General features: G+C 51.2%; 3 protein-coding genes across 7 annotated transcripts; 2 read left to right on the top strand and 1 right to left on the bottom strand.

Annotated features, from left to right (window-relative positions):
- The first annotated feature begins 5894 nt into the window (after positions 1-5894).
- HPX (hemopexin) lies at positions 5895-14975 on the top strand. Its single transcript, XM_060018415.1, has 10 exons — positions 5895-6026; positions 6408-6472; positions 6571-6642; positions 6821-6942; positions 8548-8695; positions 9389-9601; positions 9865-9972; positions 14118-14248; positions 14329-14491; positions 14628-14975. The coding sequence occupies exons 1-10, from the start codon at positions 5944-5946 to the stop codon at positions 14885-14887; spliced, it is 1365 nt and encodes a 454-aa protein (XP_059874398.1). The 5' UTR covers positions 5895-5943; the 3' UTR covers positions 14888-14975.
- A 4704-nt stretch (positions 14976-19679) lies between these two features.
- Positions 19680-43167, top strand: APBB1 (amyloid beta precursor protein binding family B member 1). 4 transcript variants are annotated; one of them, XM_060018412.1, is made up of 14 exons: positions 19680-19787; positions 27388-28116; positions 33892-34070; positions 34165-34221; positions 34305-34390; positions 34505-34568; positions 35006-35155; positions 35531-35658; positions 36060-36174; positions 36323-36407; positions 36682-36765; positions 42070-42185; positions 42329-42505; positions 42601-43167. In XM_060018412.1, the coding sequence occupies exons 2-14, from the start codon at positions 27402-27404 to the stop codon at positions 42766-42768; spliced, it is 2124 nt and encodes a 707-aa protein (XP_059874395.1). In that variant the 5' UTR covers positions 19680-19787; positions 27388-27401; the 3' UTR covers positions 42769-43167. The 4 variants fall into 4 exon arrangements, with proteins under 4 accessions (XP_059874395.1, XP_059874393.1, XP_059874394.1 ...); XM_060018410.1 differs by lacking the exon at positions 19680-19787 and adding an exon at positions 20014-20242; XM_060018411.1 differs by lacking the exon at positions 19680-19787 and adding an exon at positions 20017-20242 and having other exon boundaries at positions 33895-34070.
- Positions 43168-43305: 138 nt separating this feature from the next.
- SMPD1 (sphingomyelin phosphodiesterase 1) lies at positions 43306-47819 on the bottom strand. 2 transcript variants are annotated; one of them, XM_060018408.1, is made up of 6 exons: positions 47396-47819; positions 45699-46471; positions 44990-45161; positions 44606-44682; positions 44257-44402; positions 43306-44068 (listed from the first exon to the last, which is right to left on the bottom strand). In XM_060018408.1, exons 1-6 carry the CDS (start codon positions 47693-47695, stop codon positions 43659-43661), a joined length of 1878 nt encoding a protein of 625 aa, XP_059874391.1. In that variant the 5' UTR covers positions 47696-47819; the 3' UTR covers positions 43306-43658. The 2 variants fall into 2 exon arrangements, with proteins under 2 accessions (XP_059874391.1, XP_059874392.1); XM_060018409.1 differs by having other exon boundaries at positions 43844-44084.
- Positions 47820-68735: the final 20916 nt, after the last annotated feature.

Raw genomic sequence — 68735 nt, 5'->3', positions numbered from 1 at the left:
TGTAGCAATGTGTATCAGAGCTTTATTTATAATAGAAAAAAAAAAATCCCGGGGAAACCTAAATGACCATCAGCAGGGAATGGTTATATAAAGTTCTGCTTACACGTATAATGGAATTATATGCATCCTTTCAAAATGCCAAAGTCTGAGACACACTGTTAACAGAAAAAAAGTTAGTGTTTTTTTTTTTTTTGGTTTATTTTTGACTGCGCTGGGTCTTCGTTGCTGCTTGAGGGCTTCTCGTTGCAGTGGCTTCTCTTGTTGTGGACCACGGGCTCTAGGCGCACGGGCTTCAGTAGTTGCAGCATGTGGGCTCAGTAGTTGCGGCGCATGGGCTTAGTTGCTCCGCGGCATGTGGGATCTTCCTGGACCAGGGCTCAAACCCGCGTGCCCTTGCATTGGCAGGCAGACTTTTAACCCCTGTGCCACCAGGGAAGTCCCAGAAAAAAAGGTTTATAAAATCATACCTTTGTTTTAAAAAGGAAATTGCAAGAATAGAAAAAGACTGGAATAGACAAAATGTCAATGTATAGTGGTGTTCTCTGGCTAGTAGAATTAAGACTGATTTTTATCTTCAAGAAAAAAGACTTTTAAGCCGGAGCATAATGTGGTCTCAGATATGTTTTTGAAGAGTACCATGGTTGCTACAAAGAACGTGTTATAGAGGGGCAGGAGAAGCAGAGAGGGAGAGGCTGTTTCACTAATCAGATAAGAAATGATGGTGTTTGCACTCTTAGGTCTAATTAGGAAGTAGGAACAATAGAATTCAATATTTATTAAACACATACAGTGTTTCAGACCCTGCTCTAGGCATTGAAGATACAGCATTGAATAAAGCAGATAAAATCCTGGTCCTGTTCATTAAAGCAGGATGGTGAACAGTGCAGTGCTGGAGCTGGTTCATACTGGCCCACGAGGGCTCACTGTCAAATTTTCAGGAATTTTTTTTTTTTTTTTGGCCGTGCCACACAGCTTGTGGGATTTTAGTTCCCCGACCAGGGATTGAACCCAGGCCCTCTGCAGTGAGAGCTCGGAGTTCTAATCACTGGACCACCAGGGGATTCCCAAAATTTGCAGGAATTTTGACAACTGATTGTTGAAAACTCAGCCATTATTTAAAAATTAAATTATGTAAATTTAAAATGAAATTCATTTTATTAAAATCAAATATAATAAATACTCAAAACTCATCACTTCCTAATTATTTTACTGCATTTTACTATTACCTGTGCTCGTGGGCTTATTTATATGTGTCCTATCTGCAAGGTGGAAATACCACATAGTAAGTAGTATGTTACTGTGCCTTTCTTCTCAACTCCATGAGACGATGCAGCTTGAAGATGCTTGTTGGTAGCTTGAAGATGGCCGTGATAGGAGCATTTACACCACAGAAACTAATAAATGCTACAAATCAGGGCTTTTTCCCTTCTGGAAAGCTGGCTGTTAAACATGCACAAGACACCCCTTGAGAGGGTAAAGAGCACACCCCAGGGAGTCAGGCAGTCAGATCTTAATCATGGCTCTACCACTTGCTAATAGTGGGCTTTGGCTAAGACACCAAAAGTCGGTTTCCCCATGTGTAACATGGGACTAATAATACAGTATATATTTTATTAAATCATACCAATAATATGATTTAATAAAATAATCCATGTTAAGTGTTTAGCACAATGCCAGGCACGTACATGTGCCCAACAGATATGAGCAAATTATTATTATAATTAGTTATTCATAGGGAAGCAAGAATAGACTATGCAGGAAGGTCCATTAGAAACAGAGCAAGAGAAAATCCTGGAGGAGTTGTTTGGGAGCAGCAAGCACTTTTTGGTACCTGGAGCTGTATCCCAATTCTTCTAAGCCCAGGGCAAGGGAGAATCCAGTCTCTGCTCCCTGGAGTACACAGCCACAGGCAGCAGGCCCAGCACAGGCAGCACTCAGTGGACCCAGGAGAAGTAAGTGAGGTCAGAGAACTCAGATGACAGCAGGGCAGGCTGTACACATCCATTCCAAGGGACAGTGCGTCAGTGTCCGGCTTAAATGTGATCCCTGGCAATGCAGGGGAAAGCTCTGTCCATGAAGATGTTTGCAGGCCCATATTCAGACTGCCTTAGGGGGAAGCCAGAAAGCTGCTTGTTATGAGGATTGGGAAGGCTACATGGAAAAGGGGACGGTTGTATATTTCTGGGCTTGAATTCCCCAAGAAATCAAGCAAGAGACTGAGATCCCCACACCCGCTCTGGGCAGCAGAGATTTGCAGAGGGAGAGGATGTGGCACCAAGGCCCCACAGCCAGGCTGAGAAGAGCGAAGGAGGAAGGCTGTAGGGAGCCAGTTTCTGGGAGGAAAAACTCCGGGGCTGTGGCCTCTGGTCGAAGGGTGGGAGCGCACTGATCCCTTCGGCCTCCAGGGGGCGCTCAGGCCCAAGTATGGGCAAGCGCTTTGTCCTGAGCCGAAGCCAGAGCGCTGGGAAGGACTCAGGACAAGCAGAAACAGCCGTCTCAAGTGAGGAGAAGAGAAGCAAGGCCAGCCCTATCTTGGGCCCCCTGAGAACAGTTGCCTTGTGCTCTGTTACCAGCACCAGGATGGCCAACATATCCACAGCCTGGGTTCTCAAATGGCCTCTCAGGCCCTGCTCAGAATATGAGCTTCGACCTGAGCTGCCTGCCATGTAGAAGACTCTGTGCTAGTCTAGTCCCTGAGAGGCTGGGGGGATGGGAGTGGGCGGGAGGAAGGAGGAAGGCTTCCAATTATGGCATCTAAGCCACCTTAGGGTAGACAAGCAAATTAGGAAACAACACGGGAAAAGTGCCACAAATCACTCTTCTGCGACAGGTAGATAGGGGTGCCATGAAGGGGACCAGAGCTGTGTGGGAAAGAAGAGGCTGAGCTGAAAAACCGCCATCCAGTATATGTGCTGTCTCCCCTCAAAGAGCCCGGCTAGGGCACAGGAAGCCTGCTGCCTGGACCAGCAGGCCCGTGCGGGGCCCTGCCAGTACAACTATCGAAGACCCTCACTGTGGGTTTTCTGAGGGGTGTCCGGGACTCGGTGTGAATGCTTCCATCTCCCCAGGCAGGCTCAGTGAAATCTGCAGGACACGCAGACACAGTTCTGGAGCTAGAGACAGCTGTTGAGGGGTTTGCTGATGAAAGGTTCACGGGGTGCTCAAGGAGGGAGAATCCCAGGAAGGTTATATAAGGTTTGAGAGGCTGAAGAACAGGAGAGGGGGAGTCTGGGAGTAGCGGCCCCCAGTGCCCAGTGCCCAGCAGCTGGGGGGAAGCAGGTGCAGTCAGAGACGCCCAGCAGTGGGAGAAGGTGGGTGTCAGGTATGTGTTGAGGGAGCCGAGGCACTGTCCATACTGCCAAGGGCCCGGGGAGTCCAGCTTTGTTCACTAACCTAAGGGGAGGAATGCTGTTAACATGGCTGTCTCCACTGCAAGTCAGGAGAGGATGCTGAGGCTTTTGGCAGAGGCGTGATGACACGCTGTTCCAGAGGTCCCAGAAATCTCTGTCTTCCTGTTAGGAGGAATCTTCGCAGAGTAGATAAGGGAAGTGAGAACTTTGCTAAGGTTATATATGTCAAGGGCATCTGAGAGGGATCAGGGCTCCTTCAGGCTGGACTGGGGAACAGGGATCCTGGAACCTCAGCCTGGCCCAGAGCTGACTCTGCCCATATTTGTCTCCTGTAACTACATCTCAGATAGAAATGGGGCAGACTTTGGGAGTAGCCCCAGTGAGTGCCGAAGATAGCAGGTACCAGAGATAGCAGGGCTAAGAGGAGGAGAGGGATGTAGGGCAAGGACACTGGAGAGAGAAACAAGACCATAAGATGGTCAGTGCCAAGGAGACCTGGGACCCTTAGATCACGACATGCCTCCAAAGTAACACACCCCCAATCCCGATATTCTCCTTACCCCAGAAGCAGGAAAATTGTTAGCAATTTGGCTGCAACATTAGTAACACTATGCAGTACTTGAAATTAATTTTTTTCATTCAACAAATATTTATTGAGCATCTATTACAGGCATACTTGTTTATTGCACTTTATTGCACTTCACAGATGTGGCATTGTTTTTACAAATTGAATGTTTGTGGCAACCCTGTGTTGAGCAAGTCTGTTGGCACCTTTTTTCCAACAGCAGCATTTGCTCAGTTCATGTCACTGTGTCACATTCTGGTAATTCTTGAAATATTTCAAACTTTTTCATTATTATTATATTTGTTATGGTGATCTGTGATGTTACTGTTGTAAAAAGATTACAACTCCCTGAAGGAGCTGCACCTTCTCTCCACGTTGTGGACCCCAGATCTGGATCTCTCCCCGGAGCTCCAGACATCTCTTTCTGATTTCCAGGCTGACATCTTCAACTTAGACGTTCTGTAGGCACCTCAGATTCAGCATCCCCCAAACGGAGCTCAGTATTTTTAAATTAAGGTATGTACATTTTTTTTAGACCTAATGCTATTACATACTTAATAAATTACAGTATAGTGTAAACATAACTTTTTAAAATTTTTTATTTTTTTAAAATTTATTTTATTTTTGGCTGAGTTGGGTCTTTTTTGCTGCACGCGGCCTTTCTCTTGTTGTGGCGAGTGGGGGCTACTCTTCGTTGTGGTGGGCATGCTTCTCATTGCGGTGGCTTCTCTTGTTGCAGAGCACGGGCTCTAGGCATGTGGGCTTCAGTAGTTGTGGCACGAGGGCTCAGTAGTTGTAGCTCGCAGGCTCTGGAGCGCAAGCTCAGTAGTTGTGGCTTGCAGGCTCTAGAGTGCAGGCTCAGTAGGTGTGGCGCACGGGCTTAGTTGCTCCACGGCATGTGGGATCTTCCCAGAGCAGAGATTGAACCTGTGTCTCCTGCATTGGCAGGCAGATCCTTAACCACTGCGCCACCAGGGAAGTCCCATGTAAACATAACTTTTATATGCACTGGGAAACCAAAAAATTTGTTTGACTCACTTTATTGCAATATTCACTTTATTGCAAGGGTCTGGAACAAACCTGAGATATCTCTGAGGTATGCCTGTACATGCCAGGTACTAGATGGAGAAAATGTAATGGTACAGGGACTGCCCTGGTGGTCCAGTGGTTAAGACTCTGCCCTTCCGATGCAAGTGGCACAGGTTCGATCCCTGGTTGGAGAACTAAGATCCCACATGCTGCGTGGTGTGGCAAAATTTTTTTTAAAAAATGTAATGGTACATAAAACTACGGAGAAAGTCTAATTACTAGTAGGTCTCTCTGGAAGAGAGACACCTCTTCCTGCACCATTACTGTCAGCCCTTCCCTCCCAGGTGAGTTTTGCAAAGCTCTTTGTCAATGGGGGTGGGGGCTAGGGTGGAACTTGGACTTTTGGCAACAGTGAAATATTATTGACCCATCAAGTGTAAAGCTAAAGAGGCTGGGGAATGCCCCCAAAAGGCCCCTGATGGAGCTTGGAAGAAGCTGTTCTCTGAGCAGTTCTAAGTGTGTTAGTGTATGTGTGTGGTTACTCAGTATATGTAAGTGTCAGTGTCCTTAGGGGTCTCAGAGCTGGGCATGGCACCGTACACAAAAATGTTCCTTTCCTCTTCTCTCCTCCTGCATTGTTGAGGTAAATCCAACCACAGAAAGGTGGCCCTCAATCAATCTACCCCCTTTCCCGACCTTATGGGCACTCAGACCCATCACCAAGGTGAAGAGAGTCACAGTCGAACACCAGTGGGCTGGGCTAGTCACTGCTCAAAAGTCACTGAAGGGGGATGGCTCTCCTGCCGGGAAGAGTTAGTCTTGGACTCAGATTTCTGTCCAGACCCTGACCTTATTTGCACTGATGTAATCAGCCAATATTGGCATAGCCCTGAGAGATCTCATTCCCAGCAGGCTTGGAGGTGGGGTGGTGCTGCTGCCATGCCTATATAGGGGCTCATCCAGGGGCCCAGAACTGTCCTGTGGCCTCTCCAGCTCATCATGGCTCGGGCACTGGGAACACCAGTTGTACCGTGGTTGTTGGGCTTGTGCTGGTCTCTGGCTAACGCCCATCCTCTTTCTCTGTGAGTGAAGCCGGGGCTGGAGGAGGACCGGGCTCCAGATTAAGAGTGGGCTAGGGGGCTTCCCTGGTGGCGCAGTGGTGGAGAGTCTGCCTGCCGATGCAGGGGACACGGGTTTGTGCCCCGGTCCGGGAAGATCCCACATGCCGCGGAGCGGCTGGGCCCATGAGCCACGGCCGCTGAGCCTGCGCGTCCGGAGCCTGTGCTCTGCAACGGGAGAGGCCACAACAGTGAGAGGCCCGCGTACCGCAAAAAAAAAAAAAGAAAAAAAAAAAAAAGAGTGGGCTAGGGTCAGTTTTTAGGTCTGGGGCAAGTCTGGGGTCAGGAGCTAAAGGAGAGGGATTGGACCCTGTGGAGCCAGACATCTCCGTGTCTTCTCTCTAGGGCTAATGCCCCTAGGCATGGAGCTGAACATGGGAATGCAACCAAGTTGGACCCCGATGTGATCGGTGAGACCCTGACTTCCTGAGTCTATCTGTCTAGCTGTGTCTCTGCGCTGTATCATCTGACTGGCCTTTTATTTGCTATCGCCCCACCTCCTTCCCAGAACGCTGCTCGGATGGCTGGGGCTTTGATGCTACTACCCTGGATGAGCATGGGACTATGCTGTTTTTTAAAGGTAGGAGGGGCTGGGATTGGGGCATTTGGGACCTCAGACTTGGTCCCCTTCATCGAGGGTGTATCCATCTGCAGGAGATCGTAGGAATTATCTGAGAGTATCACCCATAGCTTCTTTGTAACTAGCTCAGTAGGCCAAAAGTTTGTTCCGGGTCCCTCAGTGAGTGTGCGTTTTGCAGGGGAGTTCGTGTGGAAGGGTCAAGACTGGACTCGGGAGTTAATCTCAGAGAGGTGGAAGGATGTCCCTGGCCCCGTGGATGCTGCATTCCGCCATGGTCATGACAGAGTCTTTCTGATCAAGGTACGGCTGGGCCAAGGTCACGGCCAGGCCAGGAAGTGCTGGAATCAACACTAGAGACCCTCCGCCAAGTGGCCCTAGCATGGAGCCCTTACCAACAGATTCCAGGTTTCCTCCCCCTGCGCCTGCCTTTTCTGAGAAAGCTCAGGCTAGGGGAGTCGGTGTGCACGCGGGCCTGGGAAGCACAACAGCCAGTGGCTCTTCCTCAGTCCTAATCTGCGTCCACACCTCTCTGCTACTCCTCAATCTGTCCACCATCCTTTCCTTCCGGGAAATTTCTTCCCTTGCTTCCACGACCCTGCGTCAAGTCTTCTTCCTGTGGTTGCCAGGTTGTTCACAACACAGTGGTACCTGGCCGAGGGGCAAATGGAGGATGAGATCCAGCCCACTGTGCTTGTCAAGTCCCAGGCCTTGGCCCAGCCTGTGTCTGCTCCTAGCACCTTCCCCTGACTCGCACAAGGATGCTGTGTGGTCGGGGCGGCCCTCGCTACCAGCTTTGTTTTCCCTCCTGCCTCTTTTCCTGCTCTTCTCAGGCTTCTCATCCTGGGCCACGCCTTGAATGTTTCTTGGGGATCCTCCCCAGCCCTTCCATACACCCTGCCTGGGTGATCTCAACCACTGCCACAGCTCTGAGTTCTCTCCACGTTGTGGACCCCAGATCTGGATCTCTCCTCGGAGCTCCAGACATCTCTTTCTGATTTCCAGGCTGACATCTTCAACTTAGACGTTCCGTAGGCACCTCAGATTCAGCATCCCCCAAACGGAGCTCAGTATCTTCTGTACAAATTCACCCCTCCTCCTGAGTTCCCTGTTTCAGCAAATGGTACCACCACGTGCTGATTCCTGCAAGCCAGGTGCACATGGGTCTTGAGACCTGGACCCTGGTTATCTCTACAGGTTTATCTCCTCCTCCACCACATTCACTGTGTGCCAGCCACATGAGCATGCTGTGTACATGCTACTCCCTCTGCTGATAACGCCCAGTCCACACTTGTCTACCTGGAATATTCCTGCTCAGTTTTTAACTGAGCCCAAATGCCTCCTCCTCTGTGCAGCCTTCCAGGAATTCTCTAGGTTGACTTAGGTATTCCCCCTTTATTCCCAGTGCACTTCACATGCCTCCACCTTGGGGCTCACATGGCTAGGATTGTAGGATCCTTTCTGCTTTTGTACAGTGAACTCCTTGAAGGCAGAGACAGAGTCTTGCCACCCCTTTATCCCCAGTGCCTCTCACAATGCCTGGCATATGGTAAGTCATTCAGCAACTGTTTCTTGAGTGAATAAATGAACAAATGAATGTATGAATGGATGGATGATTGCAGGATGACTATTTGTGGATGTGTTTGCCAAAACCAGTGGTATTGCAGATAATTGTGCCATGGGAGTATCTGGTTGTACATAGACAGTTGTGTGTGGTACAGTAACAGTGATGGGATTTGCACAAACTGAAGTTGTGCAAGGGGACAGCACACTGTTGTCCACAGATGGACTGAGAGTGTGTGGGACTGCAGAAGGATATTATGTAAGTGCAATAGATCAAAGATGTGTGGGACGGCAGAGTGGCAGTATCTGGCGTGCACACTAAAAATAGCATGTTTTTGCATGCAGGGGGACAGAGTCTGGGTATACCCTCATGATAAGAAGGAATATCCGAAGTTGCTCCAAGAGGAGTTTCCTGGAATCCCATCCCCAGTGGATGCAGCTGTGGAATGTCACACTGCAGAATGCACAAGTGAGGGTGTCTTGTTCTTCCAAGGTCAGTCCAGGCTGGAATAAGAGAGCCTGGGGTAGTGGTAGGTCGGTGGTTATAGAGGTAGTGGTAGGGATGGTGGTGGTGGTGGAACCACTATATGGTTTCCTGATGAAGGGAAGGAGTAGAGAAGCCAATTATGGTCTAGTGGTCAAGTAGGGGAAGGAGGGGAAGTCATCCTGGAGAAGGTAACTGGGTGTAATTCTGCTAAAAGTGCCTCATTGTCCCCCATGACCCTTAGGACAAATCTAGGTTCCTTAGTTTTACATACAAGATTCTCCATGACCAAGTCCCTATTGATCCTCCAGCCTCGAGTCTCATCAAACGCTTACCTTGAACATGAAGCCCCAGAAACGCTATGCTGTTCCCTGTACACCCAATTTGCTTCATGCTTTAGACTTTTGTTTCTGGAGTTACATCTCCCCATCTTGTCTGCCTTGTAACTCCTCCTTCAGATTTTAGTTTAAGTATCACCTTCTCTGGAAAGCTTTCCCTGACTCGTCCCACCGCCCTTGCTGAGCTGATCACGTGTACTTTGCTGCTCCATTTTATTGTATGATTACTTTCCTCAACTGTTTCCCTGCTGGGCTGTGAGCTCCACGTGATGGGGACCATATCTGGTCCATCCTGGGGCCAGTACAAACACAAGGGAAGGCACAGCCCGGCCTCACTGAATGCTTGTTGGTTGATTGGACAAAGGCAACCGCACGTGGTTCTGGGACTTCACTACAAAAACCAAAAAGGAACGTTCCTGGCAGGCTGTTGGCAACTGCTCTTCTGCCATGCGATGGCTCAGCCGCTACTACTGCTTCCGGGGTAACCAATTCCTGCGCTTCAACCCTGTCACGGGAATGGTGTTTCCTAAATACCCTCTGGATGTCCGAGACTACTTTATGCCCTGCCCTGGCAGAGGTGAGAAAGCCCAAGCCCTGGGACCTCCTGGAATTTGTCCACCTTCACTGAGTTCGCGGACCCCATATAAGCCAGCTCCTACCTTCACCCTGTGGAATGACACCTTGGCCCTTGCCCTAGCTCCACTTCCATTCTGGCTCTCCCCAGCTGTCCTCATATGGGGACAACCTGCACCCCCAATAACCCCAGCCATCTCTTCCACCTCGGAACTCATTCTGACCTCTTGCCTTCCTGTGTTCCCCCTCACCCATTTCTCCCCCAAGGCCATGCACACGGGAATGCGACTCGCCATGGGAATAAACGCTGTAGCCCAGATCTAGTCTTGTCTGCACTGCTGTCTGACAAACACGGTGCCACCTATGCCTTCAGTGGTAAGAGATGCCCTCCAACTCCCCCATCTCTGCCCTCCATACCTCCCGTCTCTTTCACGTGTGTCTCCCATCTCTGGCACATTTCCTCCATTTTCATCACTGTGCCCCATATTTTGTCCCGTCGGCCCCCATCCTTACACGCTATCATGCCCCTTTTCACCCCTCACTTCGTCCAATGCATATGGTTCAACCTGTCTCTCATCGCTGAGGCCTCTAGCTTCACCTGTCTGCCTCCCAGTACCATCTGTTGGTACATAGGGACCTCCTGGCCCCATGACTCCTCATATTCTCTTTGCTCTTGCATGTCTCGCAGGGTGCTCTGGCCCTCCCCACCTTGAGCTTCTCATCAGGAGCTCCATCTTGTTCCAGGTGCCTGGTTCCTATGTGCAGGCCTCTGGGCACAGCATTACCTGGGGATGAGATGTTCCCCTTGCTGAGAATCGGCCAACAACTGTTCAGTCCCTTAGACCTTTAGGCAATAGTTTCACCAGCCTGAAGAGATTTCTCCTCTGAGTGACCAGGAGAAACCCCTCTCCCCAGACCTGTGACATTAAAAACCATCGGATGATACCTAAGGATGTTCTGGGGCTAGTCAGACAGGTAGTGATAAGTCTTGATCTATACTTGAGGACAGCTCCAAGAGAAGGAGTGACCTACCACATTACACTCAGCCTAAGATATATGTATGATCAGACACAAATGTAAAATAGTGGTGAGAATACAGAAGAGTGAAAATCCTTTCTTGCTCCTAATCCCTGAATAAATCTGATCAGATATGACTACGAAGCTAGAATGAAAAACACACAGCTGCAAGGAGAGCATATGCCCACAGCAGGAATGCGTGCTGTAATGAGAACGTGCCTCCGTGATGAAACACACACCTGTAGTGAAAAGGTAGACCTATGCTGAGAATATATGCCAGAGTAAGAACACAAAAGTGTCAGAAGCACATGCAGCTATGGTGAGAGCGAGGCACCATGGGGAGGACACATACACAGAGAGAAACAGCAATGCTTACAGAGATAGAGAGATAAACAGACAGAGAGAGATATGGAGATAGAGACGCTAAGAAAATAGGGCCACAGGGACCACACAGAGATGTAGAGAGAACACCCAGCCATGGAGAGATCACAGAACCTCAAGACCATGTGTCCATAAGTAGAATGCAGCTGAATTCCTAAATCAAGAGTATCAGAGATGTTCTATAGCTGTTGAGAGAACATTGTTATGCTAAAAATACCCAGCTGAGGTGGGAACTCACTGTCTTGGTGAAAACACCAGTGTGACCCAGCCACTCAGCACAGGGCTGGTCCTCCCCTCTCCCTTATTGATAAGTCTCTTGTCTGTACCTCATAGCTGCTAATCCATTCTTTCTGTTTTGTCACTACTTCGCTCGCACAGGGACCGTCACGCCCTCTCTACTTTCTCTCTAGTCAGGATCTTTCAGCCTCAGATCCGACTGATAACTGCCTCGGCTCTCTTTTTCCTACTTGGATTTCCAGAGAGAGAATGGGACTGGCTCAGCCCATACTTTTATTCCAGACCACATTCGAGTGGCCGCTGGTCGGCCTCTGCATTGACTTCTAATGGATTTGGGGGCTCAGCACTTACTTCCTCTGCACAAAATGCAGCGCAGCTCTGATTCTCCAAATAGGGGCCACGAGCAGCGTAGTTTCAGCAGGAGGGGAAGGTGGATAGGTAGTTACTGGGACTTGCCCAGTTAATACCCATAAGGAGAACTTGTGGCTGCATTGGGAATACCAGCTATTTTTCGAGCACCGAAAAATAATCGAGCACCTGATAGGCACTGGGCATTTTTTCTAGGCACTGAGATACAGTCGTGAACATGGCAGATGAGACACCTGCCTTCAGAGAGCCTGCTAGACGGAGAGAGGACAGTAAAAAAGAGAAAGTGAAAGAGAATACTTTCAGGCAGTGTTAACAGCTGTGATGTGTTCTGGGAACATCAGAATGCTTCTTATTCTCAAATACCATTTGAAGCTAGAATAAATGAATGTATGAGTCGTTGATGTTTTAAAATATAAAATAAAAGAATGTTAAGTGTCCCCAAAAAGCTGTGAAAAAAATAAGACAGGATAATGGGATAGAGGTGAAGAGAATTAGGGGCCCCTTCACTGAAGAGACGATTTTTGAGCTGAGATTTCAGTGATCAAAAGGAATTAGCCACATAAAGCACTGGAGGAGAAGCATTTTAGGGAGGGTAGACAGCAAATACTTCGGGGAGGCAAGAAAGGAGGCCAGTGTGGCTGACACGCTGAGAAGGAGCCAGGTAAGTGGCTTGAAAAGAGGGAGGCAGGGGTCAGATGACATGGGCCTGGTAAGGATTTTCAACTGTAAAAGGAAGCCGGGAAGGGCTCTTGATCAGAGCTGTGATATGTTCTGGCTTATTTTTTAAGCATCTGTCTTTTTATCTTACTTATTTATTTATTTAATTTATTTATGGCTGCGTTGGGTCTTCATTGCTGTGTGCTGGCTTTCTCTAGCTGGTGGCGAGCGGGGGCTACTCTTCGTTGCGGTGCGCAGGCTTCTCATTGCGGTGGCTTCTCTTGTGGCGGAGCACGGGTCCTAGGGTGCGCAGGCTTCAGTAGTTGTGGCACACTGGCTTCAGAAGTTGTGGCTCGCGGGCTCTAGAGCGCAGGCTCAGTAGTTGTGGCATACGGGCTTAGTTGCTCCGTGGCATGTGGGATCTTCCCGGACCAGGGCTCAAATCCGTGTCCCCTGCATTGGCAGGCGGATTCTTAACCACTGCGCCACCAGGGAAGCCCATGACTTATTTTTTTTAAAAGATCATCCTGGCTTCTTGTGGAATATAAGTCACAGAGGTACAATTGTGTAAGCAGGGAATCCAGCAAGGAGTTCTTGCAGCTGTCTGGATTAGAGGTGATGACAGCTTGGACTGGGATAACAGCAGCAGAGGTGGTGAGGGGTCATCGCGACGTATTCTGGAAGTCGGGCCCATAGCATCTAACCAATGCCTTGGGTATTGATCGGAGTGGGGAAGGGGAAAGAGAGGTTTCAAGAATGACTTGGCTTTTAGGGACTGGGAAACTAGGTGACTGGTGGTTTCTTTTTCTAAAATTGGGAAAGACTAGGGAAGGAGATGTGTGTGTGTGTGTGTGTGTGTGTTTGGTGGGGGCAGAAATAAGTTTGGACACATTAGGGTTTTGGTGTCTAATGGTCCCAAATGCACAGGTCAGGTAGGCAGCTGAGTTTGCGCCTGACACTCAAAGAAGCAGTCCATCAGATCCAAAGGGAACAGATCAAAAGTCATCAGTATATAGGTGGTGTTTAAAGCCCTGGACTAGGTGAAATCACGAAGAGAGTGAGTATACATAGAGCAGAGGTCCAAACTGGGGGATTCCAATAATAGATATCAGGCTGAAGAGGAGTCAGAAAGTTAAGAAGAACCCTGGAAGAGTCTGGAATCACAGAGCCAAGATCCAAAAAAGATATTTAAAGAAGGGACCTGTGAGCAGTCAAATGCCACTGAGAGGTAGAGTAAGATGTAGACATTAGATTTGGCAAGTTGGAGGATACTAGTGACCTTGAAAAGAGAAATCTCAATGGCAAAGGGAAACAGGAATGTAAGTGAAGTGGGCTGAGGAAGCAAAGGTAAATGAGAGTTTAGACAATTCCTCTAATAAGTTGTTATGAAAAGGGGAGAGGAAAATTAGGGTGCTGGTCTGGCTACTCCCTCCGTATCCTACCATCTCAAGGGATTAGAGAACACAGCCAGCGTGAGAACGCCTAGGGGAAGCTTGCTGCGCTGCTTCCCTTTGAACTCCTGGCCACTGTCTCACTGTAGCATCTCTGCACACAGACATCTGAGATGCATAAGGAGACCCCACTGAACCCCATGACGGACGTTGGCCTTACCTGGCAACTTGGCCACTGTTCTCCAAGCTCGCCCTTCCGTCAGGCCCCTACTGACTCCGATTCCAATTAGGTCACAATGCCCAACTTTGCCAACCAAGTCTTCCTCAGCTCCTCACATGGCCTCTTCCCTCTTGGCCTCTGGATGCATTCTTTCCTCCCTCTCGAGACTCACCCCTGCCTCTGTCACTTGCCTCTTCACTGCCTGGCCTTTTACCACCAGTACTAGAGGTACCTCTGCTACCCCACAGGATCCCACTACTGGCGTCTGGACAGCAGCCAGGACGGGTGGCATAGCTGGCCCATTGAGCATCTGTGGCCCCATGGTCCTTCAACAGTGGATACTGCCTTTTCCTGGGATGATAAGCTCTATCTGATCCAGGTGTGTGTTGGGAGTGACGCATGAGGTGGAGACTGGGAAAATACCCAGCTCTGTGCTGATTAATGTCCTTTGTCCTCCAGGGCACCCAGGTATATATCTTCCGGACAAAGGGAGGCTACATCCTAGTAGAAAATTATCCAAAGCGGCTGGAGAAGGAATTCGGGAGCCCTCATGGGATCAACCTTGATACTGTGGATGCAGCCTTTACCTGTCCTGGGTCTTCTCGCCTCCACATCATGGCAGGTGAGGGGTGTCGGGCGCTGAGGGGGGGCCTGTTCTGCTACTTCTCCGTGGCACAGATCCCCGTCATGGCGTGAGAAGAGCCAGGTCAGGATCCCCATGACGTGGAAGCCATGTTATGTCCGGTGTTTCTTCCCAGGACGGCGGCTGTGGTGGCTGGACCTGAATTTAGGAGCTCAAGCCACGTGGACAGAGCTTCCTTGGCCCCATGAAAAGGTTGACACGGCCCTGTGTACGGAAAAGTCTCTGGGCCCCAGCTCGTGTTCTGCCAATGGTCTCGGCTTGTACCTCGTCCAAGGCCCCAATTTGTACTGCTACGGAGACGTGGAGAAATTGAATGTGGCCAAGGCCCTTCCCCAGCCCCAGAAAGTAAACAGCCTCCTGGGTTGCCCTCACTGACAGCACTGCTGATGTGAGGCTGGCCCAGCTCCTTCTCCTGGTTTTCCTTACAATAAAGCCAGAGTGCTCCCTCGCTTGGATCAAAGGGCCTGGTTGTGGAACAATCTCCCTTCTTTCTTTGAGTTGAGCAGCTCGTAACCTCTCTTTGGAGGCTCTTAAATAGGCTGTGGGAGACCAGGGAGGGGAGGGCTCAGGGACAGACCTCATTTCTGCACAGGTGATTCCTGAACCCCGGTCATAAACTGACTTCTTCCAGACGACTGAGACAGAGAGGGAAACAGAGGAACCAAAGTAGAGAAAGGAAGCCCTGTGTCTACCCAGCACGTAAGAGGCAGAGCAGGGACTCTGCCCCCACCTGCTAATAACTGACCACAGCTTGGCCCCAGGACATTGGGAAAATAGGGCTGGAGGCGGCTACGTTTGTGCAAAGTGGGTTGGCTCGGTGCTGCCACGGAGGGCCGCGGGGGCCCTCAAATCGTAGGTCCAGGGGGTTCAGGGAGCATCACTCCAGAAGACAAGTCTTTGGTTGCTATGAGTTAGGCATAACAAGTGGAATGAAAACAGAGTGTTTTCACTCACCTGGGGCAAGCTGGGGAAAGGGGAGGAAGCCTGATTCGGGGGGGTGGCACCATGAAACACATTTGCAAAACGTCACACAGCCCTTGGGGGGTCCTGCTGGCTAAGTCCCCTGGGTATCTGCACCATCTAGGCCAGCAAATGTCGTCTGGGTGGAGGTTGCAGTGGTTTGTTCTTTTCAGGTCATAAGCTGACCAAGGCTTTAGGCTCCAAACTTACTGACAACCATTTGACTGGGGATTGGCCTGGACTATAGACAACTGGGTCTCAGGTGAGACCCTTTTCCTCCTCTACGTTTCCAACCCACCTGAGCTTGAAAGTTTGTTTGTTTTGGGCTCAAAAAAATAGCCTCAGACTCTAGCAGAGGGCCCTCATTCTGAGCTTCCATATCTTAGCCTCAGTGACTTCTTCCATAAAATGGGTATAATACTAGACACCTCCCAGTGACAATGAGTATGGATGGAACTCAACCCATCTCTTGGATTCACTCCGGAAGGGGCCTGAAAGGATACCCACACTCTGGCCCATGGCCTCTCCTGGTTTAGGGTCAGCCCCTCCTGACCTGGTGGCCTCCTGCTCTTTCATGGGTAGAAGAGTAGATGGACAAGCTTTGCACTGGGAGGCCAGGCCATAGAGTGGCTCCCAATAGGCACCAGGCCCCTGCGGTTCAGTTGAATTGCCTGAGGTTCCTTGCCCAGCCTCAACAGCTAGGAAGGGAAGCAGGGGATGAACCTGGGCCCTTTAGATCAGGGTCCACCCAGCACTTGTGGTTGGCTGGGGCTGGGAACTAAGGTAGGGGCCAGGCACCAGGGCTGTGGGGTCCACTTCCAAGGAGTGTCTTGAGCTTTCTTTTCCAACCCAGAAGATGTCTGGATGGTTCTCCTCATGGGATGGCTGCTCCCCCTTCAGTCTGAGGGGTGAGAACAAGGCCAGAGTCTCAGTTCTGGGCCTTATTCAGTCCATGTGTCACCTATGGGGCCATCCCTGCATCATGTCAGGGAGGCTAGAGGTGTCTAAACAGTTATCCAGCAACTCTGCTGGATACTCAAGGTTAACTTCCTCCTCTCTATTGAGAAAGGAGAACTTAAGTCTCCTCTTTCTTCTCTTCTCCCATCTGCTCTGTTGCAGGGAAGCCTCTAGCTTGTGTCCAAGGACTCCAAGAAAAGGTCCAACTCATGCTTCTTCCATCCATGCATTTAGTACCTCCTATGTTCAGGGCAGTGCATTTGATGCTGTGGACCATGTCTTCCTCCTTGAGTCTTTCCTCCCTTGGATTTCCTCCATGACATTTACTCTCTCCTGATCGTCTCTTACTCTCTGTTTCTTCTCAGCTTTCCTCTTGGCCTTCTTTTCCTCTGCTGGCTTGCCAAATGCTGGCATTCCCAGAGTTCAATCCTCCATCCTTTTCTCTTCTCATCCTATATGCTCTTCCTGGGAATGTATTAGAACAATCCTGTTCAAGAAGGGTGTTGAGGAAGTCCTTGCCAGGACTAGCAACTGACTGATGAATTCCACTGCGATATAATATGTAGGAAGATTCTACTCCTTTGGACTTCCCAAATGATAACAACCACCCTGAAGAAAGAGGGTTTATTGGATCAACTACAAGAAAAATTACAATATCAAAGCAATATTTACATGTAGTGGTAGAAAAGGCTGCCTTTGCTCCAAAAGTGTCTTTGCTGCTAATTGAGTTGTAAGCTCTATTCTTCCCTACAGGTGATTTGGGTGCCAACTGCCTGGTAATGCAGTTGTCCACCAGGCTGATCTAGCAAACCAAATAGCATAAAGCCAGTACTCTTGGTTAATGACTCTGGATGGATTTGCTTCTAATCCAAGTTTTTCCTGATAGGTCCAAGGTAATCATTTTAAAAGTTTGCTGCCTCAGAGGGACCCACATTGGTCAAAACCACACATAGCATCCGAGGTGGCTCATAGGCTATTGGTTGCTCTAGAAAGCATCAGAAGGGGGATGTGATACAATAGAGAAGGGATGGATGAAGGGCACAGGTTGACTCCCCACTGATCAGGAGGCTTTGCAGACCTAGGAGATCAGGGATTCAGGAAGATGGTGTGTGGGTCACACTGCACTGTGTGTGAACTGCACACTTTACTTTTTTCATCTTAGCTAAGTAGACTCCTCTCCCCATCCTGACCATCCTATCTGCGAACCTCTGATTACCTGAAGAGACTTCCCTGGATACTGAAGCCATTCTGTTCAATGGGACTGGCAAGACAAGTATTCTGATGGGCTGCTTGTAAATGAGCAATATTTCTGGATTCTTTTCATTTGCTCAAGCAGAAATCCGGAAGTCATCCTTCCCTTTATACTACCATAGCCGATCAATCAACTGATCACCAGTTTTTGTGAATTCCACCTCCTGAACATTTATTAAACCTATGCAATTTTTTCCATCCCTACTCCCACCACTATAGTCATCTCCTACCTAGACTATATCAATTGCTTTCTAACTGGTCCCCACCCTGCCAGTTTTGCTCTCCTCCTATCTATCCTCCACTTAGCAGCCAGAAGTGATCTAAAATGCAAGGGTGAACATGTCCCTCCCCTGCCTCAAACTCTATGTTGATTTTCCATTGCCCTTAAAATAAAGTCCAAAACCCTAAGCCTAACATACAAGGCCCTCCTTGATTTGGTACCTGTCCACCTTTCCACCTCACCTTATGCCATTCTTCTCCACACCCATACCGGCCACCCATTATTGGACTTCCCCTTTGACTTGGAATCATTTTCTCTTCTTTTGGATAACCTCTATCTCCTTCACCCCTTCCCTTCACATAAGTGCCCTTCCATATGAAAGCCTTCCCAAACCTCCCCAGACCAAATTTAGTCCATTCACATAGCATCATGTACATCTTCAAAATACTCATCACATTTCTAATATGTTTAATATCTCTTTCCCTTGTTATTCAAGCTCCCTGAGGGCAAGGACTCAATATTGTTTCTTTACAAGTTCCTAGCACCAAGGACAGTGCCTCCCACATGATGATGATTTGTTGAGAGAGAATGATCAAATGAATGAGGACACCTTTCTTCTTCTGGGTAACTCTTACCTTTCAAGGACAAAGGTCACATGTTATACCCTCCCGGTTGGGTGACAGTCAAATCTGATTCATCTTTGGGTCCCTAGGACTTAGCTTGGGACTTGGTACATGATTCATATATCATAGAAGTTTGTCAATTCATCATAAATTCTTGTCCAGGAGTTGATAATGTTTGAAGCTGAATGATGGGTATATGAGGGTTCATTATACTGTTCTGTCTCCTTATGTTACATATATTTGAAATTTTCCATAACAAAAAGTTAAAACACTTATATTCACCTCAAATCAAGTGAAAGTGTAGTCAAAGATGACCTTGAGGCTCCTGGCTTAGGCAAGCAGTAGATGGTGGTGCCACTCACTGGGATGGATAAAGTGGAGCTGCATCCAGTCGTGTGTATGTGTATTTGTGTGTGTGTGTGAGTGTGTTTGTGTGTGTATGAGTGTGTGTGTGTTCGTGTTCGTGCACACATGCACTGGGGAGGGTTTTTTTCACCCCAGTGAAACTTCTTAGAAGGCCAATAAAGGGGATGAGACAATGAATTCAGATTTGGACATTTTTAGTTTTAGGTACCTTGAGGGCATCTTGAGTCAGTTGCTCAGTACTTAGTAGTTACAATAAATTAAATCGTCTGCCTTAGAGGAATGAGCCAGGAGAGGGTCTGGATGGTAATATTCCCCCTCACTATCTTTGAAAGCCTCTGTGCCGCTGACCTGACCACTGGGAACTATCTCACTATCCAGGGAGTCTGTGCAATATTGGGCCCCATCATTCCTTCCTTCACACTTTTCATCCACATTCCCCCTTCTTCCTTCCCTCCTGTGAATTTCCACCGGGGAGCGATTCATTCTTCACACCTGCAAGGCCTTGGTGTCACAGTTTCATGTTCAGCAGCAGTGGCAGGGTGTTAAGAAACATCTGGGGTCCAGGTTGTCTCCCCCACTTACCTGTGACTGCAGGCAAGTCGTTTTACCTTTCTGAACCTCAGCATCTGCCTCTGAAAACTGAGGATGATCATAGTGGCGACTTCACAGGGCTGATGTGAGGACGAATGCATATAACGGGTTTAACACAGAGCCTGGCACCGTGTAAGCGGCCACTAAATAAGAGCTATTATTATCACCAACGCTGTGCCCTCATCGCTTCTCCACCAGGACGTCACGGAGTGTTGCCGCAAGAGCAGAGCAGGCTGCCTCCTCGGAGCCCCTCCCCGCGCGGCCGCGGCCCTGGCACTGCCACAGCCGCTCCCGCTCCAACCCCTCGGTGAGTCGCCCCGCCGGGGTGCGGGGCCGGGGCCCTGTGGGCCGCACAGGATGAGTCCAAGGCCTCGTGGTGGAGGGCGGTGCCGGGCTGGGCGGGGGTCGGCGGAGGCTGGGGCAGCGCTCTGGAACCGTGGGACCCGGGCGCAGGGATGGCGGCCGGCGAGGGGCTTTGGGCCGCTGGACTCATCGAGGCCCGAGGGTCCCGCAGGGGGGGGCCCTCCGCTCGGCTGCCACCAGTGACGCCGCCGAGGGGCTCCAGCTCCCCGGCCCGCGTCCGGCCCAAGATGGCGCCCCTCCCCCACCCGCTGCCCCGCGCGCGCCTCCGCTGCTCCGGGCGCGGCCCCGCGGCCCGCGCGCTCCTGGGCGGGGGATGTTGTGATGGAGAAGGCGCCGCGGAGCCCGAGCCCTGCAGCCTGAGCCACCTCCGCCACCTGGGCCTGGGGCCTCCCCGCGCAGGTAGGAGCTGCCCCTGCCGGGACCCAGCCCGGGCGGTCGGATCCCGGCCTCCAGTGGCCGGCGGACCCCGCAGCCCGAGCTCCGCGGCGGCCCGCGTCCCCCCGCCAGGCCCCATCCCCGCGCGCGGCCCTCCCACCGCGTATTCCGACTACCCTCCTGTTCTCCCCCTTACAAGGTCGGACTGTACTTCGGTCCTCACACCGTCCCCTCCCCGACCTTTACCTCCTGCCTCTCCGGGATGAATAGGGAGCGAGAACAGGGGAAGGGAAGCGAGGGGCGGTGGGGGGATGGGGGATGGGGACTAGGGGATGGGGGAGGGGAGGTCAAGGACTGGGAAGAGGACGTGTGGTGAGGTAAGCTCAGAGGCTGCACGGATTCCTGCAGGGTCCCAGGCCTGGCATCTGTCAAGCCGCATTCTGTTGCCCTCGGCGACCGAGGGGTGTGCCCTGGGGCCGCTGTGGCCCCCCCTCGGCCAGGAGGCCTAGCACTGGCAGGAGCACCCATTAGGAGCAGTTTTCCCGCTGCCAATTCGGAGGATATTTCGAACCTATTGAATCTGCCTGTGCGTTTCTTGCTTTCCCAGTACCTCAGAGGCCCAGCTCTCTCCACTCCTTAAAGCCAGAACCTCGTCTACACTTGATGTCTTTATTTCCTCACGTCCCATTAATTCACTTCACTCGGTCTTCTGTCTCTGGCACCCACGGAAACTGCTCAAGCCAAGGTCACTGGAGATGTCCATGTGGCCAACTCCAATGGACACTTTCCTATTATCCGCCTTCCATTTTCTAGTATTAGTGGTGTGTGTCAGCTCTCCTTGAAACGTTTTCCTGGTTTCTGTCCTGCAGCATTGTCTGCTCCTCAATCTCATTTGCTACCTCCTTCCCCTCTCTTTAGATGCTGGTGAGGCTTTTGGTTCTTTCCTGGGCCATCTTCGCTCATTCTGCACTTTCTCCTCGGGTCCTTTATTCACTCTCAAAGCTTCAAATTTCATATATATACACACACATATATATATGCACACACACACACACACACACACACACACACACACACACATATATGATTCTCGGATTTATACATCTTGCCCAGATCTCTTTCCTGAACTCCAGACGCAATATCCAACTGGCCTCATGACATCCCCTTGGAAATCCAACAGGAGTTTCCAGACTTACTGATCCCAAGCTGTATTATCTTTCCTATGTTCCCTCTCTACCCCTTCTTTCAAATCTGCTCCTCCTTCAACTCTCAGAAATGGATACTTTCCAATCAGCTACCCAAGCTGGAATCCTAGGCAACATTCTCAATTAATGTCTCTCTCTCTCACTCTGTACATCTTATGTCACCAAGTTCTGTTACATCCACTACCTAAGTATTTTACAAATCCATTCATTTCACTGCATCTTACCCACTGCTGCCAAACTTAATCTAGGCCACATCCCCCCTTTTTACCTTGATTGCTCTGATAACATACCCTCTTGCCTACCTCCTCTTAATACTCTAACGTAGTGTTTTCCTTAAAAAAAAAAAAACAAAACTATTTGATCATTTATTCATTCAACAAGTATGCTTTGAGCGCCTAATATATACCAGGTACTGTCAGGCACTGAATATATAATTACGAGCAAAATAGGCTGTGTCCTTGTCCCCATGGAGCTGACAGTCTAAGGGGAAAATCAGATAAGAATAAAATTACGAATGTAATAAATACCATGAAGGGAAAGGTGAATGGTGCCTTGAGAACACACAAGAGCACCACCTAAACTGGACTAGGAGGTAGGGAGAGAGGGTCAAGGAAGGCGTCTCTGAGAACATGACATTTGACCTAAGAGGCAAAGGAATTAGACTGAGAGGGTAGGGGAAGGAGGGTCCAGGCAGAAGGGAATCACGTGCAGACACCTGATGGAAAGAGAGAGCATGATGTCTTCGAGGAATCAAAAGCAGGCCAGTGATGCTGGACAGCAGAGTGCCAAAGCTGGAGAGGAAGGCTGAGCCGGACAATCGAGGGCATGTTAAGAATTTTGATCTTAAAGTCTTTGTCCTTGGTGTGGACTCTTGACGGTAGTGGATGCAGAGAGTCGATCAAGTCCAAAAATTTTTCTTGGATAGAAAATCATCAGTACCTGGGGATGGATTGAATGTGGGGAGTGAGGGAGAAGGTGGTGTCAAGAATGGTATTGCTGGGCTTCCCTGGTGGCGCAGTGGTGGAGAGTCCGCCTGCCGATGCAGGGGACACGGGTTCGTGCCCCGGTCCGGGAAGATCCCATGTGCCCTGGAGCAGCTGGGCCCGTGAGCCATGGCCGCTGGGCCTGCGTGTCCGGAGCCTGTGCTCCGCAGCGGGAGAGGCCACAGCAGTGAGAGGCCCGCGTAACGCAAAAAAAAAAAAAGAAAAGAATGGTATTGCTACTTCTGGTTTATAGAACAGAACTGGTGGTCATGTCATTCCATGAGCCAGGATCCTGAAAGGACCAGTTAAGGTGTGGGAGAGAGAAACATGAGTGGATATGTTGGTTTGCGAGGCCTTTGAGACATCCGAGTGGAGATGTTGAGTAGCAAGTTGAATGTGTGTGTCTAGAGCTCAGATGAGAGGTCTGAAATGAAGGTGTACTTTTGGAAAGCATCAATTTGTAGGGGGCATCTGAAGCTACGGGCATGAATGAATACCTGTGTCGAATATCGGGTGAGAAAGAGAAAAGGGCATAAGAACAAGCTGTGAGAAACTCCAGCGTGTAACGGCTGGCGGAGGATGAAGAGCCAGCAAAGGAGTGTAAGAAACGACCAGGCAGTAACTAGAGTGTAGGAAGAAAACCAGGAGATGTAGTGTGTGGAAGCCATGGATGAAAGCTGGATGAGAGGCCCATGGTGTCAGATGCTGCTGAGAGTACAACCAGGGTGAGCACTCCAAGGGTCTGTTGGATTAAATGACACAGGGGTCATGTTGACCTTGGTAGGAGCTGTTACTGAAGCATGTTGAGAGTGGAAGCAGGACTGGGAATAGTTGAAGAGTGAGACCCAGGTGAGGACACGGCAGCCATGAGTGAAGACAGCTCTTTCAAGAAGTTTGCGGATGTGGGGGAGAAAAGAGAGTAGCAAGTGGCGCTGGAAGAATGTCAGGTCAAGAAAGATTCTGTGTTTAAGTCGGGAGATAGTGGATCCCGCTGAGGAGTGGTTGATTAGGTAGAAGAAAAACATGGATTAACAGTGGCATACGATTCCTGGAAAGGCATGAAAGGAGGGATTTAAGTGACAGGTGAAGCAACTGGTTTTAGGAAAAAGGAGGTAAAAGGATAGGTGCTGAGTTTGTAGGTTGGAGGATGTTCTCTGGCTGATAGCTGCCATTTCCTCCGTGAACTGGGAGTGCGTTGGGGGTCATCCTCTGAGAGGGAGGGATGGTGAAGGGGGTGGTCCAAGGAGAGTCGTGTTCTTGTCTCAGGCAGGTCTTCGCCAATGTCTCGGTCAAAGTAAGCCTCGGGCTCCTATAGTGCCCTGTTCTTTCCCCATCAAAATAGTCAATCACTTATTCAACAAATAGGGAGTGCTTCGAGTGCCAGGTACTGCCATTACACTGCATTGTAACGAGGTGTTCAGTGACTGTTTCCCTGCTAGACTGTGAGCTCCTTCGGGGAACAGTCATTTCTTTATTATTCGTCACTCTCCCCCCATGCCCAGCACAGTGCCTGGCATATAGTAAGTGGTCAGGTTAGAAGACCATTGACCTTGAGCAGGCCTCGCCTGTCTACCCGTGTGGTCTCCTATCAGCCCCTTCAGGCTTAGTGGCCACTCTTTTAGCTCCTCCCCTGAGGGCTCCGCCCAGCTCCCTGCCTTGAGCCAGAATCCATTTGTCTCTTTCCATCCTTTGAGAGGCTCCAGGTATGGGTAGCACCAGTGAGAGGGGAGAGGTTAGGTTGTGCCCCTTCTTGAAGGTATTGGGCAGCTGGTCATCCTTGGACCTTAATGAGTGAGGTGAAGGAGACCGCACTGCTTTGGGCTAGGCACTCAGGCTTCAGCACTCTTCACACAGCAGAACTTCCCCCTTCCCTCCCCCAGTGCTTTCTGCCCCCATGACCAGATGGGCGGGCCTGCCCTGCAGTCACCCTGGTTCTTCACTGTCCCAGCCTCACGGGGCACGTGCCCTTCCCAGACCACACTTCCAGATGCTAAGGAGGTTGGTCCTGGCCTGAACGCTGAGAAACCTGGCTCCGTACACTGCTGCTTCAGAGAAGGGCCTGGCACCCCTGTGATGCCCCGAGTGTGGCAGAGTCATGGGGTCTTCCATCCCCTGAAACTCCTGGAGATGCCACTCAAAGGAACAGCCTTTGAGCTAGGGTATCGGTTTAAGCTAGCTCCCTCCCTCCCTTTTTTCCTAGATCTCAGGCCTCACCTGTCCAGGACCCCATCCTACTTCCGTCTCAGGGACCCTTCATCATTCTCCAGCACCCTCCCTGACACTCCCATCCCCAGCCCATGAGGCCACACAAGCCTGTCTCAGTGTCTATCCCCAATTAGTTCTGGGCTTCCTAGTTCCTGTTCCTCTCACCCCTCCGTCCTGACCAGGGGCCCACTCTGTGCAGACGCACAGCACACTCTCTTTGCTAATGGGGTGCGAAGTTGAATGAGACAGGGTCTCAGATGTTCGGACAGAATGCAGTACTGGGTATGGTGAGCCAGGGAGGGAATGGGCACGTGAGGATGGGGATAGGGGACTGAACAGAAAAGACTTACTGCTTAGGAGCTTTGACCACTGAGCCAAGTAGTGAAACAAGCAGAGGTCCTCACAAGGGGAGACGGGATTCCAAGCCGAGGGATCAGTGTAGACAAAGAGCCAGGGCCGTGTGAGTGTGACATGTTCTAGGATCCACCATACTTCCTGTGGCTGGAGTGTAAGGTGGGAAGGAGGCAGGACGGGGAGGAGGCCCGAGAGGTCAAAGGCATTGGCTCAAGGAGGCTCTTGGTGATCTGCTAACGAGTACAGACATTATCCTAAAGGCAGTCCTGAGCCATCTGACTTTTTGAGCTGGAGAGTGACAATCTGGTTTCCATTTCTGGAAGATTACAGTGGTTCTGGGCAGAGACAGGGCCGTCTGTCTTTCTCATTTATGCCGGTGGCCACGAGCTTTCTCATTGCCGAGGTGGAGCCATACCGAGCAGACCAGCAGGTGGTTACACGTGAGGCAGACATGTGGACAGGGACCTTCTCACATTTATTTCACAGATGTGTGCATAGCATTGTGCTAGGGTCTGAGGGGCTAGGAGTGATGGAAAGGCGAGCTACGGCCCCTGCCCCAGGACCCGGCACTGCACCCGAGAGACGGCAGAGCCTTGCGGGGGGCAGCCTAAACACCTCCGGGCCGTCAGTGCTCAGGGTTGAGAGCTGCGCTGTGGAGACAAAACACTGGGGCCATGGGTTCAAGGAGAGAAAGAACTCAGGGCACACAGGCAGGTGGAGAGCGCTCAGGTAAGAAACTGAGGAGAAAGGACTGTGCAGCGGGAGTCTGAGGGGAAGGTGTGCCTGGGGGGCGCTCCGTAGGGGAGAGTTGCATGTTGCGGGGAGGTCAGGTAGGAAGAGACCTCTGAGTGAGGGTATCAGGGAGGGGAGGATAGTGTCTAAGAGGGTCAGGCGGAGACACAGTCGGATAATGGTTGGTCAGGGAGAATAAACTGTGAGGGGGTGGCCAGGGAGGGTCCAGGGAGTGAGCACAATATAGTGGGGTCAGGGAAGGAGAGAAGCCTAGCAGTGGAAGGTCAGGGAGATGGGGAGGGTGGAATGGGGCTCTGAGGGTGAGATCAATCTTTAGGGTGATGGGCTTGGCTGCTCGGAGGAGAAGGTGATCCACGAAGTGCTTCTGAGGATGCAGGAGGGGGTCCGAGGGGATAGGACTGGTGGACTTTCACTGTGGGACAGGAGACCTCACCTGAAGGGCAGGTGGAGTTTGGTTGGGGCATCGTGAGCAATGGTTGAGACACAGTAACACGACCAGAGTATGTTTTCTGAAGCTGGCAGAGGAGATGCGAAATGGGGCCTGGGGCAGATGGGAGGGCAGATTCCTACACTGATTCAACAAATATTTATTGAGTTCTTGCTCTGTGTCAGCACTGTGCTAAGCCCTAGGCATACTACATTGAAAAAAAAAAACACAAGAAAGACAAAATCCTCACCACCATGGAACTGAAATTACAGTCATGAGCAGACAATCATTGAACAAAGTAAATAATAACTTAGCTTGTCAGGTGGTGTTGGGTGCTGGGGGGAGTTTGGGGATTGCTGGGAGGGGCCCCGGTGGCCTGCAGATTTACAAAGGGTATCCGGGGAAGGCCTCACTGAAAAGGTGACATTTGGGCAAAGACCTGAAGGGCTGGAGGGTCCAGATCAAAGACTCCTGCAGTGACCCAGGCGTGGGGCATCATAAGGGCTGGCAGAGGAATTGGTACCCGAGGTGAGATACTTTATCGAAACAGTCACCAAAATGTTGCTTCAACTGGTCAAAGGAACCACGAGTTGGAGCTGAAGGCCCTTCCTTTATGACCTGCCTTCCTAGGACCTTGCCCTTGAGGGCTTGGTCTATGCTCATTCTCTCTTGTCCTCATGGTCTCTAGGATGGGGTGGGCTCGGGGGCTGATTGGACCCAGCGATTTATGACGATAGGAACAGAGCGTGGGGAGCTCACAGTGGTGGGGCTGTGCATAGCGGTGTGGCAGGAGGAAGGGGGCAGGCAGTGTCCAGTGTCCAGAACACACGAGCCAGTCCCTCACCATCTGTGCCCCTGGCACAGCAAGCCCCAGTTGGATGAGCTGGGGGTGGGGACGCACAGAGAGCCATTGTGTGGAGTCTCTGCAGTTGGGAGTGAGGGCAAAGCAGGGGCTGGCTGTGCTATCCCAGCAAGCTCAGCGCTGGGGATTTGGGGATGGGGTGGACTGTGGGCCTGGGCCTGGTCAGTGGGGGTGGGGTTTGAGCCAGTGGTGGTGGTGATGGCGGACAGAAGTTGAGCCCAGTTATTCTCCTGGGAAAATAGCTCAGCGGACACAGCGGTGTGTGCTGGTCTGCTGAGTGCAGGGAGATGAGGAGGTGCAGGGCACAGGCCTGGGACAGAAGCAGGGGTGCTGCTATCCTGACCTGGAGGCTCAACGTGGTCTCCCCTCCCCGCCTGCAGGATCTGCCAAGGCCATGTCTGTTCCATCATCCCTGAGCCAGTCGGCCATTAATGCCAACAGCCACGGAGGCCCCGCGCTGAGCCTGCCCCTGCCCCTGCACGCTGCCCACAACCAGCTGCTCAACGCCAAGCTGCAGGCCACGGCCGTGGGACCCAAGGACCTGCGCAGCGCCATGGGGGAGGGGGGGGGACCCGAGCCGGGCCCCGCCAATGCCAAGTGGCTAAAGGAGGGCCAGAACCAGCTCCGGCGGGCCGCCACAGCCCACCGTGACCAGAATCGCAACGTGACCTTGACCCTGGCTGAGGAAGCCAGCCAGGAGCCCGAGATGGCACCCTTGGGCCCCAAAGGCCTGATGCACCTGTACTCTGAGCTGGAGCTCTCCGCCCATAATGCGGCCAACAGAGGGCTCCGAGGACCCGGCCTGATCATCGGCACCCGAGAGCAGGGCCCAGAGGAGGGAGAGGAGAAGGCAGCAGGGGAGGCCGAGGAGGATGACGAGGACGAGGAGGAGGACGAGGACGACTTGTCTTCTCCCCCAGGGCTGCCGGCGCCCCTGGGGAGTGCGGAGGTGCCCCCTGGGCCCCAGGCCCTCGCAGATGGCCCCCGAGAGCATAGCAAGAGTGCCAGCCTTCTGTTTGGCATGCGGAACAGCGCGGCCAGTGACGAGGACTCGAGCTGGGCCACCTTATCCCAGGGCAGCCCCTCCTATGGCTCCCCGGAGGACACAGGTACCTTGTGGAGCTTGCTGTGGGGAATGTGGGAGGGCGAGAGGGCGGGGGGGGGGGGTCCCTCCATACAGAGGGCCAGCCTGGGCGTGAGTCACAGAGCCTGTATCCTCAGTCCTCAGCAGGCCACGCCCAGGTTTTCCTGAAGGACGTGGCCCCTACGTTCAGAGAGTGCTTGAACAAGCACTAGACCCATCCATCCCACACTCCCGGTGGATGGTGGCCTAGGTCTGTGTATGAGGCACTTACCAGGTACTGGCACTGTGCTCAGCATTGTCGTATGGAATCCTATTTTTTTATGCCCATACTACAGGTGACAAAATAGAGGCCTGGAGAGGTTTAGTCCTTTCCCAGGGTCACAGACAGTCTGAGATCACAGTAGAACTGAGATCTAAACCAAGTCCAAGTGCAGACCCGAGCTCCTGGCCCTAGCTGTCACCGATGCCTACAGCACGGTGAGCCCAGGTGCACTCCGGGCTGTTAGTTAGAGGCAGCTCCTCCCCACAGAGGTCTATTTGGAAAAGAATGGGGTATTGTGTGCAGAGCACCACACTGGACGTTGCAAGAGTACTGTTTAGTCAGGAATAAGATATTGACTAAAAGGAAGCAAAGGAAGAATAAACATATGCTTTGTTGGGGTGGGGGGGATAGATATTAGGACTCCCAGGATTGACCATTAAATGTGTCCCATTTAAATAAGTTGAGTCTCTGCATTTGCTAGTGTCACATAGAGATGCAGACGGCTGAGGAGCAAGGGGCAGAGATAATGGGCTGCGGCCACAAGCCTGGGCTGGATGTTAGTGTCAGGAAAGACTCCTCCCACACCAGGCAGCAGGCACCTTACCCAGACCCCAAACTGGGGGACCTTTGCAGGGAGCATGCAGTTCAGATGAGCCAAGGGCAGCATGTCATCCCCTTTCAAAGAACTTACTATGGACATTTTCAGACATATACAAAAATAATAGAATAACGAGCCTGATTTACCCATGACCCAGTTTCAACAATTAGCAACACGTGGCTAACCTTGCTGCATCTATACCCGCACCTACTCCTGGGCCCCAGCCTAAGTTATTTTGAAGCAAATACGTCGGTAAATGTTTACTCATGCTTTTCTTTTTGTCTGCACCGTGCGGCATGCGAGATCTTAGTTCCCCAACCAGGGATCGAACCCATGCCCCCTGCAGTGGAAGCTCGGAGTCCTAACCACTGGACCACCAGGGAAGTCCCCACTCATTCATGCCTTTCTGAAAGATAAAACTCTTTTGAAAAAAAATCCACAATATCAATATCATACCTACGGAAATTTAGCAATAATTCCTTAATATCATCGAATATCCAGTCAATGTTTACATTTCCCAGTTGTCTCCCCACTCTTTAAAAAGTTTTGATTCATTGCATCAATATCCAAATAGGAACAGACCTTTTTTTTTTTTTTTTTTGCGGTATGCAGGCCCCTCACTGTTGTGGCCCCTCCCGTTGCGGAGCACAGGCTCCGGATGCGCAGGCTCAGCAGCCATGGCTCACGGGCCCAGCCGCTCCGCGGCATGTGGGGTCTTCCCGGACCGGGGCACAAACCCGCACCCCCTGCATCGGCAGGAGGACTCTCAACCACTGCGCCACCAGGGAAGCCCAGGAACAGACCTTTTGATAGTCAATACGTCAAGATTTCTTTTGATCTATACATTATTCCTCCATCTCTCTATTTTTGCTCGGTGTTTTGTTGTTGTTGTTTTAATTGAAGCCACTGTGTTGTTTGCCCTGGGCTTTCCGTGGTCTGGATTTGCAGACCCTCCCTGTGTGGTGTTGAACATGTTCCTCTTTCCCTGGATTTCCTGTAAATTGACAGTGAATTCTAGAGCCTTGATCAGATTCAGATTTGAGGGGTTCTTTGTGTTTTGTTTTTGTAAGAACACTTCACAGGCGGTATTGAGTAATTCTACCAAGGACAAAGTCTGATTGCCTGTCTTTAGGGGGATGTTAGCGGCAGTCAGTGGTCATCGCCTGGGTCCCTTTTGCAGGGAACAGCTACTACTCCACTCCAGCTGGTTTTTATAGGGTTAGGTGGGGGGAAATGTAGTCTCAATGGAGCCAGTTCATGTAACTTTTCAAGGGAAACTGAAAACTAGATATTGATGTGAAACATCCCAATTTCTAAATGTTAGCAACCAAGTCTGTTTTTTAAAAAAGCACCATGCAGGCCAAACAAAATCTATCTGAGGTTTACATCAGACTGCAGGTTGCTTATTTGCAACCTCTGCCTTAGGGGATGTGAATCTGGGCCAAATAATGGAGAGCCTGGCTGCTCTGGGGCCCCTGAATGGTCACTGTAGTGGCCGCTCCTATGAGCTTTCTGGGAGTGGGAGGACAGAACTGCTGAAGAGCTGGGAAGGGTATGCTGGGTGTGGGCAGTGACCTCAGCAAGCGAGCTGGGGTGGCGAGAGGATGGGCAAGGATCGAGCTCTGCTGGAGAAGGGGCTGCTAGCAGAAGGGGCTGCGCCACTGCCTCTTTTGTAACTGTGTTGCTATGACCAGGAAGGCCACAGAGGAGGTCTGGGCTCCTGTAGGAATGTGGTAGAATTGAGCAAACATTATTTTCTCCTTCCCACCCTAGGATCTCCACCAAGTTGTTGATTGCATGCATACGTATATGAATGAATGAATGATGACCAAATGATGAATGTTGAATGAATGAACTTTCCTACCTGTGCTGGGTTCATACTGGGAACCCACTGTGTTGGGTTCATACTCATTGCTAGGCCTTGTCCTAAATGCTAAGAATATATACTGCAGGGGTCAGATGTTCCTGCCCTCAATGGCACTCACAGTCTAGGGTGGAGACAGAAGTAAACAGGTTGTTTGGGCCCTGGGGTGGGGGAGGTGCAGGAGGGACATCCCGCACCCTGCCTGTGTGCATGGTTGGGGAGAGGGGGTGGGTCAGTTTTGAGAAGCGACCTTTACATTGATGCTGGAAGGAGGAGTGGCTGGTGCCAGGTCAAGATTGAGGGGAGGGAGGCTGGGCTCAGGGAGAATAAGGGGCGTGTCCCAGGCAGGGAGAGAGAGACCAGAGGTATGGAGGGTGGTCAGAGGTAAGGCTGAGAGGCAGGCGATTAGGAGCTCATAACAGCAAACAAACCTTGTAGAGGAATTTGGGTTCTATCCTGAGGGCAAGGAGAAAACAATTAGAGGATTCAACTGGAGAGAAGTTTAGCATCTTGGAACAATCATTTGGGATGTAGCCTGCAGCTCAGACTGGAGGAGACTAAACAGGGAGAGGGAGACCCTTCGTGAGGCTGCTGCATTGACCCAGGTAGAAGATACTAGTCTGGACTACGGGCGTGCATGGGGGTGGGGAAAGGAGAGCGTTCCTGACTCCTGAGCAAATGACTACATCTGGCTTAGCCTGGGAGGCATGCGTGGGTGAATGAATGATACATGAACCTCTGAGTGCGTGAAGGAGCGCCGGAATGAATTGGTGCAGGAGTGAAAGTGTACATTCCTGAATAAATGCGTGCTTGTGGAAGCAAAGGCCGGGGTGGGGCTGTGCTTGGAGGGAGACGTGCCAAGCTCCAGAAGGGCCTCCCAGATGGTCAGGGGGGGAGAGCGGCCCCTCCAGGACAGATCGGAAGGATGAAGCTCTTTGAAGCAGGAAGGTGCAGGCTGACAGGGATGGCAGATGGATTGGTGTGTGTGACTCAGTCAGAAGATGGTGAACTGGTCCGCAGATTCAAGGGGTCTGTGACCCTTCAGGAAGAAAGGTGTGGCTCTGCAGAGCACGGCTGCCCTGCGTGTGGGGTTCCTGGAAGGTTTGGTGGGAGAGCCCTGAAGACGATGGAGGGTCTCTGGGGAAAAGCGGGCATTCTAATTCCCTAGGGCCTGAGGGGAGGGGAGGGTGGGGGGGAAAGAGGCAGTAATGGGTACCTAGAGGCTGGATGGGCAAGAAGAGCCCCTCCTCTGTGGGCCCACCTCATTTGGAAGCTGAGGGCGGTGAGGCACCTCGCTCCAATGACTCTCACATCAGGTATGCAGCCCCCTTGGTGTAACCACGCCCACTCCCAGCCCTCCGTGCCTGTTTGCCCAGCAGCCTGGGTCTGGGGACTGCCTGTCCCTCAGTGCTGCCTCTTGGACCAGTCAGGATTCCTGGTTTCCCTGGTAACGGGAAGCACGTCAGCAGTCTGGGCGCTCCCAGCCGGTCCTGGTGCTGCGGTTGCCGAGGAGACGCTGCAGCCTAGCTGGGCCCTGGCAGGTGAGGGGGGTTGGTGCTGGGAAGCCCCAAGCCCAGCCTCAAGCTTGCCGGGGCCCAGACCCTGAAGCCCACTCTCCGCTCGAACTGCTGGGCAGGTTCTGGGCAGGGGAGGGATCCCCGGGAGCCTTGAAGCCACACCCTGTTTGTACTGAGAGCTCTAGGCTTTGCAGGGCCCCAGGTAGCTGGGGGATTCCTGAAGGCCTGAGCCTCCTGGTGTCCCTAAGACTGGGCTTGACTGTGGCACCGAGGTGACCGCTTTGGGGTGGGATGGAGATTCAGGACTGGGGGGAGGGGACGCAGGATTAGAAAGAAGAGATGTGAGCAGGGAAGGCTGGGGTCTCATGAGCCCTACCCCACATCCCCACCCCAGTGGGGTCCCCTTACCTGGTGGTCCTGGCCCCTCCCTAGTGAGCTCCAGGCGGGGGAGGATCTTGCCTGGCAGGCGCTCTGCCCTGGTGAGAAGGGGGCGGGATGAGCTTTTCTCTGCAGCCCAGCACCAGGCTGTGAGCCCAGCTGGCTGGGCTGGAGGGGCTGTGAGGAGGGAGGGTGGAGGCAGGAGGGGCTGGGAACAAGCGCCATGTTCTCCCAGGACTTCTTCCTGGCCATCGTCCTGCAGGACAGTAGCCCAGGTGAGGGGCAGCACGGGCCCCGGGCGTGATGTGGGGCGGGGCTGGCAGGGAGCACAGAAGTGGTGGAGGCCTGAGCTGGGCTGCAGGGCCGGAGTGGCGTGGCTCTGCCGGGGGGGGAGGGGCTATGTCACAGGTGCGTGGTGTGTGTGCATATGTGCATGCAATGTTCGCCCGCACTCGTGTGTGGCAAGGGCTAGGTTGTGGGTGTCTACGGTATCTGCACACATGTGGCAGAGGCTGACATATGTTGTGTGTCTGAATGTGTATTCGGTGTCTGTGTGGTACCCACACATGTTTTGGGGGTCATTGTGGGTGTGGTCTCTGCACACACATGTGGCAGGGGCTGGACTGTATCGCTGTGTGTGTGCGCTCCTCTGTGTATGGTGGCCGCATCAGTGGATGGCTGGAGTTGGTGTGTGTGTGTGTGCCCCTGCACGTGCGCGTGCACCTGTATGCGACACCTGCTGTCTGCGGGTATCTCCTGTGTGTGTACGCCCTTGGGTTTGTGGTGGCCGCACAGGTATGTGGTAGGGCTTGTATATGTTGTATGTCTGTGTGCACCCGTGTGTGCAGGAGCCGCTAAGTGTGTGCACCTGGGATCCGGATATGTCTGACAGGAGGTCATTTGGGGTCACTCAACCTCCTTCCCTTCTCTCTGCCTCCCTCCTTCCCTCTGTTTGGCCATGTTAGCCAGGAGCAGAGCCCAGGAGGAGACCTGAGTCACGTCTCACGCTGGGGGCCCCCCATGCTGTGACTCCAGACTTCAAGCTCTAGGAGGATCAGGAACCTTGTGCTGGAGCCCTTCCCCTGCCCTTCCTCCACCATGGGGTCTTGGGAGGGGACTGGGCATAGCACCCATGATTTGCTGGTTGGGTGGGCAGACCCTCACCAAGACCCCCCACCTAGCAGATTCCTTTTGGAACCCGAACGCCTTCGAGACGGATTCCGACCTGCCAGCTGGATGGATGAGGGTCCAGGACACCTCAGGGACCTACTACTGGCACATCCCAACAGGGACCACTCAGTGGGAGCCCCCGGGCCAGGCCTCCCCATCACAGGGGAGCAGCCCCCGCGAGGAGTCCCAGGTGAGGCTCGCGGGCCTGCTGGTTTTGACCGGGGGGGAGGGTGGCGCTGCTGTTGCTAGATGAGCCACCCACCCCTGGCTCCCACCCCTCCTAGCTCACCTGGACCGGCTTCACGCATGGAGAAGGCTTCGAGGATGGAGAATTTTGGAAGGTGAGTGAGGGGACCTCCTTCACAATGGAGGAGCTGGAGAAGGGGCATCATTTTGGTCCTGATTCCTCTCTCCCCTTCCCAAGGATGAGCCCAGTGAGGAGGCCCCGATGGATTTGGGACTGAAGGACCCTGAGGAGGGGACATTGCCTTTCCCAGCTCAGAGCCTCAGGTAAGTGGGAAGGCATGACACAGTGGGCTGACAGTGGGATGGGTCTGTCTGGAAGGGACCATGGGACAGCTCCCCGTTTGGGGGCCTGTACCAAGTGTTACCACCTGCCTCCAGCCCAGAGCCGTTGCCCCAAGAGGAGGAGAAGCTGCCCCCACGGAATGCCAACCCAGGGATCAAGGTTTGTTCAAGACCAATGCCCGTTCCCACGTTGGGCCCCCCTGTGTACAGGAATGCCCCTTGGGTCATGTTCTGCGGGCCTCTGTGGTCTCAGTACAGCTTGCCAGATCCTGAGCTCTTGAAGTCTCAGCAGAGACCCCTGTGTCTGAGTGGGAGGCATTTCAGTTTTTAACTCAACCAGTCCCGTGGCCTGGCAGGGGGCCGTTCCAGGCTTGGCTCAGATGCTTCCTCGACTGGCAGGGGTCTCCTCTGAGACCAGCACCCCTCCTGCAACTATATCCTGTTTGTAGAGCCTCTTAGTCTTATACCCTCCCACCCACTGTGTTCTGAGTCAGGAACTCCTCTGGTCTCAGCAAACCTCCTTGCGTCCTGGGCTGGGGGCTCTTCCGATTTTAGCTCAGAGCCTCTATCTCCCGCCCCCTGTTTTGTGTCTGGCAGTGTTTCGCCGTGCGCTCCCTTGGCTGGGTGGAGATGACGGAGGAGGAGCTGGCCCCTGGCCGCAGCAGTGTGGCAGTCAACAATTGCATCCGTCAGCTCTCCTACCACAAAAACAATCTGCACGACCCCATGTCTGGGGGCTGGGGGGAGGTGAGGGCCTGAGCTGGCAGGGGGGCCGGGCAACGGAGAAGTGAAGGGAACTGTGAGAGCTGGGAGAGCCCAGCTGCCGCCCCAAGGGCTGGGGAGGGAGGTGCACACCCGCCAGGTGACAGCCTGTGAGATGGACGTGTGACTCCACGTTGGGACCTTGGGAGACGGTTGTTTAACGGCGATGGGGATGATAAAAGGAGTCTCGTTAGAGGTGACAGGTGGGACCTTTACTAGAGGGAGGCTGCAGGGTGGCTGGTCCGACACCAAAGCAAGGGCCCTCGAGCTGGGGCTCACCCTCCCTCAAGCTGGAAGTGGCAAAGCTCAGCCACCTTCCCAGCTGGGGCACCGCTGAGCGTCCGCTTCCTGGGCCTGCAGGGAAAGGATCTGCTGCTACAGCTGGAGGATGAGACGCTAAAGCTGGTGGAGCCGCACAGTCAGGCCCTGCTGCACGCCCAGCCCATCGTCAGCATTCGCGTGTGGGGCGTCGGGCGGGACAGCGGAAGGTGGGAGCAGGGCCAGGGGTCCTGGGGGGGCGGGCAGTCAGAGTGGGGCCCTCCTCCCTAACTCTGCTCTTTGCCTCTCTTGTGCTGCCGGACCCAGAGAGAGGTACTATGCCTAATTTGCCTTGACCGTTCCTCTTCCCACACCTGGACCAGATGCCATGAAGCACCCAAGTTCCCCTATTCTGCCCTGCCCCTTCCTGCCCGCTGTGCTCGCCCGTCCTCCTCGACCTCGGCATGCTTGCCTGTCTATCCTCCGGCCAGGAGGCAGCACCCGCAGCACCCCATCCCGAGGGCAGAAGCCCTGGAGGAGCTGCGATGGATGGGGAGGGCGTGGATGGGGCGGAATGAGGCTCGGCACTGGACGGCACTGGGAGATGCTGAGGTGCCCCTCCCCCCAACAGGGACTTTGCCTACGTGGCTCGCGATAAGCTGACCCAGATGCTCAAGTGCCACGTGTTTCGCTGTGAGGCACCTGCCAAGAACATCGCCACCAGCCTGCATGAGATCTGCTCTAAGGCACGGCCCCCTCCGCACCCTGGGCTAGCTGCCACCTTTGCTCTACGAGGATGCGGGTGGGGTCACTGAGGCGGGGTGGGGGGCTCCAGGGCTGTGAAGCCTAACACACCCTCCCTCGCTCTTCCCCTCCCCCTTTCCCCTTCCGCAGATCATGGCCGAACGGCGCAACGCCCGCTGCTTGGTAAATGGACTCTCTCTGGACCACTCTAAACTTGTGGATGTCCCTTTCCAAGGTCAGTGTCACAACCCTGCCAGGTCTGCCTCAGCTTTGTGGGCAAGGGTGGGGTGACCCAAGAAGAGGCACGAGCTACTGGACAGAGTGATAGAAAAATGGAGGCTCAATTCTTTGGGTCAAATAAGTGGAGGGACTTTGGTTAAAGGGAGGCAGGGGGAGGGGGTGGAGGTAGGGCCTTGGCCGGGTGAATGTCCAGCTTATACCCTGGTGGTGGGGACTGGCAGTGAGCAAGGTCTGCCGCTATGATTGATCCTCTCCTTTCTTCCCCGCAGTGGAATTCCCAGCGCCTAAGAATGAGTTGGTACAAAAGTTCCAAGTCTATTACCTGGGGAACGTGCCTGTTGCTAAGCCTGTTGGTATGTGTGTCCTTTTTCACGCAGGGACCACCTCCTTGATCCCCAAACTCTGCTCCCACCCTCTGCCTCCCAGTGCCCCTTCTACCAGACCTTCCTCATGCTGACGTCTCCCTGCCCTTCAAAATGCATCCCACCTCCTGTACTTCTGTCCCAGCTGCACTCCGTACCCTGCCTTCACTCACTGGGAACCAGTGAACCGGGCATATAGGGAGACCCACTCCTGAATCCCACAGAAAAGCTTTGGTTAGGCTGGGAGGCGGGTCTTCGATGACTGGAAACGCTGGAGCAGCCGGGGGCTGGGTTGGGTATGGGCTGTGAGCATCTAGAGAGGAAGCAGTGAGCATATCTGTCAACGTGCTTTATTGCTTGTAAAGTACTCCCTTATGTGTCACTTAATCCTTGAGGATCCTGTGAGGTTGGGATTATGATGATACCCATCTTATAGATAAACCGAGGCTAGAGACTGTTAGGTCCACTCACGTTTCTAGTGCTTTTACGGTACCTGTTATTCACTTGTTCATTCACTTAGCCAATACCTATGAAGCCTACCATGTACCAGGTCCTGGGAGAACAATGGCCACAGCCCTGCTTTCATGGAGGTTACAGGAGATTACAGTAGAAAAAAAGAGGAATAAATCAAATAATCACATAAATAAATGTCAAATTACAAGTTGAGTCATTCGCTGAAAGAAAGTAGCAAGATGCTATGAAACTGTGTAACAGAGGAGCCTCATTTAGGCTAGGGAGTCCTAAAAGACTTGAGAAAGTGACATTTGAACTGAGATTTAAAAAATGAGTAGGATCTAATGTGGCCAGGTGGCATGGAGACAGGAGTAAAGTGGGAAGGATCGCTCCAGGCAGAGTGGACGGTGTGAGGACCCATCACGGGAGGCACCTTGGTACTTCAAAGGCATTGAGAGAAGGCCAGCCGTGCCAGATGAGGCTGGGATCTCGGCGGCAGTCAGGCCCTGCGGGACCTTGTAGGCCACGTTAGTGATTTGTTCTTCGTCCTAGGAGCGGCAGGGAGTTATAAGAGGATTTCTCTGGAGCGCGCTAGGCATAGTCATTTGAGTTTTGTACCGCTCACCTTGGCTATACCAGTGGAGAAGGCTGCTCAGCAGGGGGAGGGGGACGTGGGGAACCCAGGAGGACCTTGCAGTAGTTGTGGCCAGTAATGAGAACATCTTGGACTGTGCTGGGGCTGAAGAGGAGTGTGTGGATTCAAGAGACGATTAGACAGTTAAAGTCAGCAGAGGCCTTGGTGATTGTTTGGATGCGGCGTGAGGGGCAGAGGCACTAAGACTGACCCCTGGCTTTCGGAGCTAACCGGATAGTGGTGCAATTCTCTAAAGGTAGGAAGCACTGGAAGAGGCCAGTTTGGGTTTGGAGGTTTGAGTTCAGTTTTCAGGCATCCTGAGTCTGATGTGCCTTCAGGAAGGTGAGTGGCAAACTCACATTGGCATCTGGATTCACGGAGGAGGGGTCTGGGCTGGAGATACAAGTGTGGGCACCACTGGGTTAGAGAGGTAATCAAAGCCACGAGTGTGAAGAAGATCGAGCCCGGAAAGTGGGCAGCCACTGCGAGAAGGCAAACGAGCCTGGGCCTGGCGGTGAGCCCCGCCAACATTTAATGGACAGTGGAGGAGTGAGGTCAGAGGGGAAAAAAAGAGACGGCTTGAAGAAATGCTTGGGTGTCGTGTCAAAAGACACTTAGGAAGAACTCGACAGTGTTGGGTGAATGGATAAACAAACACACAGATGAAAGAATGCCTCAGATGACGTAGCCCAGGAGATGGCAGACCAAGGACTCTAACCCTGGTCATCTTCATTTCTCTGCTCTTCCTCTCAAACCATCCTGACTAGTGACCAGCACCTTCCATTCAGTGAGGGAACCTTCTTAGAGAGGGTGGGGATTTAGCTGGGGCTTGAAGGAAGGCCTGGATTAGCAGAGAGGAGTGGATTGGATTCCGTGGCACTGCCACCGCAGGCGAGAAAGTCCTGCTGGGGGAGCAGGAAGGAGGTGTGGCTGAGCCCTTCACCTTTGTGCTAGTTTCCTCCTCTCCCTCACCCCCAACTTCATGCCTCTTGCAGTTACTACCCTACTCCCCTGTCCCCCTGCCACTCACATAAGTTCTCACCACGTTAAAGTAACTGTCTGTAGCCCTCGCCGGCCCCTCTGCCGTCCGTCAGCTCAGTGGGTCTGCTCTGCGGAAGCCACAGCTTTCACACAGTAGTCCCTAAACTCACTTCATGCTTTATTTTTGTTTTTTTTATAAATTTATTTATTTTTAAAAATTTATTTTTGGCTGCATTGGGTCTTCGTTGCTGCGCGCGGGGTTTCTCTAGCTGCGGAGAGCGGGGTCTCCTCTTCGTTGTGGAGCACGGGCTCTAGGCATGCGGGCTTCAGTAGTTGGGGTGCGTGGGCTCAGTGGTTGTGGCTCGCAGGCTGTACAGCGCAGGCTCAGTAGTTGTGGCGCACGGGCTTAGTTGCTCCGCGGCATGTGGGATCTTCCCGGACCAGGGATCGAACTGTGTCCCCTGCATCGGCAGGTGGATTCTCAACCACTGCGCCACCAGGGAAGTCCCACTTCATGCTTTATTTGTGCTCCCTTTTTAACCTCCATGAGTTTAACATTGGTCCCTCCTGAAGCTGCAATATTCACTCATTAATCATTTGTTCATCAGCAAATGACTATTGAGTGCCTCATTTGTGCCAGGCACTACTCTAGGTTCTTGGTGGTAATGAGCAAAACTGGCCAAGATTCCTGCCTTCAAGTAGCTGCCATTCTATTCAGGATAGATAAAATAAGTAAATTATATAGTATGTTAGAAGGCTACAACTGAGATGGAAAAAAAGTAAGGACATTGGGCTTCCCTGGTGGCACGGTGGTTGAGAGTCCGCCTGCCGATGCAGGGGACACGGGTTCGTGCCCCGGTCCGGGAAGATCCCACATGCCGCGGAGCGGCTGGGCCCGTGAGCCATGGCCGCTGAGCCTGCGCGTCCGGAGCCTGTGCTCCGCAACGGGAGAGGCCACAGCAGTGAGAGGCCCGCGTACCGCAAAAAAAAACCAAAACAAAAACAACAAAAAAATAAGGATATAAGGGGGATTGGGAGCTTGGGGCTGGGGTCAGGGTGTAGGTTTCAGTCCTGAGCTGTTACCAAATAGACTTTTTCCGGGCCACCTAGTTCCACTGCTTTCCCCGCCTGCATGCTGCTGCTCCCCATCCTGGGGCCAGGTGCCACCTCCGCAGCTCCATCTGCTTATTAAGCAGTTTGATGTATGGTCTACACGCATGATCTTTGAGCTTTTCCATTGACTGGCATCAGTGTCATTCACATCTGAGCCCTCTGCAGGCTGCCCTGGCCCACCCACTCCTGCCTGTGTTGTCACCGTCCTGTGGCTTCTGGGTTGCTTGGTTATACCAGTTTGGGTGCATTTGCCCATGTTGCCTCGCGGGTGACTTGCTCAAGCATCTGGAATTCCTTCAGTAGATAATCGCTGTGTTAGGACTGGGGACACAGACATGAATGAAACTTGGTTTCTGTCCTTGAGGTGGCCACAGCCCAGTGTGGAGAAAGGGTTCCCAGCAGTTACAAGATATGCTGAGAGTTGTCCCAGCAACACCCTCTCTGCCCTACAGCAGGGAAGGCCTCCCAGGTGGGCCCTGGGGGAACTCTGAGGCGTGAGAATTGGGAGTTTCGCAGACAGTCAAGAGGGGAAGGGCCCTCTAGACAGAGGCTCTTCCCTCAGTTACAGCCTGTCCTTCAAGGGCATCCTCTTCTCTTACTTTGTGTTCCCCATCTGCCTCGCTGGGCATTCGCCAAGATTAGATGTTAATAATGCTACATAAATCGTTTGAAGCTCACGGAGCAGTAAAATATGAAGCTTGACAGATCGGATGAGGCCAGTTTTTGGAGTCCCTCATGCTTAGGAGAGGAGCTTGGCTTTGATGCAGCCAGAGGTAAGGCTAGCAAGGCCAAGAGGGAGGACTTTCGAGGAAGATCTGTTTTCTGCCCTCAAAGGGTCCATGTGTTCTGCTCCTGGTGGGAGCCCAGAGGCACTGAAAGGGGCACGAGGGCCCAAGAGCAGACCACAGAGGTGTGTGCTTTTGCGTTGGCATCGTTCACCCTAAGTTCTTCACTGCGATGGTACCCAGATGCCACAGCCAGCTCACGAGCAGTGCAGGGAACAGAACCCATGCCCCACCATGCCGGTGTGCTCCTGCCTTGGTTCTCTGCTGAGTACAAGCAAAAGTGGGGCGCACGGGTGGAAATGTTTAGCAGCAGTTATAAGTAGAGGAGATATTGTTACAAGGGAAAGTTGATTGATGTAAAGGCCAGGAACCTTGCGTTCCTTGGCTTTTGAGCAAGTCATAGAAATTACTGAGTACAAGTAAGATTTTTTTTTTTTTTTTTTGCGGTACGCGGGCCTCTCACTGCTGGGGCCTCTCCCGTTGCGGAGCACAGGCTCCGGACGCGCAGGCTCAGTGGCCATGGCTCACGGGCCCAGCCGCTCCGCGGCATGTGGGATCTTCCCGGACCGGGGCACGAACCCGTGTCCCCTGCATCGGCAGGCGGACTCTCAACCACTGCACCACCAGGGAAGCCCACAACTAAGATTTTGACAGCACTCTCGTTCCGAAACTAGGACTATAGGCAAGGGGCAGGGGAGAGGCCTGGTTAAGAACCCAGGCCCTGGAATCAGACTGCTTACCTTCAGATCCCCATTTCTTAGTGTGACCTAAGGTTTATTACCTGATTTCTATCAGCTTCAGTTTCCTTATCTATAAAATGGAGATAAAGGGATCTTTTGTGAGATTGTAGATGACATAGTGCACTGTAATGACTTAGCACTGGTATGACACAAGAGTAAACATTCCTCAAATGGAAATCTTTAAAACAAAAATGAAGGTTGGGTCTTGAGGACTGGATAGGACTGGCCTATAGGGGCTGATTTGGAAGGGATTGTGGTGTGAAGCGCTGGAGTGTCTGAATGTGGAGAGCAGGGTATGGAGAGGACAGCTTTGGGGGGTCAGTCTGCCTAGGAGGCTGGAGAAGGAGAGTCAGTGAAGCAAACCAAGCTTAGGATTCAAGGTGGAAGAGGCTAGAAAAGTGCCAGTCACTGAAGCCAAGCAGGAGAGTACCAAGGAAGGGATACAGCAGCAGCCGGGGCTGTAGGCTAGTGAAGTGGGGATGGAGCAAAGGCCCTGGGCTGGACTGGGCAGAGCTGGAAAGTCTAGCGTACAGCGGGGGTATCCTCTCTCCACCTCCGGCAGTGCCATGTTCATATCCTTACCTTTCAGGGGTAGATGTGATAAATGGGGCCCTGGAATCGGTCCTGTCCTCCAGTAGCCGTGAGCAGTGGACCCCAAGTCACGTCAGCGTGGCCCCTGCCACCCTCACCATCTTGCACCAGCAGGTAAAGACCTGGGTGGAGAAGGTATGGAGGGGCCTTGCCAGGGAGGGGAGACCGGGAATGAGGGGAAGGGCCGTCAGTAAGATGGACGCACCCAGTATAAGAGGGCCGGGCTATTCCTTTCCAACTGGCTCCCCTCCCCGCAGACGGAGGCAGTGCTGGGGGAGTGCCGAGTGCGCTTCCTGTCCTTCCTGGCCGTGGGCAGAGATGTCCACACGTTTGCATTCATCATGGCTGCCGGCCCAGCCTCCTTCTGCTGCCACATGTTCTGGTGCGAGCCCAATGCTGCCAGCCTCTCAGAGGCCGTGCAGGCTGCGTGCATGGTAAGCGGGTAGGGTGGTGGAGCGGTGGCCCCCGGCCCACACGGGGCAGGCTGGAGCGTGACCGCCCCCCCCCCCCCGCCCCCGCCTCTCTGCAGCTCCGCTACCAGAAGTGTCTGGATGCCCGCTCCCAGGCCTCCACCTCCTGCCTCCCGGCACCCCCAGCTGAGTCTGTTGCGCGGCGTGTAGGGTGGACCGTCCGCAGGGGCGTTCAGTCGCTGTGGGGCTCCCTTAAGCCCAAACGGCTGGGGGCGCACACGCCCTGAAGCCCTCTGCTCCCTCCACCTGCTTGCATTGGGCCCCAGGGAACTCAAGGGCACGGGGCAGGGAGGGGCCCTACAGGTTATTCTTAGACCTCAGGGCCCCCCCACCAGAGCTGCCCCTCCCCAGTAGCCGGGGTTCCCTGCCTAGGGGCCGGGAGGGAGATCTAATCCTGCAAGGAAGTGACAATACTGGGTGGATGAGAAGAGGAGCAAGAAGCGAGGCCAGCCCCAGGCTCTCCACCGCCACGTTTCCACTGGAGCGGGAGGAACTGGTCTAGGCCAGGCCCCATCTTCGCAGGGTCCTGCAGGGGCAGAAGGAGGGGACCGGTCCCGGCATGGGTCCCCTCCCCTTTGCTCCATGGGCACCTCTGCTGTACTGATATCACTAATAAAGTCTGCCCTGCTGAGCTGTGTGCCTTCCTGTGCCTGTACCACGCCATCACTCCTGGTACCCTGACCCCTCAGTTAGGCTCGTTTCCAGGGCCCCCTTGACCTTCCTGCCTCAAAACAAGAAACTGGGACAGTCACAGCAGGGTCTGGAGTCCAAGTCTCTTGTTTTTATTTTAACAGCCTGGCAACCAGGCAGCAGCAGCAGTACAGGGTTCCTGGCTGGCCAGCACAGGCCTGAGGTGACAGCTTCTGTCTGGTCTTCCCAGGGCAGTGCAAACTTAGACCTCTGCTCCACGGCCATGAAAGGATAGCAGCCTCAGAGCAGCCAGCCCCGCTCCCATATCTTGCTAAACCAGATCCAGGAAAGGAGGTCTTGTTTCCGAGGTGTGCTTGGGCCCAGGGATAAGCTCTTCCACCAGACATTCTTCTCACCACAGTGGCCTTCTGGGGTTTTCGCTCCTTTTCTAAGACAAGCACTTTCCCACCTCTGGGCCCTAGGGGTATTAGCATAATGGTGGCCTTGGCCACAGGCTCTGGCCAGGAGGGAGGTTGGCGTCCGGCATCAGGTGGCGACACAGGGCAGGGCTGTCTGACCGGGCGGAGAGCTGGGCGCACAGAGTGGCGAGGCGGCAGGGTGTGCCACAGGGCTCTGAGGGCGGGTGGCCCTTATGGTAGAGAAACCAGAAGGTCTGGAAAAGCTGCGTGTCACTCCGCATGCGGTACACCAGGTCGTGCCAGGCGGCGGGCAGCACATTGGGCAGCCCATAGGTTTCCCGAGCCCTGTAGAGGAGCTGCCAGTGTGGTGTCGCTCCGGGCTCATTCGCCTGCGTCAGGTTCAGGATGTAGGTCTCGTGGTCCAGGACCAGGTGAGAGCTCCCGGAGTAGTTGCCATCTATTTGGTAGACACGGTACCCTGCAAGGAGGGAGGGCTGACCAGAGAGGGAAAGGACAAAGGCAACTCCAGTGGGGAGGCAGAGCTTGCCCCTGGGCGGCCTTGGGTCCAACCCTCCTTCCTCTACCCCAACAACTTCCTCCCTCTCATCAGCTTCCTCTATCCCAGAGACCTCCTTTATCCCAACAACTTGCTTTCACCTCACTCACCAGGATTGAGGCTGATGTAGGTGGTGGCACTGGGCGCCAGGAAGGCAACCGATAGCGGCCGGCTTAGGGTCTCCTCATCATAGAAGATCTCAAACTCATCCACGTGGGTGTGGCCAAAGAACTGACCAGCCAAGGTGTTCTCATACCTGGCCAGAAGACACTAATCATATTCAGAAGTTTCAAGCAAGGGGGAAGAGGAGACCTGGGGAGGACTGGATGCTTTCTTTCTCCATCCTTTTCAAGGAAGTAGCGTCCCCACCCCAGTGGGGCAGCAGGGATGGTGAGACGCTTGAGGGAGTTTCTGACCTTTAGACTTCACCCACTCGCCCCCAACACACCTCCTTCCTACCTCTCCACAATTCGGTAATAATTCCAGCTCCAGCTCTTCAGGCAGTGCCCTGGGGGAATGTGGCCAATTATATGCACCTGTGGGGAGAGTTAAGGAAGGTTATGAGGGCAAGAGGGGTCCAGGAAGCCCTGGCCAGGCTAGTTGGTACTCATCTTTCCTACAGTGGCTGGCACTCCTGGCCAGAGAGAGGGGGAGCAAAAGAAAGGACTTTCTAAGGGTGACCGTGAGCTGAAACCCCAAGGAACACTGTTGGGAGTGCCCGAAAATCAAGCTTCTCTGCTCACAGGTGCTCCAGATCCAGAGAGACGTCTACTTGTGAAGGGCCTGCTGTTCCTCCCACCCTACCGGCACCTGCCCCACTGGGTTCCCACCACTCTTGCTCACTTTGTCTCCTCGGTCCTCAGCGGCCTGAAGCTCCCCCACCAGCCACTGGAGCTGTCCAGCAGGATCTGTGGAGTTGATCAAGAGCCAGAAGTTCTCACGGGAACAAAAATTCATATTGAGAGAGATGAGGCGGAGGCCGGGGCGTGGGGAAAGTGCATAGAACCCCCCAATTCTGAAACAAAGTGAACACGGGTCAGCATGCATTCATAACCCTAGCCCTGCATGCCCAGTCCTGTGTAGGGAATCTGGGTGAGGGCAGAGGCACCTAGGACGTCATCCCTACTCTCAAGCCCACGTTCTAGCTGAAGATCAGACAGCACTGATTATAGGGCCCGTGTGATTGAAGCAAGCGGCTCCGAGGACTAAAGGCTCTAGGAGACAGAAAAGTGAGCGAGAAGAGGCAAAGGCCATCCAGAGCGAAGAGGACCTAGGCCTGGGGAAGCTGGGAAAAGCTGGGAGGTTAGAGAGGGGAAGGCATTTTAGAGAAGACCGGACTACCGCGGAGGAGGTGCGCTGCTAGCCCTTCACCCTGTGAAGGAGGGTGGCTGGAGCTAAGGGTGGAAATGGAAAGTGGGGTCCGATTTGGAGGGCCAGCGAAGAGAGCTGAGGACTCAGCCTAGAGTAGTCACACATAATGCTAGGTTCCCTGCTCCCTTCACTTTCATCCATCTTTCTCCTCCCTTCCTGGGTTTCCGTGGGCCTCAAATACCTGAGGGTGCGAAGGGCTTCAGCAGGCAGCCAGGGCTCCCAGGCCTTGGCCATCGCCTCGTAGAGCCAGTGCGAAGACTGGTTGCCCTCTATGAAGGGGGGAGGGAAGCCATTGACGGGTGTGGTCTCGTGGTTGCCCACAGCAGGGTACACGGGCACCGGCCCCAAGAACTTCTTCACGAGGTCTGTGACGGTGGTCAGGGCCCGCAGCTGGTCCTGACGAGACTGCTGCCAGATATTGTGGGCAGGGATATCGCCCGTCCAGTACACCATATCAAAAGGGCCGGCGGGGCCCAGGCCACTCAACAGGCTCTCCAGGGTCCGCAGGGGCAGGTCACACTTGCTGTACTCGCCCCAGTATCCAGCACCTGGCCGGGAGGCAGGCGGCGGGCCAGAATCCTGGCGGCAGCACAGGGGGTTCTCACAGTTGGGGTCTGTGCCCTCCAGGTAGCTTTGATCCCAGTGCAGGTCAGTGAGGAAGAGGACGCGGCTGACAGGGGAGCCTGGGGCCGGGGGCTCGGGCGGCTGGGGCGATGGCTTTGGCACGGCCGGCAAAGAGACGTTCCAAGATGAGAAGATGTCCCAGTGTCCGCAGGAGGAGCCCAGGAGCAGACCACAGGCCTCAGACGGGCGCAGCACCGAGCGCGTCCACACGTCCACCATGTCGTCCTGAAAGAGCTGGACGGCTGACTGGCACACCGCCGGAGGTGCTATTTTCAGCAGCGTGCATATCTTGATGGCCATGGAGCCCACGTGGGCCACGCTGGCCTCGTTCTGTGGCGGGAAGAACCAGTGGCGAGAAGTCAGAAACAGAGCACAGGGACCAGGCCAACACCTGGATACGACCCGTGGGCCTCCACATCCACACCGGGGCTAGAATGGACTCAGTACCACGTGGTGAAGAGATGTCGGTTCACCCCTGCCTCTCACAGACACTGCCCTGACTCGGGCGTCACCAGGCCGGCACTTCCTTTTCAGCTCAGTGGCATTTCAAGCCTTTGCTTGCGCAGCTCGCTTTCTCGGGCACTGTCTGCTGAGTGCTCTGGAATTTGGGCTGGGCGGAATGACAGACTGACCAGGGTTTGGGGACACACACGAAGAGAGGGCCCTGATGCCCCAAGGAGCCCCACGAAGCACGGCCACCAACCAGCGCTCCTCACACCCCCATCAGGGTCAGTCAAGGCAGCCCAGCCCCAACGAGTCCCACACCTCTGGATACTCCTTGACTCAGGTCCCCTTTGAGTGAGCAGCTGGTCCCAGGCACCGGAGGTGCCAGGTGTAAGGCGGAGGGGATTCAGTCAGGCACGCCAGGGTGGGAGTCCAGCCCACCCCCCAGCAGCCAGCCCCTCCTACAAGTGACTTCAGCTCCGGGGCTTCTATTCATTTGTAAAGCGGAGATAACCACAGTCATGAAACCACCTTTCAGGCTAGATTCAGCCTGTGTAAAAGGGTTGGCACGGTGCCCAGCATGTAACTTGCGCTCTTTCCTTACTTCAGAAGGTCACAGTGGAGGTAGTGATGGTGGTGGTGTGCAGCCGCGGGGGGCCCCAAAGGGGGGCAAATTCAGTAAAGGCTTGTGGAGGACAGCCTCTCCATCAGCGATGCTCTTGGGGACCCCGGAGCGCCGGCCTCAGCCCCAGCCGCCACCGCCAGCCCTCCCTTCTGGCCTGCACCTCCCGCAGCCCCTTGAGCGCTCACCTGCAGCCTGATGTCGATGGCGGTGAACAGTCCTTTGCAGGCGGAGCAGGTAAGGTTCCACCAGCTAAAGCCTTCCCGGAGCTGGAGCGCTAGGCGAATGAACTTGGCGGGATGGCCTTGGGCGGGAAGAGGGTGGGCCCCGGCAGGGGCCCAGAGAACCTGGGAGTCGGACAGGGCCAACGCCAGCGCCAAGCCCATCCACAGGAGCCTCAGGCTGGGGGCCCCCGAGGACCTGTCCAGTGCCTGCTCCCGGCCCGACCTGGGGCGGCCCTGGCCGGAAGACACTCCTTGGCGGGGCATCGCCCGGCTTCCTAGACCAGGCAGGTTCGCGCACCCGGCGCCGAATGGCGTAGGCCCTGGTCGGCTCTCAGGATCCCTGGCGGTGCCAGGGACACCGATCAGTCCCCGCGGCAGTCGGCTGACTGCTCGGCGACAAGCCACAAAGCAGCTCCGCCCCTTCCTCTGCCTCGGTTCCGCCGCAGCTGATCGCGGTGGCTGGCAGCCTGGGCAAGCCTAGCGAGGCGGAGGTGCAGGCGGAGTGGGCCGGGCGCCCCTGGGACCCGCCCAGGATCCCGCCTGCGATTCCGCCCAGGCTCTGCCAGCTGTGCGAGGCCGCTGTAGCCGCCCAGGTCTTGCGGAAGCCGATCCTGTGTGGCTGGTGAGAGGCCCCTCCTCTCTCCAAACCTGCACTCAAATTCCTGGAGTAGCTAAGTGCCTGGCCCACCGGGCTTTAAACTGGGGAAGTGGAGAGGGCGTGGGGGGTGTTGGTGGCCGGGAGCACCGCGGGGCGGGGATTCTCACACTGTTACCTCTCCGGCCCAGAGGGCTCCGACCCTCAATTTCTTATGTACTGCCACTGCTATCCACACCCTTGAGTCACCCTGACTGATCATCTTTTCGACTCAGACTTCTCCAGATGGAAGGGGCCCTGGGCTCATGCGGGGACACCCATACCTTCATTATATGGATGAGGAAACAGACTCAAAAATGGTGAAGTGGCCAAGAAGGGGTAATGACTATACAGACAGGAACAGGGATTAGAACTTGGGTCTCCCACCTTCCTGTAACCATGATGGTGAAAGCTATCATTTACTGAGCTCTATAGGATGCCCCAGGCACTGAAACAGGTACTTTATAATGACTAATCCTCAGTTCTAACGACAACCCTAAGAAGTAAGTATAATACTATTATTACCTCCATTTCACAGATGGGGAAACTGAAGCATAGGAAAGTTAAGTGGCAGAATAGCAATTAAAACCTAAACTGTGTAACTCAGTGCTTCTCCAGGATCCACAGGTCTACCAAGTCCTGTCAGTGCTTGCCTTTGAGAATTTTTTTCAAGTGACTCCCCGCCCCTCCCACCCCAAATCATATCAGATAGAGTAATTATGGTATAATAGAAAATATATTTGGTCTTATCTCCAGATTCTGGCACTAAGCTCCTAAAACCTTTTGAATTTCCTGAGTGATAAGAGTGTCTTTTGTTATTTATACAAGCCCCTTTCAATCACACCTGAATTTATGCTAATAAGGTGAGTTAAGGTGGGACCCCTGAATAGCCTCAGGATGGGGCTGGTCACCAGAAAGAACTGATCAGAGAGTGAGATGTTTCAGTCTCACCCCCAGTCTTCTGGTTGGGGAAGGGGGTTGGAGACTGAGCTCTATAAAAACTCTCGCAGAGCTTCTGGGTTGGTGAACATTATCAAGGTGTTGGGAGGGGGGTATACCTGCAGAGGGCGTGGAAGTTCTGTGACATTCCGCCACGCGTGCCTTGCCCTATGCATGTCTTTCAGGCTATTCCTGAATTATACCCTTTGTATTAATCAGGACATGTAAGTAAGGTGTTTTCCCGAGTTCTGTGAGCTGTTCTAAGCAAATTTGCAAACCTGAGTAGAGGGTCATAGAACCCTAGAACTTACAGCTGGTTGGTCAGAAGTATAGGTGGCAACCTGGGACATTTTGTAAGCAGATAGGTTAGGGTGTCCCCAGAGGAAAAGAATCAGATATAGCTTTTTGACATAAGAGAAGCCGTTTTTGGCCTAAGCCATTTTGTGATCTAAGCCTGGCACAATGCCTGCCCTTCAAGAGGTCTCAGTAATAAAGATCTTAAGGGAAAAAACAAGACTGTTAGCAGGCAAGAGAAGTAACCATAGCAAAGAGACAACAAATCCGTTGCAAAGACTCCCAGTTCTGTTTCAAGATCAGCCTGAAGCGCTTGCTTGAGCTGTTTTTCAGAATTTAAACCCCTCCTCTGAGTGAGCACCCAATTACCAGAGCCACTGGAACCTAAGGGATGATAATGTTGACCTTTTCTGACTTCAGTCCACTAAAGCTGGGACTCTCTCGACCTTTGCCTCAATTCTATGCAGAATTCCCTTGCTCAGGCCCCTTCGTGAATACGTATGAGCCCTTTGCTTAAAACTTCCCCAATCATGCTGTTCAGGGAGATGCTGCTTTGGGAAAGATTCCTGGTGTTCACCTTACTTGCTACAAGTAATAAACCCTTCCTCCTCCTAATCTCTGTCTCCTTTGTGTCTTTTGCCTTGACATCCACTGAGAGGTTAACCCAGTTTTCTGGTAACATTGTGACTGGCCGCCGGAGTGGGGACAATCTTGTGTTACTGAACCCTTTAATTTGTGGAATCTGATGCTAACTCCAGGTAGATAGTATCAGAATTTAATTGAATTGTTGTAAAATTAGTTGGTGTTGGAGAATTGGTTGGTGTCAAAGAAAGCACCCGCAGAACTGGTGTCAGAAGTAGGATTTGCTAGCTTGGCCCTGGCTCATGGAAACAAGTGGTTTGGGAAGAGGTAGGATGAAAGGGCAGAGGACGAGGAACCTTTGATTCCTGGGTGGCCACATAGGCACCCATGGTATGAAGCAGCAGATGTGCTGTAATCAATTGCAAGAGGTAAATTTTACCAGTGGAATTTAGAGATAGATCCAATTCCTGGGGCATTGGTTCACTAGGTACTTGAGGAAATGGAAACTGATAAGAAAAAAGCAAACTATGTAATCTCTTGGTTATTGATATCTGTAGTAGCCAAAATGAAAGTAAGAGAGAGTGCTGGCTTGGACCTTGACTGGTCTGAGCTTCGGCTTCTAGTCTCAGAGCCACCTGCACAGGGAAAAAATTATGTGGGGATGACAGCAGGTACCTCTAAGACTCTGGTCACCAAGAAGGTAGTACATGTTGGGAGAAGACAAAACCAAGAAACTACTAAAACCGGGAGATAGAATGTGAAGGAGTTGTTATATTTTATAGATTAGTGTCATCAACTTCCTAAATAATCTTCACTGAAATGGATTGTGAGAATGATTAATTTGGTGGCAGTATCTTTGCTTTTAAATGCTACCGAATGGAAGAGGGTGTTTGGGTTGATACAGGACCCATAGCTTACTAGGGAACAATTACAGATGGTTATATGATCCAGACACACAGCAGGTTGTTCCTGAGGCAATGGCCAGGCTGTTGGATTGGATAAAGGCCACTGTAAGGTCTGTTTACCCTGATAAGGGTAATTATTCAGCAACTCTCATAAATGTCAAGTGGAACACGTCAGATAAAGCAGCTGATCTGCTTCACATGCAGGCCACGTGGAACTGGCTTTATGATGACCTGAGTATTCACCCACTGACTATACCCATTACCCAGGACATGGGAAATGCTATGGTTAAGCAGGCTCCTTTTGCATGGGCATCACTTTTGCATTGACACCTCGTGTAACTTTACTGCTACATAATGGAGCACCAGTCCAAGAAGTCATATTGAATTTGTTATCTTCCCTTCATGGGTCTTACAGATGCTAATAAAAACATTATATTAATTAACAAGAGAATGGGGAGACATGGATGGGAGAATCCAGGGACTCATCCCAACAGGGTGGATATCTTTAGATGGTTATTAAGAAAGGGATTTCGAGTAGCCCCATTTCTCCTCAACTGCTACTGCTCTGCGTCTCTGTCCTTCCTCACGTAGGACGCTGATGACCCTCAGGGCCCACATTCTATCTGTTCTCCAAGACCTTATCTTCCAAAGTCTCATGAACAAAAAATGTTGCGTATCACTCCAGTTCTACAAGGCTCAAGCACTGCAGTTGCCTAGATAGTTAAGATGCATGTTTAAAGAATAACTTCAGGGACTTCTGTGGTGGTCCATTTTGTTGACTCAGCACTCCCAGTGCAGGGGGCACGGCCCTGATCCCTGGTCAGGGAACTAAGATCCCATGTGCCGCATGGCATGGCCAAAAAAAAACAAAAACAAAGAATAACTTCAATGAACCAAGATCCTTGCATCTTCCCATACATGGAAAAGAACTAAAATAATTAACTTGAGATGCCTGTTCTTGTGATTAGCAGCAATCTTTTGATGTTCAACTATATGTTTGTTTTTTCCCAGCAAAAACCTCATTATACCCTGGCTCCTCCCTTACTTCTTTGGAGCAATTCCTCAGAGCTATCCTAGAGACTGTCTCCTGGGCTATAGTTCCGAAGTAAGGTCTTAACTCACAAATTTACATTGCGCGTTTTTCTTTCAGTCGACAGTCTTATCCTTCACTCATATCCCATCTCCTTAATAACACCATTCCTTTTTAAAAAATTAATTAGTTAATTAATTTATTTTTTGTCTGCATTGGATCTTTGTTGCTGTGCTCGGGCTTTCTCTAGTTGCGGCGAGTGGGGGCTACTTTTCGTTGCGGTGCGCGGGTTTCTCACTGCAGTGGCTTCTCTTGTTGCAGAGCACAGGCTCTAGGCACACGGGCTTCAGTAATTGCGATGCAGGGGCTTAGTTGCTCTGCAGCATGTGGGGTCTTCCTGGACCAGGGCTTGAACCTGTGTCCCCTGCATTGGCAGGCGGATTCTTAACCACTGCGCCATCAGGGAAGCTCCAATAGCACCATCCTTGATCACTCCCTCCTTTTTCATTTGCCCAGTCCTCTTTTCACAGTGTTTTCACATATATTGTTGCCTTTGATGGAACCATCACTTGCTGCGTATCAAGCATCCTTATCCTTATGGATAAGTAATCAAAGGCCCCTCTTCCTCTGACATGGACGACATTTTTCTCCAGAAATCAGATTCTGAGAAAGAGATTAACATTCAAGAGGTTTGGGAATTCCCTAGTGGTCCAGTGGTTAAGAGTCTGCACTTTCACTGCTGTGGGCCCGGGTTTGATACCTGGTCGGGGAACTAAGAGGAACGGCCAAAACAACAAAAAGAAAAAGCAAGGGATTTATTAGGAGGTGCTCTTGGAATCTACAGCTGTGGAACGAAAGGGAAGGTGGCGGGATTGAGCAGGGGGACAAGTGGAGCTGTGATGCTGTCTCCGTAGAAGACTCAGTGGATTTTATGGGAGTGTTGAAGCTGAGATGACCCTTCAGAGTTGTCCTGAAATAGGGTGAGGGGCAGCTTCATTTGGGGAAATCCCAGTAGCTGATCTCAGGACGGCAACTGTTACCTATTGTTTTCCTCTTCTAGACCTTTTAGATTGCCTTAGCTAGCACTCCTGCTGATTTCAGTGGCTCACCTGATGATGCGACCCAGACTTTTCCCTTCAGGGGTCTGAGCCGTGGCATCCATGCTCTCCTCAAGTCATAGCAGCTGCACTTGTCATTACTGTCAAACAGAGCAGAGCAGGGGAGTATCAAGAGGCTCCCAAGTGGACCAGCTAGTGCCAAACACATTCCCTTACGTCCTTTGTGTAACAGCCATCCTGCCTCCCCTTATTTATTTATTGGGTTGGCAAAAAAGTTTGTTCCTGTTTTTTGTAACATGAAAACCCAAATGAACTTTTTGGCTAACCTGATATTAGGTGATTTATGGCTGTGCTGCACGGCTTGTAGGATCTTAGCTTCCGGACCAGGGATTGAACCCGCACCCTGGGCAATGAAAGCGCGGAGTCCTAACCACTGGACCACCAGGGAACTCCCCCCATCCTGCCTCCCCTTGTTCTTGTGATCAGGATTTACTTTGTAGTCCACATGGCGATGCCTCTTCTTGCCTGATGGTCCCTTCACACAAGGAGCCCAGAGTTCCGATACAGCAGCCATACTCCTTCTCCTGTTGGACACGTTTTCTGTTTGGGAGCCAGGAACTCTCAACATGAGGTCGTAGAGTTGTAGGGGCAGGAAATACCAGTTGCCCAAGCGGATCACAGGAGTGATGGTAAGCACGCCATTCCTGTTTCCCTCTCCCCTTGTTTCTAGACTCATGTGTTCTGTCTGTTGGGCACACAGCTCCATATAAAGGTTGTTGTGTTAAAGGAGACACTGCATGCTGGAAGATGGTACTTGTTTTTGCTGCTAGCAGCTTAGGCACTGTCAGCTGTGTCAGCCTTGGTAAGTGGGAGCCCTTGCTATTGGGCCTATGCTAGTGGGCTTCTGTTGGTTATATGCTGCCACCTAGCCTCGATTTTGGGGGGAAAGTACTATCATTTCCATTGCTATCCGTGCGCACAGCTCAGTAGCGGCATTTCCTACCATTGGTCTTGGCCTATACAGGAGAGCCATGACGGAGATTCTTAGTGATGCTGGCGCCCTTCTCATCACGCATTCCTTATTGCTTTCATAAATTGTGTATCCTCCAGGCTGCCCCAAGGAACATAATTATTTAGTGGGTTTTCCAGCCTGATATATCCATTCTCAATGCCCACTTTCTGAGCGTTTTGTTTATTTTTATTTTCTGAAGACATTTATTTATTTTTGGCTACATTGGGTCTTTGTTGCTGCGTGTGGGCTTTCTCTAGTTGTGGCGAGCCGGGGCTGCTCTTTGTTGCGGTGCGCGGGCTTCTCATTGCGGTGGCTTCTCTTGTTGCGGAGCATGGGCTCTAGGCACACGGGCTTCAGTAGTTGTGGCACGTGGGCTCAGTAGTTGTGGCACACGGGCTTAGCTGCTCCGTGACATGTGGGATCTTCCCGGACCAGGGATCGAACCCGTGTCCCCTGCATTGGCAGGCAGATTCTAAACCACTGCACCACCAGGGAAGCCCTCATTCTTTTTTAAGACTGAGCAATTCCCTTATCCTTATAGTTACTATTTCCCTCATGTTTCTCAAAAGCCTGATGCATTTCTTGCCACTGGTAGACCATCCCAGTTCAGTACGGTCTCTCCAAGCTCCACCTGACCACTGATAGGGTCCTCATTGTCAGCTGGGTGGTGAGTGATCCAGCTGATCCCAAATCCCACCCCAGCTTTTTCAGAGACCCCTGGTACCAACCGTTACGGGTTGAGTTACCCAAGAATCAGACCCTAGGATGGAGATGAACTTGCAGCAGGTGTATTAGGGAGTGGTCTCAGGATCACCACCTGTGGCAGAAAGGAAGCAAGTAGGACTGGGCAGAGAGAGAGGACTAGCTTTGATGCATTCCCTTCAGAGGCCGCAGCTGACCCTACAGTGAACTCTGAAGCTGAGATGACCCTTCAGGATTGTTCCAAGCTGAGGCAAGGGGATTGGACCTTTTTTCTCCTCCAAAACAGATCAGTCATAGGATGAGGGCTGCCCCAGAAAGGGGGTATAGCCTTGGGCGAGGTGGCTGTCCCAGGTGGAGCCTCCTATAGTGCCTCATCCTTGAGGGCCATGTTCAGCAGCACCCCAGCAGCTGGAGGAGTGAGTCCTTCATACCTGAAGGGGAACCTGGGGGCATAACACCACGTCCACCACGCTCTTATTCCCAATGTCTGTCTTAGGATAGGGCACAGAGACAGCTGGGATATACTGTGGCCTAAGAGTCATTATGAGTGGGGCCCTGCAGGGCTGGTAGTGAGAGTGGTCAAGGACAACTTTATTCTCGATTTTCTCCAGCCTTTAGAACCACTGAAACCTATTTTTGAGGCTCCCAGTCTCCTGGACAATGGGGAGAACTTGGAGAAGGGAAGGGGGGCCCCAGTGTTTAAAGATCCAAGGCTCACACAGCCCTTGCCACCATTGCAAACTGGGTTCCAGTCTAGGAGAGTGATTGGCAGAGGGATAATATGGGCTGCCTGGTTGGGACTGTGAACTTCCTAATTAATTTGGGCTAATTTGATCCCATTTAGGGTACCTAATGTTCCATTTTGTCAGGAAACCTGTTCAGATTCTATACAGGTGACCAGTCGATTCTTGGGCTGCTTTCAAAACTGCAAATTAAATCTGTAATTCATCAGCAGCGAAGAACTGATGGCGAAACGTCTCCCTCTTGTGGAATTTTTAGGGAGTACCAGAGACCCTGAAGAAATGGTTTCTTCTGACAGGCAGTTCCAACGCAGTGAGTACAGAACCCGCTGTGGCAGGGCAGTGACTAAGGGTTTGGGCTTTAGAATCAGGCTTCTAGGTTAGAATCCTGGCTCTGCCACTCGCTGGTTGTGTGACCCTGCAAAACACGTCACTTTCTGAACTTCACTTTCTTCCTGTGTGACGTGGAGATAATAGTACAGGGTTGTGGTGAAGATTCAGTGAGCTAAAGAGTACTTAGAGCAATGCACAGCAATACAGTGTCATCTGCCGTCTGTATTGACGATCATTGATTTAATTTAGTGAGGTCCAACTCCCAGCCCTCCCCGGCTTCCCACCCCCTATTCACGGTGTCCACTGTCAGGGGAAAGGAACTCTGGCTGCAGTGAGGTGAAGGCCAAAGGAAAGAATGTGGGAAACTTTGAAAAATCGCCCCCACCCCATCCACCTAAGATGTAGGGAACATTTATTTAACAGACAGTAACAGCTCCTTTTATAGCCAGGAAGTCATGCATTCATTCACTCAAAACACATACACACATACACACTGATTTGTCAAAACAAAACCCTCATTGAATTCAGTCTCCCTAAAAAAGCCCTACTGTATAGTATTGTTATTCATGCAGCCTTCCGGGGGCCTAAATCTCCCCACCCCTAGACTTCTCATCAAAGGATTCATTCAATACAAACAATTCTCCTCTGAAAGGAGAGGGATTAATTCTGCATCTAAGAAAAATATAGTTAGAAATTTCTCTATATTGTTATACAGTTGACCGTCGTATCCGTGGGAGATTGGTTCCAGGAGCTTGGGAGGTACCCAAATCCACTAGATGCTCAAGTCCCTTGTATGAAATGGCATCGTACAATGAGTACAGTCCGCCCTCCATATGCGCGTGTTTGGCACCCGTGGAGTTAACCAACCACTCAGATGGTTGAATCCGTGAATGCCAAACTCGTGGATACGGAGGACCGATTGTGCTGGTAACTGAGCAATTCTAATCAGTCGGACGAGTGCTTCACCGGTTTAAGCGAGCGGAGTCGTGGGAGCAGAGAGGAGGAGTGTCCCCTGCAACTGAGGGCCCTCGCGGAGGTTTCCAGAGGAAGAGATTTGTGTGCATAGATGTAGGAGGGCTGCCTCTCGCACCGTCCTCCGGCGAGGGAGGGCTGGGCAGGGTCGGGAACTGGGAGAGAAGATGGGAGCCCTGAGAGGGAGTGGGACTTGGAAAGGGCCAAGAGCTGAGGCTGCAGAGGCCGGCACAGGCTGAAATTAAGAGGATCGCGTTAAAGAGTTTAGTCTTAATCCTCAAAGGAATGGGTGTATTTATTATTAATTTTATTCCTTCCTTCATCTGGCCAGCTGGCCATTCAGGTGACAAACACTTTGGGGGAGTCTACTCTGTGCCCCGTGTTGTGCCAGGGAGCATGAGACACAGAGATGACTAAGACGAATGGATAAAGAAGATGGGGCACATATATACAATGGAGTATTACTCAGCCACAAAGAGAAACGAAATTGAGTTATTTGTAGTGAGGTGGATGGACCTAGAGTCTGTCATACAGAGTGAAGTAAGTCAGAAAGAGAAAAACAAATACCGTATGCTAACACATATATATGGAATCTAAAAAACAAACAAAAAATGGTCATGAAGAACCTAGGGACAAGACAGGAATAAGGACACAGACCTACTAGAGAATGGACTTGAGGATATGGGGAGGGGGAAGGGTAAGCTGGGAAGAAGTGAGAGAGTGGCATGGACATATACACACTACCAAATGTAAAATAGATAGCTAGTGGGAAGCAGCCGCATAGCACAGGGAGATCAGCTCGGTGCTTTCTGACCACCTAGAGGGGTGGGATAGGGAGGGTGGGAGGGAGGGAGACGCAAAAGGGAGGAGATATGGGGACATATGTATATGTATAGCTGATTCACTTTGTTATAAAGCAGAAACTAACACACCATTGTAAAGCAATTATACTCCAATAGAGATGTTAAAAAAAAAAAAGACAGCAGCAGCTCCCTCAGACAGCTCTGTGGACCCGTAGGAAGATACAGATAAGAACGCACAAAAATACAATAAAAGTCTCTCAGTGGGGGCTTTCCCGGTGGCTCAGTGGTTAAGAATCCGCCTGCCAGTGTAGAGGACATGGGTTTGAGCCCTGGGCCGGGAAGATCCCACATGCCGATCAACTAAGCCCATGAGCCACAACTACTGAGCCCGTGCTCTGCAGCAAGAGAAGCCACCGCAATGAGAAGCCCACACACCACAATGAAGAGTAGCTCCCGCTCGCCACAACTAGAGAAAGCCCCCGTGCAGCAACGAAGACCCAACGCAGCCAAGAACAAATAAATAAATAAATTTATTAGAAAAAAAGAAAAAAAAAAAGAATGGTTGCTTAAATAAATTAGACTTGAGAGTATAAGTAAAGAACAAAAGGTATGAAATATTATGCAACAAGGGGAAATTTTTGAAAGTTTAGATGAAGGGCACTTTTGAGAGGAGATGCAAGAGAGGTGGGTGGCCAGAGACCAGATCTTGAAGAGTTTAGCTACAATCTGGACAAGTGAGTCACTAAAGGATCCTTTAATCAGGGGTTTGTCCCCATAAGCTATGGAGTTGCAGTGAGGAAGGGCCAGAAGATCAGCTGGTGAAGAATGGTGATAAGTCAAGTTAGAGATGATGAATTTTGAAAAGTGGCATTGAAGAGGGGCTTTCTGCTGGGCATACAGATAGAAGAGATGTTTGAAAGCGGCCTCAAAAGAACCAACTGGATACTGTGGGGAGGGAACTCCTGATACCTTCCAAGCAGCCACATCAGATCCATAGGTAAATAAGTGAAAAAAGTGAATACTCGAGTTAAAGACAGCAGGGTTTCCGGCTTGGGAGATAGGCAGATGGAGCACATGTGTAGGTGTTGGACCGGGACAAGAAAAGAGATACTGCTTCCCTGAGGCTGAAGGTGCTGTACTTCAGCCTTGTGTAGGGGGAGAAGAAGACAGAAAGTGAAGGGATTTCAAAGTCCCTGTGGCCTCCAGCGGGTAGGAGTTTGAGGCCGCACAGGCCTTGGTCTGTACTGCCTTCTCCCTCATCTAACAGGTCCTAGCGGCTGAGGTCTCAGCTCAGCCACTCGGGCAGGGCACTCACAGGGTGCGTCTCCACACAACACGCACGTCAGGCACCCAGCCTGAGACAGTTACCCAATTACCGGGTGTCTGCGAGGGCGCAGCTTCCGTGTCACCGCTCTGTCCCCATTTCCTGGAATGGCGCTCCCTGTGTGTTTGTTTCTGAGAAAGGAGTGAGGCTGAGGCGGGGGTCTGGAGGAGAATGTTGACAGTACAGAGATAGCAGAAGGACAAAGAATTTAAGGAGAAACAACCAACCTTATTGACAAGTGTGCCTGGAAATCCGGGTCAAAAGGTACAGACTTCCAATCATAAGATAAACAAGTACTGGGGATGTCATGTACAACAGGATGACTGTAGTTAACCCTGCTATATGGTATATTTGGAAGTAGTTAAGAGAGTAGTTGCTAAGAGTTCTCATTGCAAGGGGGAAAGATGCATTTTATTCTTCTTCTTTTTTGGCATCTACATGAGATGAGGGATGTTAACTTATTGTGGTAATCATTTCACAATATATGTAAGTCAAGTCATTATGCTGTACACCTTAAACTGACACAGAGATATATGTCAAATATATCTCAATAAAACTGAAAAAAAAAAAAGACTGGGAATCCAGATATGGATATGGAAAAAAAATGATCCAAAACCTGAGAAAAGATGAACTCTCATGCTATTGCCTTGATGGTGAAGTTGAACCACTTGGATAGACTAAATGGCAAAGAACTTTGTTGTTTGATCTGGTTAACAGTCCCTTTTAGAAAGTTAGAATTTGACCCTCTCAGTTGCCCATTAGTCTTGTCATGAGCCTAATGATCTTTAACCAAACGTATTTTTCTTGCATCTTATCTAATAATTTTATCTACATACTCCTTTTTCCTCCAAAGAAAAAGTTTTTTTCAACTGGGTTTCTTGGAAGCCTAGATCCCTTGAGGGAGAGCTTAGAATAAAACTTTAACCCTTGATTAAATCAACTTGTCTGAGAAGTTGCTTTGACAAGACCATTGCTTGGCTTTGTGTAAGACCCCCCACACTTTTCTGTTACACCTGGGTAGGCACCATACCCCGGTAAGGTGTTTCAGAGACCATGTTGGAGATGGGAGAATGAACAGGGAGGATTTCAATGTTTTTAACGGCCAGTTTTCTTAAAATTGAAAAAGTAATATACACACATGTTAAAAATTGTTTTTAAGTACTTTAATGGGTATACTTTAGGTAGAGGATGCCTTCTTCCTACCCCAAACTCCTGAGCCTTTCTCTGGAGAGAAACATGACTACTTCTCTGTGTGTTTGTAGAATGTTCCTGCCATAACGTGTGTGTGTGTGTACATCTGTGTAACAGAATGTTGAATGGGACTCGTTTTTTTAATAAATTGATTTTATTATTTAATTTTATTTATTTATTTTTATTATTATTTATTTATTTATTTTTTGGGCTGCGTTGCGTCTTCGTTGCTGCCCCCGGGCTTTTCTCTGGTTGTGGTGAGTGGGGGCTACTCTTTGTTGTGGTGGGCGGGCTTTTCATTGCGGTGGCTTCTCTTGTTGCGGAGCACAGGCTCTAGGCGTGTGGGCTCAGTAGTTGTGGCACATGGGCTCAGTAGTTGTGGTGCACAGGCTTAGTTGCTCTGCAGCATGTGGGGTCTTCCCGGACCAGGGCTTGAACCTGTGTCCCCTGCATTGGCAGACAGATTCTCAACCACTGCGCAACCAGGGAAGCCCAAGTGAGACTTCTGATATCTAAATATTTTGACAAAAGCTGTAGCCTTAGGCAATACACATACCCAAAGGATTACTTAAAAGTTGGCTGAATAGATCCTTTGACCTTCACCCTAACATCCACCTTCAGTCTATATAAAATAAGTCTGAAATTCTATGAAAGTTAAAGCATAAGGGGCAAGTGCTATGGTTTTCTAAGTATGTTTGTGTGTGTGTGTGTCAGATGGGGGGAGGGGCGTGGTGTTCCAAGAAAACCACTCAGAGTGATTGGGAACCTGGTAACTTTCTTGGGGAGAAAGTCTTGGGAGAGTTGCAGAAACATATACCCAGTGCAATCTCAGTGACGTTACCAGGGCAAAGTGTGGTGAGAGAGTTCTTGGAAGAGCTGAAATGTGACACAGAGTCTGCTGCCTTCTTTCCAGCTATGTCTTTCAAGTAAACTCATGTACAAACATGCTCTGGGGACTCTGGCGGAGCCAGCTGTGGGAGGTGAAGGAGGTGGATGGAGAATGAAAGAGCTATTCACATCTTCTTTCATCACTACATGTCCCCAGGCCACAGAACTGGCCTAAGCTGGAAGTGCAAGGTTAATGGGGGAAATCCTGAATTGGAAATGTCTTGAATTTTGATTTAGGCAGAACAGAATCATTTCACTACCTCGAAGTGAGTTTAGTTTTATTTTATTTATTTTATTTAATTTATTATTTTGGCCTCACTGCGCGACCTGTGGGATCTTAGTTCCCTGACCAGGGATGGAACCTGTGTCCCCTGCAGAGGAAGCATGGAGTCTTAACCACTGGACCACCAGGGAAATCCTGAGTTTAGTTTTAATTACCAATGTGAGACTCTTTCCATCTGAAAGTGACCAGAAATCTATGAGATCTGCTTGAGACATCATGGGAAGGGTGGTGTGAAAGGGAATTCAGTGCAGCCTGTGTGAAGGCAGTGGTAGGAAAGAAAGCTGAGACATGATTGTACTTCACTGAGTTCAGTTCATTCAATATTCCGTTGCATATGTACTTATGGGCAACAATACAAAACACACAAAGGAAAAAAGGTACATTGTTTCTTTCACTTAGCAAAGTATCTTTTCATGTCAACATATAGAGCGCTAACTTTGGGGTGGTTCCAGGGAGCCAGTTAATCACAGGGGTCCTCACTGGATTCTGAGTGGAGGGAGAATGGCCAGAGGCAGATGGGGATGGAGGGGCACCCTCTGCTTTAACCTGGTGCTGTGCTGGAGGAGGACGCTGAGGCTGGAGGCCAGCATGAGACCTCCTATGAATCTTCTCCTGAAGCCACCCTGCAGCAAGATTCAGCCTTTGGGACAATCTGTGGGGAGAACTGGGGCTATAGAGCAGTTCTTTACTCAGCGAGGAGCATCGAGGATCACAGCCTGGCCCATAGCCCATCTATTGGGAGAGAGCAACACACTTTTTTACAGGCAAATTCCTATGAATAAATGATTTTTGAAAAAAAATTTTTTTAATGATTTTTGAGTACACGTTCTCATATATTCATTCATTTACAAATCACTTCATATAAATTTACTGTTGCATTATTTTTCTTTAAAAATTATTAAAATATAAATTTAAGAGAAGGAAATAAATAAAAATAGATACCTCTTCTAATAGTCTCATATTTTATTCTCGCATCTCAGTGGATTGATCGGTGCACTGCCTGGGATGTGTATACTCTGCTGCTCCAGAAGGAGGAGAATGAGAGTGGAGAAAGAGTGTGTTCCGTGTGGGCCTGCAAGTCCCACGTGAGAGCAAAAGCCAGAAGACTGGGCTGTGGTTTAGCAGCCACTTGCCTCATTTCACCAACTGAGTCACGAGTTTGGTGAGAGGAGAAAGAGACCTGAAGTATTCTTTCAATAGAGTTCTCTTGTGGAGAACGTGTTACCCAAAAACTGGGTTCACCTCTTGGTGGGTGTCGAGCTAAAAGACACAACCAAGGCAAAGATTGGGAGAAGGAAGGATTTATTACCTGCAGCAAGTTAGGAGAACCAGGGATCTTTGGGAAAGACTAGGGATCTTTCCCAAAGCAGTGTCTCCACGAACAGCAAAATCAGGGAAGTTTCAAGTTAAGGGCACATGCATATCCATGAAGGGGCTTGGGTGACTGAAGAGTCCAAGCTTTAGTTGAGAGAAGTCATGAAGGTCACAAAAGGTCAACATTTCATCCCTTAGGTTCCAGTTGGTCTCGTGGTTGAGCACCTGAGGAAGGTTTAAATTCTGCAAAACAGCTCGAGACAGTGCTTTAGGGTAGTCTTTGAAACAGAACTGGGAGCCTTTACAGCTAATTTGTTATCTTTGCTATTGCTACTTCTCTTGCCTGATAACAGTTTATTTCTGCATTCTTTTGTTCCTTTAAGATCCTTCATTACTGAGACCTGTTCAAGGGCTAGCATTGTGGCCAGGTTTAGACCACAAAGTTTAGGTAAAAAATGGCTTCTCTTATGTCATGAAAGCCATTCCTGGTTTTCTTTCCCTGGAGACCCCCTACCTTATCTGCTCACAAATGTAACAGAAGTACTTCCCCTCTATGAAAACTTGAAGAATGCTGTAATAAGCACCTTCTACTCTAAAATTTAAAAGCAGTTTAGTATTCCACTATAAATAATCATGAGATATCCTGGAATATTTTTCTTTATGTGTGTGTGCGTGTGCGTGTGTGTATGTGTGTGTGTGTGTGTGTGTGTGTGTTTCCTTTCTGCATATTCTTCCTCTAGACAGAGGGTGGGCAAACTACTGTCCATGGGCCAAATCTGGCCCATTGTTGTTTTTCTGGGACAGTCTATAAGCTAAGAATGGTTTTTACACTTTTCAATAGTTAAAGAGGGGACTTCCCTGGTAGCGCCGTGGTTAAGAATCTGCCTGCCAATGCAGGGGGCATGGGTTCGCTCCCTGGTCTGGGAAGATCCCACATGCCGCGGAGCAACTAAGCCCATGTGCCGCAACTACTGAGCCTGCTCTCTACAGCTTGCGAGCCACAACCACTGAGCCCACGCACTGCAACTACTGAGCCCATGTACTGCAACTACTGAAGCCCATGCGCCCGGAGCCTGTGCTCCACAACAAGAGAAGCCACCGCAGTAAGCCTGCGCACTGCAACGAAGAGTAGCCCCTGCTCGCTGCAATAGAGAAAACCCATGCGCAGCAACGAAGACCCAATGCAACAACAACAAAAAAAAAGTTAAGGAAAATCAAAAGAAGAATAATACATTGTGACATATAAAAGTTACAGGAAATTCAAATTTCAATGCCTATAAATAAAGTTTTATTGGAACACAGACACCCTCCCTAGTTTATGATTGTCTACGGCTGCTTTTACACCAGTATGGCAGAGCTGAGTAGTTGCAACAGAGGTTCTATGACCCTGGAACCTAAAGTGTTTCCTATCTGGCCCTTTACAGGAAATATTTGCTGCCCAGGGCTCTAGACAGTGGGAAATACATATTACCTCAAGGAAATTTAGGATTACGCTAGTAGGAGGAATGCAAATAGAAGCAAAGGGCTAATGTTTAGAGTAGTAGTGTGTGTGTGTGTGTGTGTGTGTGTGTGTGTGTGTGTGTGTATAACTGGGTGTAGTGTTTATTTTCAAACAAGCTTTGGGGAATAAAAAGGAAGGGGATCAAGGCATGGAGTTTATGCCATTACAATAGATAGGGAACAGAACAGGGATAGGCAGGTAATTCAAATCCCACATCCTTGCCCCGGAGAAACTAGGTAAGGATCATGGGGACTTCTGATAGCAAGGAGACGGTAGTGATAAGGTAGGCTGGGAGTCTGGACCGGGAGTGACTCTTATTCCAGGGTCAGCACCAAGATGCCTGAGCCCGTACCACCTCCACCAGCCAGAATCAGGAAGCTGCGCAGAAGCCATGCCCTGTGGACGGCCTGTCAACAGTCACACGACCACCCCATGTCACCAGTGTTGGCTGACGATCTCCCAGTCATCATCGGGAGGAGGTTCCCCATCCACTATGCGTGCACGTTACTAATGATGAAGGTTACCTGTGGGTGTCCTGAGACAGTGCTGCACCCCAACCATACTGCCCCATGTGGACACCCCACTTTCAGTGACTCAGGATATTTTGAGCTCCACTGAAGCAGATGATCATGTCTTTGACACCATGGGTGGAGTGAAATGCCAGAGGGACCATCCTGTACTGGGGTGGGGCTGAGCGGGGTGGGGGGAGGTGGGGGGCGTGGGGGGTGGGGGGGGTGGAATCCGGTCCACAACCTATGGATCATTTACATTTATTAGCATCTCTACTATCCATATAAGTTAAGCCATGGTGGCACTTTTCAGCCAGAAATCAGGAATTTAATTAGAAAACCGATATATATAGTTGTGCGGACATGTGCGACTGAGTGGTGAGCCTGGATGCGCTCACCGCTCCTCACCACTGCAATAGCTCTCTGGCTTTACTAATACCTTCAATCTGTCATTATTTTTTTTCCCTCTTTTATCCACCCCTCCTGGCTTCACGTTCTTTCTAGATCATATTCTATACTCCAACATTATAATGATTCTCCACAGACACCTGCAGCTCCCTAGCTCCTCTTCCCGCTGTCCTTTTCATCTGGCTTTTCTACTACTGAATCCTAGGGGCTGAAATTGTTATAGAAAAGTCTGTAGGGGAGAAGATTGATACGATGATAAATTCGTAATCCACAGCTTCACATGGCCCATCAGTGCTGCTTGGCAGTTTTCTACTTTCCTCTAGTCCGCTTGCCCTAATTTTCTCTACAGCTTGTCCCATAACTTTGTAAATCCTTTTTAAAAAATTGAATTACAGTTGATTTACAATGTTGTGTTAGATTCTGGTGTACAGCAAAGTGATTCAGTTATATATACATATATATATATAGACTTTTTCATTATTGGTTATTACAAGATATTGAATATAGTTCCCTGTGCTATATAGTAAGACCTTATTGTTTATCTATTTTATATACAGTAGTTTGTATTTGCTAATCCCAAAGTCTTAATTCATCCCCCCCTTCCGCCCACCCCTGCAGCCTTTCCCCTTTGGTAACCATAAGTTTGGTTTCTATGTCTGTGAGTCTGTCTCTTTCTTGTAAATAAGTCCATTTGAATCATATTTTAGATTCTACATATAAGTGATATCATATGATATTTGTCCTCTTCTGTCTGGCTTACTTCACTTAGTATGATAATCTCTAGGTTCATCCATGCTGTTACTATTTCATTCTTTTTTATGGCTGAGTAGTATTCCATTGTATATATGTACCACATCTTCTTTATCTGTTCATCTGTTGATGGACATTTAGGTTGTTTCCATGTCTTGGCTATCATAAACAGTGCTGCTATGAACATGGGGGTGATTGTATCTTTTCAAATTAGAGTTTTCTCTAGATATATGCCCAGGAGTGGGATTGCTGGATCATACAGTAACTCTATTTTTAGTTTTTTAAGGAACCTCCATACTTTTTTCCATAGTGGCTGCACCAACTTACATTCCCACCAACAGTGTAGGAGGGCTCCCTTTTCTCCACACCCTCTCCATTTATTTATTTATTTATTTATTTTTGCGGTACGCGGGCCTCTCACTACTGTGGCCTCTCCCGTTGCGGAGCACAGGCTCCGTACGCGCAGGCTCAGCGGCCATGACTCACGGGCCCAGCCGCTCCGCGACATGTGGGATCTTCCCGGACCGGGGCACGAACCCGTGTCCCCTGCATCGGCAGGCGGACTCTCAACCACTGCGCCAGCAGGGAAGCCCCCTCTCCATTTATTGTTTGTAGACTTTGTAAATCTTTTTGTATCTCTGATTCATCTGCTCCCACACCATAAGTTGCATTTAAGGATTTTGTCTTCTATTTCACAGATAATTTAGGAGCCACCACAAAGAAACATCCTTGTTTTTGCTATAACAAATTAAAAGTCTACTCACATCTATAGCTATCCTCTCCCTTTCCCTTCTGTTGTGTCCTAACAGCCACAGCGAACATTTATATAGCACTGTATTGTGTGTGTATCTACTCTTACACTATTTGACAGATGATGAAACTCGGGTGCAGAAAGGTTAAGGAACTTGCCTAAGATCACACAAGGTGTTGAGCTCAGTTCTGAATAGAGGAAGTGTTCCTCTTTCTACCAAAGGCCAATACTTCTTTTAGTGTTCTCTGTTTCATCCCATTCATAGATTCAAGCACCACAGAATATGGGAGAGTGGCTACTGCAGAACAACAGCAGTCTCAGCCACACTCTCCCGCTCTTCCGGTTGCCGAACCCAAGTTCGTGTTCCCAACGAAGAGTGAGGCCAAATGAACTGAAACGTTGGAGTTTGGAGCAGAGAGAGGTTCATTGCAAGGGCCATGCAGGGAGAACGAGCCGTTCGTGCTCAAAAGGCCCAAACTCCCTGATGGGTTTCAGGGAAGTTTTTATAGGCAAATCTGGGGAGAGGGTTGCAGGGGCTTCCCTGGTGGCACAGTGGTTGAGAGTCCACCTGCCGATGCAGGGGACACGGGTTCGTGCCCCGGTCCAGGAAGATCCCACATGCTGCGGAGCGGCTGGGCCCGTGAGCCACGGCTGCTGAGCCTGCGCGTCCAGAGCCTGTGCTCCGCAACGGGAGAGGCCACAACAGTGAGAGGCCCGCGTACCGCAAAAAAAAAAACAACAAAAAACTACAAAGTAACGTGGGTTGATAGCCAAAATCATGGTTCTGCTCCCAGCTTCAAACAGAGCCCCAAACTCTAGATCTTATTTGACACTCAGTCCTCTGTCTTATTCTCCTTTAGGATGACCTTCCTGGTTTTATGCTATTTCCCCTTAGACCATGCAACTCTGACAAAACCAACGTGCAACACAGTTGCGTTTTGCCTTGCACTTCCTCTTGAGCAAGGCAGCTAATTTCAGCCTCTATCACCTAAAAATATAAGAAAGTCCACTGCCTAATGTAAGGATACATCCCATAACAGGGTCTTCTGCCTGCCTGGCTCAGGACTTTACCTCTTGGTATTTCCCTTACCTTTCTTATCTTTCTTGAATCTAAGCCAAGAAGGTAGCATATTATTTTCTGCAAGTTTTTTTCCTTTTTATTTCTCTCTTTAAAAAAAAAAAAAAAAATCTCTTATCTATTCCTCCTTTTGACACTGAGAAGCTACCAGTAGCCAATAATGGACTTTCTTTTGCTTTTTACCTGCTGCAGAACTCCAGCCAAAAGCAGGCTTCCTGGGGCTTCCCTGGTGGCGCAGTGGTTGAGAGTCCGCCTGCTGATGCAGGGGACACGGGTTCGTGCCCTGGTCCAGGAAGATCCCACATGCCGCGGAGCGGCTGGGCCCGTGAGCCATGGCCGCTGAGCCTGCGCGTCCGGAGCCTGTGCTCCGCAACGGGAGAGACCACAACAATGAGAGGCCCGCGTACCCCCGCCCCCCCCCCCCAAAAAAAAAAGCAGGCTTCCTGCTTTAACTTTCCTGTGTTAAAGCAGACGCTTTAAAACATGAATCACACAAAGATACTTGGGAGTCTCTGTGGCCAAAAGCCTGTAGTCCCCACCTCACTGAAGAGCTGGCTGCTTTCCCAGAGCTGGGCAGCTGTGCAGTGTGGACAGGGCAGGTGACCTTCCAGAACTTGCCGGGCCTGTGGTATTCTTTCTGTTGAAATCTAATTTGTCCCTCTCACCGTTTCTTTGGATGCAAATGGTGGAGTTCTAATTTTTATTTGCTGCAGTCAGAGATTTACTCTACAAAGTCTGGAGGGGCTTACAAATTCTGATTCTAGAGCTGGGCTCTAGTATCTTAGCAGCTAAGAATGGGGAGAGGAAGCCTGGAAGGACCAGAAAATTTAATCAAATTATCACATGACCCTGAGACAGGTACTATAATTATCCTCAGTTCATAGGAAACGGAGACTTACAGAGATTAAATGACTTGAATAAAGTCATGCAGCCAGTGAGTGGTGGAATTAGGCTTGGGACTTGCTTCCAGGTTGTCCAGAGCCTGGCTGTACTCTCAGTGATTCCATTGCACTGCCTCTCTCTGTCAGCATTCCACTGTGAAAATCTTGCCAGTCACACAAGCTATGAGATGTTCAGATTTCTTCCAATTTAGGAAACAGTAGTTTTCGGGTGCCGTGTAAACCTCTCAGATAGTGTGCCTTAGGGACGGGACATTATTGCAAAGGTGGGAAACGTGTGTGACACTGCAATGCCTACCAATAACATAATGAGTAACTTTACAACAAATAATTGAAAGGTCTTTTCTCTACTCCTTGCCTGGGTAAGAAGACAGCAGGAAGTGTAAGAAATGACTAAGGAAGTG

This window comes from Delphinus delphis, chromosome 8, assembly GCF_949987515.2.
Source record: "Delphinus delphis chromosome 8, mDelDel1.2, whole genome shotgun sequence".
Lineage (NCBI taxonomy): Eukaryota > Metazoa > Chordata > Mammalia > Artiodactyla > Delphinidae > Delphinus > Delphinus delphis.
Note: the sequence above shows the minus strand (reverse complement) of the source record. Positions and strands in the feature narration are given on the sequence as shown.

Bases quoted from the DNA above. Each gene is read 5' to 3' on its own strand.
- HPX (XM_060018415.1), top strand. From the start codon at position 5,944: ATGGCTCGGGCACTGGGAACACCAGTTGTACCGTGGTTGTTGGGCTTG. The intron at 6,473-6,570 runs GTGAGACCCTGA...CCTCCTTCCCAG, and splicing joins GTTGGACCCCGATGTGATCG to AACGCTGCTCGGATGGCTGG. The intron at 6,943-8,547 runs GTACGGCTGGGC...TTTTGCATGCAG, and splicing joins ACAGAGTCTTTCTGATCAAG to GGGGACAGAGTCTGGGTATA.
- APBB1 (XM_060018410.1), top strand. From the start codon at position 20,071: ATGGCGCCCCTCCCCCACCCGCTGCCCCGCGCGCGCCTCCGCTGCTCC. The intron at 34,071-34,164 runs GTGAGGCTCGCG...CACCCCTCCTAG, and splicing joins GCCCCCGCGAGGAGTCCCAG to CTCACCTGGACCGGCTTCAC. The intron at 36,766-42,069 runs GTATGTGTGTCC...CTTACCTTTCAG, and splicing joins GCCTGTTGCTAAGCCTGTTG to GGGTAGATGTGATAAATGGG.
- SMPD1 (XM_060018408.1), bottom strand. From the start codon at position 47,695: ATGCCCCGCCAAGGAGTGTCTTCCGGCCAGGGCCGCCCCAGGTCGGGC. The intron at 44,683-44,989 runs GTGAGCAAGAGT...CTCTCCCCACAG, and splicing joins CTGAGGACCGAGGAGACAAA to GTGCATATAATTGGCCACAT. The intron at 44,069-44,256 runs GTGAGTGAGGTG...CCCTCCTTGCAG, and splicing joins CTACATCAGCCTCAATCCTG to GGTACCGTGTCTACCAAATA.